Genomic DNA, 53,767 nt, shown 5'->3' with positions numbered 1-53,767 from the left:
TTATGATCATCACAATAGCTGCAACATCACATGCAGCTGCGTGGCTCCCTGATCCACGGCGAGTCAAAGGCTCTGTGCAGTGCACCACTTAGTCCATAATGTGGATGATATCACAGATCCATTGTCAGTCCACCTCATCTGTCAGAGACACACTGATGTGCAACGCCTGCGATCGTGGTGTGACGTCCAGATTGAGCATGATATCAGGCATCCACTGTCAGTCCACCTCATGTGTCTGAGGATGTATCTGTAATCTCATGTTAACATGGCTGTTGGACTCCGTTCAGACATCAGTGCATCAGGGAGATGTGCTGACGTGCAGTGCCTGTGATCATGTGCTGACGTGCAGTGCCTGTGATCATGATCACGCTGTAACTCAACCTTTATTTCTAAAGCATGTTTAAAATGACAGCAGTCGACCAAAGTGCTGTACATAATTTAAAAATGGGCACAGTTACCCCCAATCGTAAATAAATTAAATTAAAAATAACAATAAAATTACAACAGGCAATATAACAAATAAAAGACAAAGTAAAATAAAGAATAAAAAGTAGTAAGAAATAATTTGAGTTAATTAAATTTATTTTATTTACATAGCGCCACATCACATCAAAGCTGCCTCAGGCGCAACGTATAAATAAGGTCTATGTTGGGAAAGTGTAGGAACACGGACCCACAACAGGGGGCGCAAATGAACGGACAATGGAGGAAGTCAAATAACAACACTTTACTGTTGTGAATAAGCACAACAAACACAGCAGATTACAATAATAGTCAATGAAGTCAATTCACAAAAATGTGTCGCGTGGGCAGGCTCGAAGATAAGAGACGTCTGTCCAAAGCAGAACCGGAACCACACGATTTCCTCCGCCACCGAACCCCGGGAATACTGGAGCCGCCAAGTCCCGAACTCCCAGGTGGCCACTGCCTCCGCTTGTTGGATCTGGTACTGCTGGCGAGGAACAAAAACAGTTAGATGTGGGTGCGTCTGCACCCAGCAACACGTATGGTGGAAAACCACCTCCACCTCTTGTCGGAAAAAAGGAAACAAAATATCTGCTATCCAACACACAAAGTAACAGGTATTCCTGTCAGGAAGACAACAAAGTCGGCTGAGTACGTTACCTCCTCGGTAGAGCGATATCTCGGCAAAGAGGTGGAGATGTCGTCTTGCTGATATACCACTGCTGATCAGATGATTGGTGACAGCTGTCGTAGGCGATAAGTGACAGCTGTCACCCCGGCTGCTCCTGTGAGGCGGCAGCGCCCTCTGGTGCCTGGAGCCCGCACTCCAGACAGGGCGCCCTCTGGTGGTGGTGGGCCAGCAGTACCTCCTCTTCAGCGGCCCACACAACAGTCTAACCTTACCAACCCCTAGAGCAAGCACACAGGCAACAGTGGTAAGGAAAAACTCCCTCTGATGATATTGATGAAGAAACCTCAAGCAGACCAGACTTAAAGGGGTGACCCTCTGCTTGGGGCATATAACGCCCAGCATGAGCATGATATCACAGATCCATTGTCAGTCCACCTCATGTGTTTGAGGATTTATCTGTATTGTCATGTTTTCATGGCTGTTAGACCCCATCCAGATGGCCACAGTGCACGTCAGTGCGTCACGGAGACACGCTAACATGCACCGCCTGTGACTGCAGTGTGATGTCCAGATTAAGCATGATATGACACATCCAATGTCAGTCCACCTCATGTGTTGGAGGATGTATCTGTAATCTCATGTTAACATGGCTGTTAGACCCCGTTCAAATGGCTACACTGCACGTCAGTGTGTCACAGAGATGCACTGACTTGCTGGGACACACGGTGTATTCTGTGTGATTGCACAATGTTCCCGTCTAGTGCACGTAATGATTGCGTGCCACAGACTTTGCACACTACAATACGAGGGCTGTCAATAAAGTAACGGTCCTTTTTATTTTTTTCAAAAACTATATGGATTTCATTCATATGTTGTTACGTCAGACATGCTTGAACCTACGTGCGCATGCGTGAGTTTTTCCACGCCTGTCGGTGACGTCATTCGCCTGTGAGCACTCCTTGTGGGAGGAGTCGTCCAGCCCCTCGTCGGAATTCCTTTGTCTGAGAAGTTGCTGAGAGACTGGCGCGTTGTTTGATCAAAATTTTTTCTAAACCTGTGAGACACATCGAAGTGGACACGGTTCGAAAAATTAAGCTGGTTTTCAGTGAAAATTTTAACGGCTGATGAGAGATTTTGAGGTGATTCTGTCGCTTTAAGGACTTCCCACGGTGCGAGACGTCGCTCAGCGCTCTCAGCCGCCGTCGTCAGCCTGTTCAAGCTGAAAACCTCCACATTTCAGGCTCTATTGATCCAGGACGTCGTGAGAGAACAGAGAAGTGTCAGAAGAAGTCGGTTTCAGCATTTTATCCGGATATTCCACTGTTAAAGGAGATTTTTTTAATGAAATCCCCGGATTGATTGGCCGTCTGGGGTTGTGACGCTCCGCCACAGGAAAAACACCTCTGTTGAAAGCCTTAAGGACAAGTTGGAACATGTCCTGCTGTTAAACAATTTCTCATATACTCACTCCACTGAAAGCCATCAAAAGCCGCCTGGATTTTACAAATGGTTATCAACACGGAGGTGTTTTTCCTGTGCCGCCGCACCGCGTCGGCTGCGTCCTTTCATTAAAAAAATCTCCTTTAACAGTGGAATATCCGGATAAAATGCTGAAACCGACTTCTTCTGAAACTTCTCTGTTCTCTCACGACGTCCTGGATCAATAGAGCCTGAAATGTGGAGGTTTTCAGCTTGAACAGGCTGACGACGGCGGCTGAGAGCGCTGCACGACGTCTCGCACCGTGAAAAGTCCTTAAAGCGACAGAATCACCTCAAAATCTCTCATCAGCCGTTAAAATTTTCACTGAAAACCAGCTTAATTTTTCGAACCGTGTCCACTTCGATGTGTCTCACAGGTTTAGAAAAAATTTTGATCAAACAAAGCGCCAGTATCTCAGCAACTTCTCAGACAAAGGAATTCCGACGAGGGGCTGGACGACTCCTCCCACAAGGAGTGCTCACAGGCAAATGACGTCACCGACAGGCGTGGAAAAACTCACGCATGCGCACGAGGGTTCAAGCATGTCTGACGTAAAAACATATGAATGAAATCCATATAGTTTTTGGAAAAAATAAAAAGTACCGTTGCTTTATTGACAGACCTCGTATGTCCTTTGGGCACCCCAAACAGGATGCATGGGGGGGTGTTAGCTACCTGGGTAGCAATCAGCAAGCTTAAAACATATCCAGGTTTTGCAAAATTTAAATTTTTGACCTTGATGTGATGCCTGTGAGGCATTCTGATCCAATTTCAAATATGGCTGCCATGGCGGCCATATTGAAAATGCCACATAGAGCCATTGGTCAGCAGTTTTTAAAAGTTATTGAGCTGAAATTTAGTACAAGGATAGCTAGTAGGTAGCTCCAAAACATATCTGACAGGTTTTTACGTTTGTTTATTTATTTATTTTGATCTTGATATACTGTAATATTTGGAATTTGGCCATGCCCACTTTTCTAGCTGAAACTGTGATGTCGTGTATCATCCAGGTGAGCTATGCCCGTGGCATTATTTTCTATATATTCCAATTACGGGTCGGGGGGAGGGTGTCATTTGGTGAGAGACCGGGTACACCCTGTACAGTCACTCTATCACAGGGCCACATAACGACAGACAAACATTCACACAAATGGTTAATTTAGACCTGCATGTCTTTGGAAGAGAAGCACTCGGAGGGAACTCACACAAACATGGTAACTCCACACATAAAAGACCAGGTGGGAAGTGAACCTTCTCACTGGCAACAGTGCTAAAACCAAGTCACTGAGCTGCGCGTAGCTAACAACAAAGAAGAAAATAGACAATTGCTGGAAAACTCAGAAGTGTCAAGCTATTTTATGCAGACCTTTATGTATATCTGGACAATGTGTCACAAGAAATGTCAAGATATTTTTGGCTTTTGGGGCTTCAATTGCATCATTGTGTACACAATTTCACTTTCTCTTCAGTGGAACATTTTTGAGATTAGATTAGATAGAACTTTATTGATTCCTTGGGAAGACTCCCTTTGGGAAACTGATTTCAGTAGAATTATATAACAGCACACAGGGTAAGAAGCACACAAAGTATCAAAAGTAGAAGTAAAAAACAATTTGCAAAATGTCAATACAAATATAAATACCAGAAATACTGCTCGCTACTGGCTTACTGGCTACTACTGTTCCTCTCCTTGCCATCCTCTGTCTTCCTGTTACTCCTCCTCCCCCTGAGTGAGGAGTTGTATAGTCTGATGGCCTGAGGGACAAAGTAGTTTTTCAGTGTGTTGGTCCTGCACTTGGGAAGCAGTCTGTGGCTAAAGAGGCTCCTCTGGTTGCTTGTGATGGTGTGCAGAGGGTGACTGGCATCGTCCATGAGAAACTGATCTAAATTTCATCCCTAATGTGTTGGTGAAGGGCAGCATGGTTATCTAAATCAAGGCCAAATGTTTTGTAATCTGAAAATAAAAAAAGATTGAAAAAATAATTGTTGAAACTGAAAATTAAAGTTTTGTAATCTGAAAATAAAAAAAGATTGAAAAAATAAATTTTGAAACTGAAAATTCAATGTTTGTTGTTGAATTTTATAATCATTTGAAAAGTATTATCAAAATAAAAATAAGTGTAAGATATATTTTTCAGTTTAAATAACTTTTTGATTCAGCTCTGTAATTTTTTTTGATCAAATTTATTTTCATTCATATTTCTTTTTTTCACCTTCAGATCTTTTTTTCACTTTCAGATCTTGTTTTTTCAGTTTCAAACTTTTGGCCCCGTTCTGGCGTGGGGGAGGAGGGGGCGTGGCTTCGATTGAGAGGGGCGTAGAATTGTGAGTGACAGGAGAGCAATCAGTTCTCACATGATGTTGCTTTCAGGAAATGTGGGTACTTTGATAGATAATGACTTAACACTCTCTCTCCACTGTATTGTCTTGATACCTGTAAATAAAGTGATGCTAAAGATGTCTATTACAAGTAATTCTAGACCACTCTTGGTCATTTTTGATGTTTAAAAACTGGAAAATATGCAAGATTGTGAAGTTTAACACCAATACCTAAAAAACCGATGTGTCCCAAACCCACACAAGACCGTGAACGCAGCGCAGCATCGCCGCATGAAAATGAGGCAGGTCGCTGGTTTTACAGGCTGCAGCCGAGTGTTACGAGCTTTCTAAGTGATACACAGAGAGACCTGGCTCAGCAGATCTGAAGAAAGCTTTAATATGGACAGAACCAAACAGACCGCCGGTAAATCCAAATCCAAAGCCGCCCAGAAGAGCGCTCCGGCTACCGGCGGTGTGAAGAAGCCTCGCCGTTACAGAACACCGGCACTGTGGCACTCCGCTGCTACCAGAAATCCACCGAGCTGCTGATCCACAAGCTGCCCTTCCAACACCTGGTGAGAGAAATCGCTCAGGACTTCAAGACCGACCTCCGCTTTCAGAGCTCCGCTGTGATGCTCTGCAGGAGGCCGGCGAGGCTGACCTGGTCGCTGGAGCATCGGACTGTGGCCCAGAGCATGGGGGGCCCACAAAAAACTTGCATTAAATACATTTTTGTGTTGCATGTTATTAATGTCCATACAATTCATGTTGTAAAAAAATATAATTAGAATGAATGTATAAATGTTGCAAAAAAAAATTCTTCTCTAACAATAATATTGAAAGATCTCTGAGGGCCCTTCCCACCCCTGCACAGTTGTACAATGGTTTAGTCCAGGAGCACAGGCGACCCCCCCCCCCCCCCCCCCCCCCACACACACACACACATCCCAAACTGACAGAAAGAGGAGGTGTTTAGTAGTGTTGAAACAACTAGTCGATTTAATCGATTATTAAAATAGCTGTCAACTAATTTAGTCATCAGTTAGTTGTTAGATAACTTTGTTTTACTGCAAATGTTTCGTTTCTTCCATATAAATCAACTCAGAGCCGGCCGAAGGTATACGCCAACTATGCGGTTGCTTAGGGCCTCCACGCCACCAGGGGGCCCCGAGAGCACCGAGACGTTGTGATAAAAAAGTAAATATATACATGAAATTAAAATAATATTGAATAATTTAAACGAAATTGTATTACACCCGAAAAAAATAAATTCATTTTGACAAAATACCAGGTTAATTGATGCCTCCTGTTGGCTGCTGCCACCGTTGTGCAAATTTAGATGCTCCGCTTGGGTCAGGTGGTCGATGACTAATCTTGAGGAAAGAAGCGAGTGTAAATCATGTCTCAGAAAAGAAATTATCCCTCTGGAGCGGAGAAAAGAAAAAAGAAGTTGGAAGACGAGAAAAAACAACTAGACAAAGGTAGGTTTGCATGTACAATATTACAATTTTTGTTGTCATTATTTGCGAAATGCTCCGTTCGTTTAGTGTAAAGTAGGTGTCTTACAGTCAGAGGCGATTGCTCTAAGACTGCAAGGGAAGCTCAGCTTCCCCTAAAATGTCTTAAAATAAGTGATCAAATATATACTGTTGTGTGTACATGTCATTGACAAAATATGCGCTACAACGCGCTCAACTTTTGTTCAGAATCAGCTTCTTATCACTGGTAACGACGAGGCTTTCCTCTCACTCAAACCCGCAGCTTCACAGAGCTTTAAACAGTGTAGCGACACGAAGCATGCAGCGAAACGAGACGAATCATTGGATAAATCCTGGGCTTTGTCCCGCCCATCGGACGCTCAGCGTGTCTGGGGGTCTATGGGGCAGTGGGCTGGCCTCGGCTGGCCCGGACGCTCAGCTTCTGCATGATGATTGGATGATCTGTCTAAGGCTGAATCCCTTTTTGATTGACAGCGAAATGAGCGAATCAGCGATCTTTTGGTGTAAACATCCGTGGGAGCATTTTCATTCTGTTCTGAGCTGAACCGGAGACTTTCCTAATCCTCGTAGTGGCATTTTCTTTGTTAAAAATGACTACCGACAAATCGAGCTTCTATTTCTGGTGTTTTTGGTTTTTTTTTTGTAGCTGCTTGTGTTTGGAGACTGACTTCTATCGCTGTTTCTGTCCCTACCGAGCAGCGGGTGTTGCTGAGCTCCTCCACCGTCACAAAGCACTCACAGGCGGACACACTTCACACTAGCCTCGCGCCAGTCCCAGCTAGCGAGCTAGCAAGCTGCACATAATAGCAGACAATTTGAATGTTGTGGACCGGATTTTGGCGAAGCCATAGTCTTCCTTACGAAGAAAAACTCAGAGTTAAACAGCAGGGCAGATCAACTCCTCAGATTAATTTGGTGCAAAAGGTGGGGAAAAGTAGCTCAGCTCTCAATGGTTTGCAGGCCAAAGTTAAAGCAATAGCCCCCAGTGCAATGTTTGTGCATTGCTATGCACACACATTGCTGTTATGTTGTGGATTTCTATGTTCATTTTGGAGATTAGGTATTGTATTTAATTTTGATTACAACTTTATTTTTCTGTAAGATAATGTGAATGTCATTTGATTCTATTTTGTATTTGGATATTGAACATTTTGCACATCTGAAAGAAATTAAACTATTTAACGTGTTTACTATAAATGCAGTCTCCTGCCTGCTGATGTTACTTTCAAATAGTTAAATTAATGAGCCATACTTATACATCACTCTGTATGTAGAAGTTAATTAAAACATATTTATGAGTTTGCTACCCCTTTAAGGTTTAAAAACAAGAATGACACCTGTATGATGTAAGATAATTACAAATAATGCTAATGATTGTGGGTATGTTACACACATAACAGTGTAGCCTATGGAATAATGAGGCATCAGGTGCTGAGGTGATGGTAGGGGGCCCCCAAATGAAATTCTGCTTAAGGCCCCATAAAGGCTTGGGCCGGCCCTGAATCAACTGTTCTGCAGCGGCTTTGCTTTGAACCTTGAACCAATCGAAGCACTGCTTCGCAGATCGAAGCAGTGCTTCGATCCTTTGTTGGTTCAGTGTTTATCTCGCTTAATCTTAATTTTTCCCCACTAAAACCCCAAAGAGCATATGTCTGTGAGTAACATTTACCATTTTATGTTAATCTGACCTGTTATGGTCTTCTGAAACAGTTGATAGATGTATTTTATAACTTAAAAACGGGACCGATGCTAACGCGTTAGCATGTCTATGGCGTTTTCAATGTTAAAGTTAGCATTAAGCTGTTGCGGCTGTCAGCACATTTGTTTTCTGTATAATAATTCATGCCTCAGCGTTTGTTGTCATAAAAGAGTCAAATGTATTACAAATTGTAATATTTTATTAATTTATTTTTATTTATATATCAATAATAATAATAGAAACAACAACAATAATAGTAATAATAACTAATAATGCCACAGTACAGTTTTAGAGAACCGGACAAAAAGAATCTGATAAAACAAAACAGAAAAGATTAAACCAACTAACAATGAACATAAATAAATATAGAAATAACTGTTTCCTGTGAACACCTAGTGACTCTTAAACCTCCACTTCATCCCTGTTTTATTAAGTTTAATGACAATTTGTTTCGGTCAAACCACATCTAAGCTGTGTTTTTACACAAGAAAAAAAATAAAATGCAGTAAACTGCACATTTGTGTCTTTTTTCATGAAAATATCTTAATATAACATATTACACTTTCGTCAGGCCTTTAATATGCGAGGTCTGTTAGAAAAGTATCGGACCTTTTTATTTTTTGCAAAAACTATATGGATTTGAATCACATGTGATTGCATCAGCCAAGCTTGAACCTTTGTGCGCATGCGTGAGTTTTTTTTCACGCCTGTCGGTTGCGTCATTCGCCTGTGAGCACGCTTTGAGTGAGCACTGGTCCTCCCCCCTCGTTGGATTTTCATTGTGAGGAAAATGTCTGAACGGCTGGAGCAGCGCTGCATCAAATTTTTCCAGAAACTGTAAGAGACAGCCAGGTGGACACCATTCGGAAAATTCAGATGGCTTTCAGGGACGATCTTATGGGCATCACATAGATTAAGGAGTGGCACAGCCGGTTTAAAGACAGTGCACAATGGCGGAGGGCGCGCCGCGCTCCGAGCGGCGATCGACAGGCTGAAACGACCAGATCATTTCCAAACTGAATGCTGTGTTGATCCGGGACATCGTCTGACTACCAGAGAAATGGCAGAAAAGGTGGACATAGCACTTTCCCGGCACATTCCACTGTTAAAGGAGATTTTGTCATGAAAACAGGAGCAGAGGAATTCGCCACGGAGCCACTAATGGCGCGGAACAAAAGCACCTCCGTGTCCGTCTCACAGGACATGTGACATGCTCAGCTCTTCGACAATTTCTCGGATACTCACTCGACTGAAAAGCCATCCAAAGCCGTCTGAATCTTCTGAATGGTGGAAGAGCTGGGCATGTCCCGTGAGACTTCCAACACGGAGGTGCTTTTTGTTCTGCACCATTAGCGGCTCCGTCCTGACGCAAATTCCGCCGCATGTCTTTCATTACAAAATCTCCTGTAACAGTGTAATGTGCCGAAAAAGTGCTATGTCCACCTCTCTTGCCATTTCTCTGGTATTCAGACAACGTCCCGGATCAACACAGCCTTCACTTTGGAAATGATCTGGTCGTTTCAGCCTGTTGATGGCCGCTCGAAGCGCGGCGTGCCCTCAGCCGCTGTGGGCCGTCTTTAATCCGGTTGTAATGCTCCTTAATCTGTGATGCCCATAAGATTTTCACCGAAAGCCATCTGAATTTTCCAAATGGTTTCCACCTGGCTATCTCACACAGTTTCTGAAAAAATTTTGATGCAGCAAAGCGGCAGTCGCTCGGCCATTTTCCTGACAATGAAAATCCGATGAGGGGGCTGGACCACTCCTCCCACAAAGCGAGCTCACAGGCGAATGACGCAACCGACAGGTGTAAAAAACTCACGCATGCGCATGAAGGTTCAAGCTTGGCTGATGCAATCACACGTGATTCAAATCCATATGGTTTTTGCAAAAAATAAAAAGGTCAGTTACTTTTCTAACAGACCTCGTACTTTCGTAGACTCTTGCTGTAATATGTTGTCAGTGGTTGAGATAGTTGCTGTAGGCATCTAAACCTGATGGAAATCTCTTTGTGGTGTGTCGGTGATGTTTGTATGTACAAAATAAAACAAAACAGTACTCCATGTATGTTTTTGACGAGAATATAACATAACTTTGTTACAAGGTCAAACGTTAATGTTGTGTGACAAAGGCCTTTTAATAATAACTCACTTAAAGAAGTAATGGCAAAACTCACATATAAGTAAAAAAAACCAAAACGATTATTCAAAAAATAATCGACCGATGAACTGATTAGTAAAATAATTGTTAGTTGCAGCCCTAGTTGTTTAGGCTGAAATAAAATATGTCTTTCCTAAAAAAAAAATATCAAAGTCCGGATTTCAAAAAAGAAGAGAAAAAAGGACAGGGAAAGAAAACTAAATGAGGGAAAGCAGCTGCTAACCAAATTCTTTGAAAAGAGAGGTGAGCTTGAAAGCTATAGCTATATTGAGTTGGGGGGATTGGGGGACCAAATTGCAACATTTTCTAGAAAAATGGTGCAATTTGGTGCATTCCTGTGCATTTTAACAGATGGGAATGGTACAATTTGGTGCATTCTTGTGCATTTTAACAGACGGGAATGGTACAATTTGGTGCATTCCTGTGCATTTTAACAGATGGGAATGGTACAATTTGGTGCATTCCCGTCTGTTAAAATGCACAGGAATGCACCAAATTGTACCATTTTTCTAGAAAATGGTGCAATTTGGTTCCCCAGTCCCCCCAACTCAATATTGCTCCACCAACTTTAAAAAGGGTTCTGACTCCCAGGTGTGATCTAAGGTATACATGATTTAGACCTGGTTTGACTATGCATTAGAAATTTGGTGTTTGCGTTAATAAAAAAGAACATAACAGTGGGGAGGGTCTTCAATATGGCTAGTACCTAGGGCCCAGAATTTGGTGCTACGCCCCTGCCTGGTCGGCAGCTTGTGGATCAGCAGCTCGGTGGATTTCTGGTAGCGGTGGATCTCTCTCAGCGCCACGGTGCCAGGCCTGTAACGGCGAGGCTTCTTCACACCGCCGGTAGCCGGAGCGCTCTTCCAGGCGGCTTTGGATTTGGATTTATGGGCGGTCAACTTTGTTACATCGTCATTAAATTCACTATCCCGTACAACATACGGATCCACTGAACCAACTGCTACACATCAATCACAATAAACAGCTTTATCTGGAGGGTTTAAAGCCTCGTAATAAGCTTTCATTCTCTCTATTTTCTTTCACGCGCCAGCCGCGTAGTAAATAAACAATGGAGACGGGAGCAGAGTCATTATCTATCAAAGTACCCACGTTTCCTGAAAGCAACATCATGTGAGGACTGATTGCTCTCCTGTCACTCACAATTCCACACCCCTCTCAATCGAAGTCAGGTGAAAAAAGAAATATGAATGAAAAAAATTATTTGATCAAAAAAAAAAAAATTACAGCGCTGAATCTAAAATTTATTTAAACTGAAAAATATATATCTTACACTTATTTTTATTTTGATAATACTTTTTAAATGATTATAAAATTCAAGAACAAACATTGAATTTTCAGTTTTAAATTTTATTTTTTCAGTCTTTTTTATTTTCAGATTACAAAACTTTAATTTTCAGTTTCAGAATTTATTTTTTCAATCGTTTTTATTTTCAGATTACAAAACTTTTGGCCTTGATTTAACTCCATACATGGTGGTTTTGTTGTCAGCACTGTTGCCTCACAGTGAGAAGGTTCTGGGTTTGCCTATACCAGTGATGACTGGGACAGACTCCAGCCACCCATCTGTGACCTTTAACTGGACTAAGTGGGTTTAGAAGATGGATGGATTGATGTGTCGGTGAAGGCATTAGTACTCCGAGTGTAAAAACATTGAACCAGCTGAAATTCACACAAGGTTATGGGATGGTATATGTTGCAGGGTTTTTCTATAGAACTGCAGCAAAATGTTCCTTGTGAGCTGACGCTTTACATCATATCCTCAAGCAAAGGTTTTGTGTAAAGGTCACCTGTGACTTGTGGTGCATTAGATGGTTCTGCGTTGAAGTTATGCCACATTAGTAATATATTGCTGCATCAGCAAATGAACTGGAACACCATACTAGCTCCAGAAAGGAAGTTGTAGGTTGCCATTGTGCCCTGATCATCTCCGATTGTTTATGGAAAGAAGAGGACCTGAAGACATGCTCCATGTGGTCTGTTAATACTTTAAAGTTTGCAAATGTGTCATTGGATTCCCTGCACTTTTCACTGAAGTGCTAAACATTACCTCCACGCCCTGCTGCTGGTTTGATTAGCTCTGTGGCCCTTCAGTTGGGTGTGCTGTTTAAACCGGTTATACAAGTTCAGAGTCAGAAAACAAGCTCATGGGTTTTCTGTCACAGAATTGTATAACACAAGTTTGGTGAGAGCAAAGTGCAAAATAGAAATAAGTGGGAAAACACAAAGTGTTAAAGCATCTATGGACCTTCACATCTGGAGTTAGGAAGTCACAAAATCAAACAAAACAGGCTATTTCTGCATTTTCAGGACTTTTGACTGACTCAATCGAATCACATCAGTATGCACAGGCCTCAACTCAATTATCTGCTCTGTGGAACATTTTTATGAAATGTATTTAAATGTTGCACCCCCATGTGTTGGTGGTTGGATTAGCATTCAGAAACATTAAAATAGCTTAAAATAAGACGAGGTTAGAGATCAGTGTGCTACAGTTTTCATCTCGTAGGATTTCAGCAACACGAGTACCGTATATCCTTCCACCTGTCCTGACCCTTGACCTGTGGTGTTCACAGTTCAGCTAATTAGCAACGCTAACTTTGTTTGTGAATTAGCTTTTCAGCTACATTTGGAAATCACGATTAGCTCTCCTAAATTTAGTTCCTGTAACTTTGTTAATTACTAACTTTTCTGTGAATAAATTTTAACGGTTTAAAGTGTTTATAAAAGCCTACTTTTTTGATCCTGCTGGACACATTCCAAAAAGCACAACTGATAGATAATCCAGTCAGCAAAGTATTGGGTTGGTTATTGAAGGTGACCAAGCATCACCTTTAATGAGATAGAGGCGTAGGAGGTTGGAAACACATTAATTAGGCTTTTTGAAATTATTTTCCAAATCTATGTGTATTTATTATTTAACACTTTCTGTAATGTGAATTAACTGTATGCTGAATGGAATCTACTGTTTCATTTCACTATTTACATACATCTTGATCATCATCATCTGATCTTGGCATCTTTAACCTTTTTGGGAATCTCCATGTTTAAACAACAACACATTAAAATTTCTGCTCTTTATGCCTGTTTTTTTTTTTTTTTTTAATTAGATTTTTTTTATTTATTTTTCAAAACTCAGTTCATAAACATTAGTGGTTCATGGTGGTTTCAACTAAATGCTTGTCAGTTTTGTCTTTGACATATTTACAGTTTAGGTTAGCTGTGCTTGAGCTGAGGTTTAACGATACAACACAGAATGTGTATGGATACATTAGCTTGGGGCCATCAAACATTTAGTTGAGACTGTCAACATTATAAATTCCCCACAGGGTGTTTCAGGAACCGGCCATTGTGACTTTAACATATAAAACCTGCTCCTGAGGATCCGATGTGAGAAAGCTGTTTGGTTTTTGTACCTGCTATCATGTTTAACATGTTAACACCTCTTCACGGCCGCTGTGCAGGCTTGATGGGACAGTCGAGCAGTTGGCCGGGTGTGGCTAAATTCCATCTGCAAAGTGGTGAGTCATGGAAATTAATTTATAAGAACTACTGTACTGTGCAAATAAAACAGCAGGCAAAGGTGCTGCAAAAATGTAAAGCTTATAAATATACACTCAACAAAAATATAAACGCAACACTTTTGGTTTTGCTCCCATTTTGTATGAGATGAACTCAAAGATCTAAAACTTTTTCCACATACACAATATCACCATTTCCCTCAAATATTGTTCACAAACCAGTCTAAATCTGTGATAGTGAGCACTTCTCCTTTGCTGAGATAATCCATCCCACCTCACAGGTGTATCATACCAAGATGCTGATTAGACACCATGATTAGGGCACAGGTGTGCCTTAGACTGCCCACAATAAAAGGCCACTCTGAAAGGTGCAGTTTTATCACACAGCACAATGCCACAGATGTCGCAAGATTTGAGGGAGCGTGCAATTGGCATGCTGACAGCAGGAATGTCAACCAGAGCTGTTGCTCGTGTATTGAATGTTCATGTCTCTACCATAAGCCGTCTCCAAAGTTGTTTCAGAGAATTTGGCAGTACATCCAACCAGCCTCACAACCTCAGACCACATGTAACCACACCAGCCCAGGACCTCCACATCCAGCATGTTCACCTCCAAGATCGTCTGAGACCAGCCACTCGGACAGCTGCTGGAACAATCGGTTTGCATAACCAAAGAATTTCTGCACAAACTGTCAGAAACCGTCTCAGGGAAGCTCATCTGCATGCTCGTCGTCCTCATCGGGGTCTCAACCTGACTCCCGTTCGTCGTCGTAACCGACTTGAGTGGGCAAATGCTCACATTCACTGGCGTTTGGCACGTTGGAGAGGTGTTCTCTTCACGGATGATGCGAAGGAGATGTGTTGCACTGCATGAGGCAAATGGTGGTCACACCTGATACTGACTGGTATCCCCCCCCAATAAAACAAAACTGCACCTTTCAGAGTGGCCTTTTATTGTGGGCAGTCTAAGGCACACCTGTGCACTAATCATGGTGTCTAATCAGCATCTTGGTATGATACACCTGTGAGGTGGGATGGATTATCTCAGCAAAGGAGAAGTGCTCACTATCACAGATTTCGACTGGTTTGTGAACAATATTTGAGGGAAATGGTGATATTGTGTATGTGGAAAAAGTTTTAGATCTTTGAGTTCATCTCATACAAAATGGGAGCAAAACCAAAAGTGTTGCGTTTATATTTTTGTTGAGTATATTTATGAGCGTTAAGCATCATTAAAAATGAATAAACATATTGAGTGACTACACCCTTTACATTTAAAGTGTTAAGAGTTATTTTAGGTGAATTACCAACTCTACCATGTTTGCCATGGTAGATTTTGTCAGCAACAATATCCTAATAGTTTGGAAAAAATATGTAGTTTTAAAGGAACTTAGCACTAGTGATGGGTTAGCCCACAAACATATGGGTGATTCTTTAACTACGGGCACTATTGGCCTTGTAAATGTAATTTCCACCACACCATTGCCTTACAATATAAAGCGCCTTGGGGCAACTGTTTGTTGTGATTTGGCGCTATATACATGTGCTCTGATGTCACTGTTTATCTCCATAGAAACTGCCCAAACAATCTTTCATACAAACTGTTTAAAGGGACATTACAGTGTTGTGGTGGAAATTATGGCAATAGTGTGGGACAACTACATTTTGTTTAAAAAAATCACAACAGTTGTATGACATTGAATACCCCAATTATGTTTTGATTATTTTACTGATATTTTATTCAGAGATATTTTAAAACATTAGAAAAAACGTTTCTTTACCATTCATTTTTATCATTGAAGATCAAAAGTCTGGGTGTGGGGCAAGCACAAAACGGCAATATTTGCATATAATGATGCTGAAAAAAGGTGAAAAAGCCATCATAGACTACTAGAACAAAGTTCTTAACACACTTTCATTGTAAAGATAACTATAAAAGTGTGAAATTTCCCCTTTTTTCTGTTTTTCATACAATATGATCAAAGGACACATAATAAGTGCCTGTAGAAGTGCCCTAAGAATCACCCATATATGTCTTATAATGGTCACATAGAAGATATTGTAACAAAACACCAAGAATTTATGACTAAATATAACATCCAAATTATTACCGATATGAAACAATTACCATCCTTCTACTGGCTTCCAAAAATGCACACAAATCAAATAGGTAGTAGATTTATAGCAGCATCTACTGCATGTACAACTAAACCATTATCCCAACTGCTAACCTCTAGCCTTAAATTAGTTATAAAACATTTCAAACAATACTGCGAAAGTATAGTTCAGAACACTGGAGTTAACTGTTTTTGGATTATCGATAATGCCACAGAGGTTTTAAATAAACTAAAAAGTTAAACAAAGTTTAGATTTTTCTACCCTGTATATGAACATCCGACATGACCAAGTTATATACAGTATCAGCGAACTAGTCAGGGAAGCTTTTAAGATTAGAATACATACATAAATACATCATTATTAGAAATGATGGCACTACATACTGGTCTAACACAACTTCGACACGTGATCGTAATGTAACTGAAGAAAACATAACATATAGAATTCCTTGTAGACAATATCTATAAAGAGGTTGGCAACAGAATTTTCAAACAAAGAGTAGGGATACCTATGGGAACAGATTGTACTCCACTTTTAGCTAACCTTTTCCTTTTTTATTATGAATATAAATTTATGAAAGATAAACTTAAAACTAATAGTCAGTCAGCAAAATCCTTTAGTAATACCTTCCATTACATTGATGACCTACTTACTTTAAATAACTAATAAAGATTTTTTAATAGATATCAAGAGATAATATCTACGTTTGGAGTTTCCATTAGAAAGCATGTAGAAGATGGAATTTGTCCGCCTACAGTAGCTATCCATAACCTAACCAGTAGGATAAACTTTAGATAGAAACCTAAAACATATTATATCTTAGCTTCTGTTTTATAGTAACATAGCTACAATTACAGCTTAACCTACTAGCTATTAATTATCTAATAACCTGCCTAGGCCTCATTCACCATATATATATATATATATATATATATATATATATATATATATATATATATATATATATATATATATATATATATATATGCCAGTTAAACATCATTTTATCACTCTTCATTTTTAGGGTTTGTTTTCCTTTTATTTTCTTACGATGAGTTTGCTACCTAAATAGTAATAGGCTTACCACTGTCAACGTTAACTTACCTGGAATTTCTCCCTCTCCGTCGAGCTAGTTAAAGGCCAACCTGGCCTACATGTCGCTGCAGCGCGAGCCCCGAGCTCTCAGCCAGGAGCGGTTCCACCTCAGTATCCTTTCAATAAGGTACTTGTATCTTGTCTCCATATACATTTCAGCACGCTTTATGGTTGTGAATACATACAAATGTCCTTTTTCTTGTTCTTTTTTTAATATTATAATATTAGTGATAAAAATTTAGGAGTGGGGTACAATTAGTTAAACCTAATAGCTAATGTTAGGTTATCGAGCTGGCTGCAGTAGCATTTGTCATAGCTAACAATATAGTCGGTTCTGTTCTGTTTGGGAAGATAACATTAATACACATTTTTGTTTACATTTGTTAATACCGTTATTGTAGGGTTAACCCCTTAACGCCCGAATTTATATAGCTGTATGTAAAAAAATGTTTTGTGTGTGTTTTTGCCTTTAAGTAGATGGTAAATAATGTTGAGATTATTAATTTCACTTTTGCACAAAAACTAGATAGTAATATTGGGTATTCTGGTAATGACTTTATGTTATAATGTTATAATAATAATAATGGTATGTTGCAAATTTGCGACAACAGGCATACAGGTCAATTTGGTAAGTTGCATATTTGAGTCAGCGATTGTTGCATATATGCGACGATGGCGTTAAGGGGTTAAACGATGCCATGGTACTTTATACGCTAGTTACCAGCTTTGTTTTACCTTGTTGGCTAGCAAGGTACGGTTGGCTAATTAATGGCTAAATTAATGGTAGCTCATGTAGCTATAGTTAGCTTTCTTTTGTGATTTTCACTTTTATTTTGCATGGTGTAGATTTTTAATGGTTCTTCAGTTTATGGGTTCTTTAATCGATATCAACAGATAGTATCTAAGTTTGGGGTTTCCATTAGAAAGCATGTAGAGTATGGATTTTGTCTTCCTATAGTAAGTTAGCAGGGTGAACTTTAGATAGATACCTAAACATATTATATCATAGCTTCTGTTTCTGTAATAAAATAACCATATATATAGCTTAGCCTACTAGCTATAATTTAGTTTTACAATAAGTCTCTATACTAGGTTAACATGTACTACAATCTTCTCTTGTATGAATATTTAGATTTTAGAAGCTAACTCATATTATGTAGTAACTATATTTCTTGTATATGTTGTTTACTACCCTCATTGTGTAAATATCACTTATATACATGCTGTCCATTTTCTTGAGCCACTTAAGTGGGTAGGGAGAGTTCCCATTGGATAAAAAACCTTTTCAACCTGTACCATCCCTGGTTCTCAAAACCAGGCACCTGAATGGCTTTCCAAAAAACATCATGTATTCACTGTCATTGTGGACTGTTGCACTGGGCTGTAAATTTACAGCATAGTAATTTTTAATCTTAATCTGACATGGTATGTTACAGTGCGCTTTAAACATATTGGGCCCCATGGTATTTTAATTTGTTTATGCCATTTCTTTTGAAGAAAAGCCATCTCCATGCCACTTCGTCATGAAGCTGTATAACTGGTGATACAAAATGCAAAACATGCACTATGCACAACTGCTCCAGTCGCAGGCAGAGAAGCCTGTAATGTCTTCTGGGGTGTTTGCAGGTGTTATACCAGTGTTCCATTACTTATGCAACCCATCATCTTGGCTTTTATATTTTAATTATTTTATATCAAGTTGTAGAGATTTCCTTTGAACTTGTTTATAGAACATAATTTTAGAAATTTTTATATTGAGAAGCCTGATTTACTTTTTGTATTTGAAATGGCACGATCAAATTTAATATGTGAAATACCAAGGGGGCCCAATACTTTTGGAGGGCACTGCAAGTTTAAAACTTTCACTAAACACAGAAACACTTCTGACGGCTGAGTCCCGGAACTAACAGAAAGCCGGAATCTTTGTCTTGAGTCCAGGACACCCGCAAACCCAGATACTGATTCTTTGTTCAACTTCTCAAGTACTGCAGTCACAGTATCAATTGATTCCCCAAAGAGCATAGCGTTGTATGCAAAGTCAAGGTCATTAAAACATTCTTGTCAACAAACGTACAGATTTTGCTCTTTTTCACAACCCCATAAATTATTATCAGTGTAGTAGCAAGAACACCCCTGAGGAACACATTTTTACTGTTTTTACAGTTTCTGTTCTTGCGCTGTACAGCACTCATGGTACCTGTGTGACGGTTGGCTATGATGTTCAACAACTTCTTGGAGATCTTACAAATTCTCAGGATGTCTCAGACAGCACAATGAAGAACTACCATCGACAACCATGCCATGGCTGTTTGAAAAACATCATGTATTTACTGTCTTACTGTCTTTGTGGACTGTTGCACTGGGCTATAAATTTACAGCATAGTAATTTTTAATCTTAATCTGACATGGTGTTACTTTTATTTATATATATATATATATTGCATCCATAAAGTATTCACAGCACTTCACTTTTTCCTCATTATGTTACAGCCTTATTCCAAAATGGAGTAAATTAATTTTTCCATGCAAAATTCTTCTCACAATTCTCTATAATGACAACATGAAATTTTTTTTTAATTACTGCAAATTTATTAAAATATAAGTATTCACACCCTTTGCTCAATAATTTGTTGATGCACATTCGGCAGCAATCACAATATGATGCCACAAGTTTGGTGCACCTATCTTTGGGCAGTTTTGCCCATTCCTCTTTGCAGCACCTCTCAAGCTCCATCAGGTTGGATGGAGAGCATTGGTTCACAGCCATTTTCAGATCTCTCCAGAGATGTTCAGTCAGATTCAGGTCTGGGCTCTGGCTGGGCCACTCAAGGACATTCACAGAGTTGTCCTGAATCCTGGCAAATCACAGGAGTGCTGTGTTTGGCCAGGAAAGCCTGAATCAACTGAGCAAAATGGGCGGGTGCATTGTCATCAAGATCCGGTCATATGCGGTGTCCAGCATTATGAAGGTGCCGTAGGACCTCCTGATAATACTTTTCATTCATATTTTGGCCTTTCTGGTGCATAATCATGAAGCACCACCACACGGGAGTCTCAGAAAACAGCCATCATGACTTTGACATTGCTGCACATCTGCCATGCTTTCTTTGGCCATTATTATGCTTATTATTGTATGGCCTTGCCTTACAATATAAAGCGCCTTGGGGCAACTGTTTGTTGTGATTTGGCGCTATATAAATAAAATTGATTTGATTTGATTTTGATTTGGCCTCTATGATGTTGGATTTCCATTGCGATGACTGACTGAGATTTGGTTTCTAGGTTGTACCTGTAATCCCATGTCTCATCACCAGTGATGATGGTGTTCAGGAAGTCAGGGTCACTGTTTGCATATTCCAACATGTTCTGTGAGACTTCTAGATGTAGTTGCTTCTACTCCACCAATCAGCAGGCTCAGCAAGAATTTCACTGATGCTCTGCATGCCCAAATCCTCTGCCAAAGTTTAATGTACCAAACCTGTACGTATCCACACCTCATCTGCAAGTTCTTGGATGGTGACATGACGGTCATCCACGACCAAAGTCAGTACTTGGTCATTTTGGCTTGTGGGTGGCCTACCGGAACGTGTGTCGCTCTCTATTGAGGTGCACCCATTTTTGAAGTGGTTATACCACTCTTTTATTTCAATCAATCAATCAACTTTTTTCTTATATAGCGCCAAATCACAACAAACAGTTGCCCCAAGGCGCTCCATATTGTAAGGCAAGGCCATACAATAATTATGAAAAACCCCAACGGTCAAAACGACCCCCTATGAGCAAGCACTTGGCCACAGTGGGAAGGAAAAACTCCCTTTTAACAGGAAGAAACCTCCAGCAGAACCAGGCTCAGGGAGGGGCAGTCTTCTGCTGAGACTGGTTGGGGCTGAGGGAAAGAACCAGGAAAAAGACATGCCGTGAAGGGGGGCAGAGATCGATCACTAATGATTAAATGCAGAGTGATGCATACGGAGCAAAAAGAGAAAGAAACAGTGCATCATGGGAACCCCCCCACAGTCTACGTCTAAAGCAGCATAACCAAGGGATGGTCCAGGGTCACCCGATCCAGCCCTAACTATAAGCCTTAGCGAAAAGGAAAGTTTTAAGCCTAATCTTAAAAGTAGAGAGGGTATCTGTCTCCCTGATCTGAATTGGGAGCTGGTTCCACAGGAGAGGAGCCTGAAAGCTGAAGGCTCTGCCTCCCATTCTACTCTTACAAACCCTAGGAACTACAAGTAAGCCCGCAGTCTGAGAGCGAAGCGCTCTAATGGGGTAATATGGTACTACGAGGTCCCTAAGATAAGATGGGACCTGATTATTCAAAACCTTATAAGTAAGAAGAAGAATTTTAAATTCTATTCTAGAATTAACAGGAAGCCAATGAAGAGAGGCCAACACGGGTGAGATATGCTCTCTCCTGCTAGTCCCCGTCAGTACTCTAACTGCAGCATTCTGAACCAACTGAAGGCTTTTTAGGGAACTTTTAGGACAACCTGATAATAATGAATTACAATAGTCCAGCCTAGAGGAAATAAGTGCATGAATTAGTTTTTCAGCATCACTCTGAGACAAGACCTTTCTGATTTTAGAGATATTGCGTAAATGCAAAAAGGCAGTCCTACATATTTGTTTAATATGCGCTTTGAATGACATATCCTGATCAAAAATGACTCCAAGATTTCTCACAGTATTACTAGAGATCAGGGAAATGCCATCCAGAGTAACGATCTGGTTAGACACCATGCTTCTAAGATTTGTGGGGCCAAGTACAATAACTTCAGTTTTATCTGAGTTTAAAAGCAGGAAATTAGAGGTCATCCATGTCTTTATGTCTGTAAGACAATCCTGCAGTTTAGCTAATTGGTGTGTATCCTCTGGCTTCATGGATAGATAAAGCTGGGTATCATCTGCGTAACAATGAAAATTTAAGCAATACCGTCTAATAATACTGCCTAAGGGAAGCATGTATAAAGTGAATAAAATTGGTCCTAGCACAGAACCTTGTGGAACTCCATAATTAACTTTTGTCTGTGAAGAAGATTCCCCATTTACATGAACAAACTGTAATCTATTAGACAAATATGATTCAAACCACCGCAGCGCAGTGCCTTTAATACCTATGACATGCTCTAATCTCTGTAATAAAATTTTATGGTCAACAGTATCAAAAGCAGCACTGAGGTCCAACAGAACAAGCACAGAGATAAGTCCACTGTCCGAAGCCATAAGAAGATCATTTGTAACCTTCACTAATGCTGTTTCTGTACTATGATGAATTCTAAAACCTGACTGAAACTCTTCAAATAGACCATTCCTCTGCAGGTGATCAGTTAGCTGTTTTAGAACTACCCTCTCAAGAATCTTTGAGAGAAAAGGAAGGTTGGAGATTGGCCTATAATTAGCTAAGATAGCTGGGTCAAGTGATGGCTTTTTAAGTAATGGTTTAATTACTGCCACCTTAAAGGCCTGTGGTACATAACCAACTAACAAAGATAGATTGATCATATTTAAGATTGAAGCATTAAATAATGGTAGGACTTCCTTGAGCAGCCTGGCAGGAATGGGGTCTAATAAGCATGTTGATGGTTTGGATGAAGTAACTAATGAAAATAACTCAGACAGAACAATCGGAGAGAAAGAGTCTAACCAAATACCGGCATCACTGAAAGCAGCCAAAGATAACGATACATCTTTGGGATGGTTATGAGTAATTTTTTCTCTAATAGTCAAAATTTTGTTAGCAAAGAAAGTCATGAAGTCATTACTAGTTAAAGTTAATGGAATACTCAGCTCAATAGAGCTCTGACTCTTTGTCAGCCTGGCTACAGTGCTGAAAAGAAACCTGGGGTTGTTCTTATTTTCTTCAATTAGTGATGAGTAGAAAGATGTCCTAGCTTTACGGAGGGCTTTTTTATAGAGCAACAAACTCTTTTTCCAGGCTAAGTGAAGATCTTCTAAATTAGTGAGACACCATTTAATCTCCAACTTACGGGTTATCTGCTTTAAGCTACGAGTTTGTGAGTTATACCACGGAGTCAGACACTTCTGATTTAAAGCTCTCTTTTTTAGAGGAGCTACAGCATCCAGAGTTGTCTTCAATGAGGATGTAAAACTATTGACGAGATACTCTAACTCCCTTACAGAGTTTAGGTAGCTACTCTGCTCTGTGTTGGTATATGACATTAGAGAACATAAAGAAGGAATCATATCCTTAAACCTAGTTACAGCGCTTTCTGAAAGACTTCTAGTGTAATGAAACTTATTCCCCACTGCAGGGTAGTCCATCAGGGTAAATGTAAATGATATTAAAAAATGATCAGACAGAAGGGAGTTTTCAGGGAATACTGTTAAGTTTTCTATTTCCATACCATAAGTCAGAACAAGATCTAAAATATGATTAAAGTGGTGGGTGGACTCATTTACTTTTTGAGCAAAGCCGATAGAGTCTAATAATAGATTAAATGCAGTGTTGAGGCTGTCATTCTCAGTATCTGTGTGGATGTTAAAATCGCCCACTATAATGATCTTATCTGAGCTAAGCACTAAGTCAGACAAAAGGTCTGAAAATTCACAGAGAAACTCACAGTAACGACCAGGTGGACGATAGATAATAACAAATAAAACTGGTTTTTGGGACTTCCAGTTTGGATGGACAAGACTAAGAGACAAGCTTTCAAATGAATTAAAGCTCTGTCTAGGTTTTTGATTAATTAATAAGCTGGAATGGAAGATTGCTGCTAATCCTCCGCCCCGGCCCGTGCTACAAGCATTCTGACAGTTAGTGTGACTCGGGGGTGTTGACTCATTTAAACTAACATATTCATCCTGCTGTAACCAGGTTTCTGTTAGGCAGAATAAATCAATACGTTGATCAATTATTATATCATTTACCAACAGGGACTTAGAAGAGAGAGACCTAATGTTTAATAGACCACATTTAACTGTTTTAGTCTGTGGTGCAATTGAAGGTGCTATATTATTTTTTCTTTTTGAATTTTTATGCTTAAATAGATTTTTGCTGGTTATTGGTGGTCTGGGAGCAGCCACTGTCTCTACGGGGATGGGGTAATGAGGGGATGGCAGGGGGAGAGAAGCTGCAGAGTGGTGTATAAGACCACAGCTCTGCCTCCTGGTCCCAACGCTGGACAGTCACAGTTTGGAGGATCCAAGAAAATTGGCCAGATTTCTAGAAATGAGAGCTGCTCCATCTAAAGTGGGATGGATGCCGTCTCTCCTAACAAGACCAGGTTTTCCCCAGAAGCTTTGCCAATTATCAATGAAGCCCACCTCATTTTTTGGACACCACTCAGACAGCCAGCAATTCAAGGAGAACATGCGGCTAAACATGTCACTCCCGGTCTGATTGGGGAGTGGCCCAGAGAAAACAACAGAGTCCAACATTGTTTTTGCAAAGTTACACACCGATTTAATGTTAATTTTAGTGACCTCCGATTGGCGCAACCGAGTGTCATTACTGCCAACGTGAATTACAATCTTACCAAATTTACGCTTAGCCTTAGCCAGCAATTTCAAATGTCCTTCGATGTCGCCTGCTCTGGCCCCCGGAAGACAATTGACAATGGTTGCTGGTGTCGCTAACTTCACATTTCTCAAAACAGAGTCGCCAATAACCAGAGTTTCATCCTCGGCGAGTGTATCGTCGAGTGGGGAAAAACGGTTAGAGATGCGAACGGGTTGACGGTGTACACGGGGCTTCTGTTTAGGGCTACGCTTCCTCCTCACAGTCACCCAGTCAGCCTGCTTTCCCGACTGCACGGGATCTGCCAGGGGGGAACTAACGGCGGCTAAGCTACCTTGGTCCGCACCGACTACAGGGGCCTGGCTAGCTGTAGAATTTTCCACGGTGCGGAGCCGAGTCTCCAATTCGCCCAGCCTGGCCTCCAAAGCTACGAATAAGCTGCACTTATTACAAGTACCGTTACTGCTAAAGGAGGCCGAGGAATAACTAAACATTTCACACCCAGAGCAGAAAAGTACGGCTAAGAGCTAGTAGCTACGCAACCTAGCGGATTCCTAAAAAGACACAAAGTGAATAATGTGTAAATAATTTAGAGGTGATTCAGCAGAAGGAGTGCCCCAATCAAGGCACCAAACAGGCCATGAAGCAGCACAGGAAACGCACGACAACAGCGAACGCACGACAACGGTGCTAAAATAAAATAAAAAAAATAAAAATAAAAAAATAAAAACAAAAGCGTTAGCAAGCTAGTTAGCTTGCCAACGCTGATGAAAGTTAGCTGATAAAAGTGCTCCGTCGCGATGTTTCGACCGTTAGAGGTCTTCCTTAGGCGTTGGAGCACAGTAAAAAAGTAAAAAAAGTAAAAAGGTAAAAAAGTAAAAAAGTCTTGAAAAAGACTGTTAGTTCAAGTCCAAAGCAGCAGGTAGCAGTCTCTGTGTAAACAGTCCCAACAGAGAGCCAAAATTCTGATGCAATCTCACTCGCTGTAGATCCTCCTCGGAATGATATCGACACTTTGCATCTATTTGCGCAATGCCATGGCATCATGGCCAATAGCCTGCTGAATCTTGTGAATGGTTTTCACTTGGGTATCGCCAAGCTTTTGGCAAAATTTGATGCAATATTTTTACTCAAATCATTCCATCATGTTATTGCAAAAGAGACTCCGATGGCTGCTCAATACACATGTTCATTCTAAGGCTGACTGCTTGCAACTGGTGTGCTCTGTGGATGAGAAAACATTCATGCATGTGAAAGAAGGTTCCCTACACCTCCCAGCCAAACGATAACTACCATGCTTTATTTGTTTCCATGGGATACAATAATATCTGATACTTTTTGAATGCACCTCATATCTCATAGATTTTGAGTTGGTTTCATATGAACTTGAGCTTGGGACTCTGGCGAGGGCGGTCACATCTCCTCTTCTCTCCTCTATCTATGCGCCAACCTTCAAAGGCCCCACTTCACCGAACTGTGAATTCTTCAAACTATAATTGGATTTAACCATTGAATTGATGAGCTGGTCTCTGAATGCTACTGACACCATTGTTTCAACAAGGAAATCAGGGCTGGCAGACCCTGTGCGCCCAGATGGAACCTACTCTGCCGGCTATGTTCTCGATGCCTGGTGAGAGGTGGCGCGTTGCGTGCTTGGTACCACTCTCTGTGGAAGACATTGAAGACTTATTTATATTTGGTTTTATAGTGAGAGAGCTGGTGCTTATTGGTTTATGTGCTGCCCTGACCTACCAGGGAATTGGCAAGACAGCTGCTACCGTAACCACGACCCCTCACCAGTCCGTCAAGATTAATGAGTTAATTGGGCAAAGTGGTACAGTCTCAGACTGCATTAGCCCTTGAACTCAGACGTAAGTTGGAAAATATCTCAGAGCAAATGTATGCCTTGCAAAGGAAGATGTCGGAGACCAGGGAATACTCATACATTGGATTTGGGTGGGTCAGAGGAGCTGTAAATGGTGTTTCTCTGCTTAATCCTAAACATGGCAGGCTTATCAGCTTCCGAAGGTCAAAATACCCCGCTGTTTTCCTCCAGAAGAATCTCTATGGCCTTGGTTAACCATTCAGCTGCCCCTCTTATCTTTCTGCCCTCCCTTAGAGTCTGATGTTGTCAAGGCAACTCCAGACATTATGCACACACTGACAGAAACTGATACAAACTCATTTGACTGGGGGTGGCTTCAGTGGCGCTCACTCACCTGTGCGACACTGTGCAGCTCGCTGCGGCATTGTTTGTCCGACTGTTGCGTGTTTTGATGTTTCTCTCTTTTCACACTTTTAACATTTAATGCCTGGGACGTCAAGTGGAATTACGTTGAACTATGAAGGGGGTCTACATCGGGATTTTTGTCACTCTCTGCACTCTGGTGTGTCAAGGTATTAGCAGCCACCAAGATGGTGGAGACATGAATGCTGGTAGGATCACCTACAGCCGGGAGCTCCTACTGTCTCTCCGTTCACCAGCAATAGGTCTGGAATTCTCATATTCCCCCTGCTTACCATGCAGGACTTTTAATGCCACAGTAAGTGGATTTGTGCCGAGGAAACGCTGAAGGAAAAGAGGGAGGAGGGGTGGCGTTCAGCGTCGGCTGAGAGGAGCCGGGCTGGGTGACAGACGCCAGCTTCCACCTCTCCCAACAGTCCTTCTTTCCATATGTCACCTGTCCAACAACTATGAGGAACTCCACTATTGACTGTGCTATGGCTCAGTAGCCAAAGCTTACAGGTCCATTAGTATGCCTTCCTTTGGAGCTTCGTATCATAGCAGTGTCCTTCTTTTGCCGACTTACAGGCCAGTCTGTAAATGATGTGAGCAGACTCTAAAGACAGTGAAGTGTTGGTCAGAGGAGTGTATTGACAATTTGAAAGCTTGTTTTGAATGTACATTGTGGGATGTCTTTTTATAATTCATGTTTTGACCTGAATGAACTGACACAGACTGTCTCCTCCTATATATCTTTCTGTGTTGACACTAATATCCCCCAGAAGAACATCATTGTTTATCCTAATAATAAACTGTTTGTTACTAAAAACTTAAAGAATGTCATAAATAAGAAGAAAATAATTTTTTATATAGGGAATAATCAGGAAAGGAAAGAAATTAACAAAGAGGTTAAGAATGAAATTTGGAAAGCCAAAAGAGCTTATAAAGACAAGATAGAACATAGGTATAGTAGTGGTGATCTGCGGGCGGTCTGGAGAGGCATCAAATCTATGGCCTTAGTCACTAATGTCCAACAGGAAAATAACAGAGCACCAATTAGAATAGAGGGGAGCAATGAAGATCTGCCAAATGCTTTTAATCGTTTTTACTCCAGGTTCGAGAACCATGATTTTTCAGACAAATTCTCTCTTGAGAGTATTCCCTCTGCTACTGACTGTAGTACGAGGGTAGGCTGAAAAGTTCTAAGGCTCACTATAATGCAGTTAATGCATTACTCCTTCATGGGGAGCCTTAGAACCTTTCAGCCTACCCTCGTATAGTCATCAGTGAGGAAAGTGTAAACAAGCTCCTGAAGATGGTTAATGTAAGAAAGTCCTGTGGCCCAGATGGAATTTGTGGACGCACATTAAGGTATTGTGCTGACCAACTTAGCAGTGTCCTCCACCACATCTTTCAGAGGTCACTTAGCTGTGGCCAAGTACCTGACGTATGGAAATCTTCAATCATACTCCCTGTTCCAAAAAATCCATTCCCCAAACAGTTTAATGATTTTTAGACCAGTAGCACTTATGTCACTGTGTATGAAGGTCTTTGAGAAAACTATGAAGAATATGATTATTTCAAATATGGAGGGGAGCATCAACCCACTTGTTGGGTATTTTCTCCTCCAAACATTCTTAAAACCTTTAACAAGACAAACAGAGTCAAGAAACACCAGTGAGACAGAAAGTCAAATTTAGCTCGCGAGGAGTGCAGACAGTCCGTACACGTAGTACCACTGAGAGCACTGAGGACTGCTGCGCATGCTCACTCTTTTTATTAGGAGAAAGCCCTACCCACATTGTGAAACTTGTCCTAAGGGTGGGGGGAAACATCGCAAGACAAGTTTCTTCCCGTAAAACAGAACATCTTATGGCACGTATACTAATGATTGCAGCTGCGTGGAGAAACTTTTGTTTAATCTTATCAATGGAGGTCAGCACATCCTATTCTTGCAGGCTCGTCTGTTGTACTTATCTGTTCTTCATCTGCTTGGAATGTTCCTGTACTGCACAAAACAAGGTCATAAATTTACAACAGTCAAAAACAACCTCCATCTCTTCACTCCCAGTTCAGCCTGACCCCAGCATGCTTCACTCCCAGTCGTTAGTGGCTACAAAAACAAAGTTGAGCTATCAGTGTAATAATAACAAGTACATTCTCAGGGTTGCGTTAAGACAGGTGCAAAACAGCCCAATAACGTTTCATCAGAACAAAGACAAAGGAACAAATGTTTAACAGTGATAAAAATATATATATATATAAAATCTTTAACACCACTCCAGTTTGCTTATCAGGCAGGTAAAGGTGTAGAGGACGCCAAGCTTTTTATCCTTAATTGCCTCTACAGACATTTGGAAAAACCTCAAGCCCGTGCTCGGCTTTTATTTGCTGATTTTTCTTCGGCTTTTAATTTGATGCAGCTGCATCTTTTACTTAAGAGGCTAATGTGTGATTTTAAATTGCCCCACCGGATTGTTTTATGGTTGTCAGATTTTTTAACAGGAAGCAGAGGGTTTTTGTAAACGGTTGTGTTTCAGACTCCTTAGCTTTGTCCACAGGTTCACCACAAGGCTGTGTTCTTTCCCCCCTACTTTTTATTTTATACACAGATGAATGCAGAAGCGTTAGGTAAGGTAGCTACCTAGTCAAGTTTTCTGATGATACTGCTCTGCTGTCCCTTCTTCAAGGAGCTGAATCACAACACGGGGAGGCCCTCGATGATTTTGTTTCATGGTGTCACATAAACTGTTAGACCTAAATGTGTCTAAAACTAAGGAGCTCATAATTGATTTTAGACGTAATAAAAGTTTAGCTACAGACAGCATCATTCATGGCAAAGCTGTGGAGAGTTCCTGCATATAAATACCTAGGCACCTTTGTTGACGAGAAGCTGAGATTTGATGTGAATGCTGCAGATATTGTGAAGCGAGAGCAACAGAGAGTCTATCTCCTTCGCAAACTGAATTATTTCTCTGTCAGCTGTTATTATGTGTCGTTTTATCAGTCTTTTATTGAAAGTCTCCTGTTTCTCTTTCATCTGCTGGTTTCACAGCCTCGCACTGAAAGATAAAAACAGCTTGTACAGTATTATAAAAATATGTTCAAAGATCACTGGAGTGAAATTTAGGGATCTAATTTTTGTGACCAGTAAATTTTGAGGAAAGCAAATTGTATTTTGTCTTCTCCTGGTCACGTGCTGGCAAGGTGAATTTTCCCTGTTGCCTTCAGGTCGTCGCTATGTTTCATCTGTCTGCAAGACGAACCGGTTGTTAAAATCTTTTATTCCCTCTGCAATTCGTCTCTTAAACTCTTTGTAGGGTTTTTCTTTCTTTTTATATATATATATATATATATATATATATATATATATATATATAAAATGGTTGTGATGACACTGTATCCCATGGTATTCTATTTTATTTTTATTTTTTTTGGCTAACTTATTTTCTATGTATTTTTTTGTATTGGGTGGTTACTGTGTTTTGTGTGCCAGTACGCAAGCTGCTGAAACCAATTGCCCCTGGTGGGATGAATAAAGTCATCTAAGTCTAAGTCTGACTGATACAAACTCACCTCATCTGCACACATGATGCACGGCCCACTCCTACCCCTACTACCCCCCTTGCCTCCACCCTGCCACTCCCCCCGAGCTGGCGGCTGCACGGGATACTGCTGCGGCCACCCCTCACTCACATTGCCTCAATTCAGATGACGGACTGTCTTAAAGTTTAGTGTACATAAACAATCAAATGTATATGTGTGGTTGTTTTAATTCTGATGTGTGCCGTTATTACGTTCAACTAGTAATAATTGTGGTTTAATTGCTGTATTTTTGTCTGAGGTGATTGGGTGTGAAGATAATTTGGTTGCACTTGTTGTAATGACAATAAAAAAAAAAAAATCTTATCTTTCTGGAAATTAATGGTTAATCACAGATGTTTTATGCATAAAAACAAGATAATAATCTGTGTGTTTAAAAGTCATCTGAAGGAAATCACTGATTAATACATGGTTGTGAGATGCAAAAATGTTTATAGCAAAGTTCCAAAAATGAATCATTCGCCTTATTTCATAGGTGCTTTATGTCAGTTGGCAGCCACAAAACATGGGCCTGCAGACGTCCCATAGATGCCTCCCTGTGATTTTAAACCAGTGGAATACAAGGTGAGAAAGTTTGATTTGGTTCCATGATCTTTATTTAAATATTGACTTGGTTTTGTGAGTGAGTGGATGAACACAGCATTCAACCTCTGTTTTGTTAATTCCTTTCTTCCTTGTGGTGGTGGTGACTGAGTCAGTCGGGGAAGGTGGTAGGCTAATAACTGTGAAGGTGCCCTGACCCTTGCACAAATTTGATTTGCGCATGATACGCAATCTGCTATGCCAGAGAATAAACTCATTGTAAACCATGCGCGGCTTCATGCAAATGCGCAATGAAAGTTTTGAAATGTTAAAAAATTATGAAAATGATTAAAAATCACTGAGTGTGAGTCATTGACTCAGCGCATCACAGCGCAGCTCATCTGAACAATTACGACGAGATGTTAAATCTATCAAAAACATACTTTTACAGCTACTCATAAGAAGGAATGAACATGCAACTGTTTTACCATCTTAAAGTTCATGATGTCACCAAGCGATTGGCGACATCATGAGAATCTAACCAAACCGATTCATCGCTTTATGGAACAAGTTGTCAACTACAGTGCATCTGGAAATTATTCACAGCGCTTCACTTTTTACACATTTTGTTATGTTACAGCTTTATTCCAAAAGGGGTGAAATTCATTTTTTCACCTCAGAATTCTACACACAATACCCTATAATAACATGAAAAAAGTTCTTATGAGATTTTTGCAAATTTATTTAAAACAACCCCCTCCAAAAAAAACCCTAAGAAAATCACATGTACCTAAGGATTCGCAGCCTTTACCATGAAGCTCAAAATTGAGCTCAAGTGCATCCCGTTTCTCTGATCATCCTTGTTTCTACAGCGGAGTCCACCTGGGGTAAATTCAGTTGATTGGACATGATTTGGAAAGACACACACTTGTCTACATACAGTTGTGCTCATATATTTACATACCATGGCAGAATTTTTCGATCGTTGGCCACTTTTCAGAGAATATGAATGAAAACAAAAAAACTTTTTTGTCACTCCTGGTTAGTGGTTGGATGAATACTTTCTGGGTGCACTGTATAATAACTGAAGTACACGGTAAGGCAAGTTTTAAAAGACTATTTGGAAAACACATTAACAATCAATCAAGTGTTTCTTAACAGAGTCATACAAATGTGAAAAAAATACATGTACTTATTACCCAAGACCAGAATATGGCCATCGGGTATTGCGAAGACTTTGTGTCTGTCTGTGCTCAGCGTAAGTCCAGTCCTATTACGGCCGGGGTCTTCAAATTCACAGGGACCATTCTTGGGACACAGACCTTGGACAAGTTCAAAGATGGTTAACCTTGACCTATTCTAAGGGGTCAAAGGTTACATTCGTTCTACACACTCTTTCACAGATTACATGCTCATATGGCCGAGTATTTTAACATTGCATGATATTTTTAGGTTTGATTTTATTTGATTGATCATCTTTGTTTGAGTGTGTTATATCTTTTTTAAAATGCTTTGACTTTTTTGTTTGTTATTAGAGTTTGCATGTGTTGTGTTTGGTTTTAATGTTATAATTTGTCAGCTGTGGACCCTGGAAAGCGTAGCTGCTACACTGGTAACAGCTAATGGGGATCGCATTAGCTGTATCATAGACAAGACCCAAATCCACAAGCCCAAGGCTTTGACTCCCAAGGCCCACGCCAAGGCTTTTTGACCCTTCATGGGCAAGGCAAAGGCTTGAAGTCCCTCACAAAAAGGACATTTAAAACCAAAATGAGTACATTACAAATGTAATTTCAAGACCAGCAGTTGTTTCCCAGAAGAGTAATATTCTGTATCATACAAGTTCAATGGGTACATCAATTGTTTCAACGTGGCAAAATTGTTTCATCGTGGCAAAATTCCATATGCTTTGAAAATCCCTTGAATTTTCTTGAGATGACCAAGGCTTTGAGCTACACTGACCTACAGGCACCTAGAGTCAAAGGCCAAGCATCAAGGTGCTCCACTACTGGTTTACATGCTGTGGCTTAAGTTAAAAGAATAATGATCCTGTACGTTTTTGCTTCGTCTTTGTGTCTGTCCAGGGTATTCCCAAAGAAAGGATGATGGAGATTCGCAGGCAGAACTGTAATCCTGTGACCATGAAGGTGACATACTATCAGAAGCCGGTGTTCCTGCACCAAGGATACATGCAGTGGTTGTGGGACGTGGATGGCAAGTGATACTTGGACCTGTTTGCTGGTGTTGCTACCATCAGTGTGGGCCACTGTCACCCGTAAAGTCCTTTGTATTTTACTGAATTACCCTCTGATAAAAAGTTTCCAATCAAAAGGTTTCTCACTCTGATATCTATGTGTGAATGCAGGAAGGTGACAGCAGCAGCCGAGAAGCAGTTGAAGAGACTTTGGCACACCACTAATATCTACGTCCATCCTTTTCTCCATGAGTATTGTGAGAAACTAGTGTCATACTTACCTGATCCTCTTAAGGTACTGTGACAGGTTTTTAATTTGTTCACCTGGGGAGAGGAATGTGACTACATCCGAGACTGAATTACCCCCTTGGTTTTGTCTCACTGTCCAGGTGGTATACTTGACCAACAGTGGCTCAGAAGCCAACGATATGGCTATATTAATGGCTCGACTTTACACAGGCAACTATGACATAATCACATTCAGGTACGTATTTAAAGACAACCTTGTGTGTACCTCATGCTTGAAAGCAAAATTAATTTGAGTCCTATCTCAGTTGCCACAGTGGGTTGTCTTCCAAACAAACTGCAGTTTCTCTTGTGTCTTGAATTGTTGTTGACTACCATACTAAAAAACATAGGGTCCATCCAGATCTCCAGTTTATAACCATGATCCTGTTAGCCTGTTGTTCCTACAATCCCAATTCCAGTGAAGTTGGGACGTTGTGTAAAATGTACAGTAGTGTTCAGAATAATAGTAGTGCTATGTGACTAAAAAGATTAATCCAGGTTTTGAGTATATTTCTTATTGTTACATGGGAAACAAGGTACCAGTAGATTCTCACAAATCCAACAACACCAAGCATTCATGATATGCACACTCTTAAGGCTATGAAACTGGGCTATTAGTAAAAAAAAAAAAAGTAGAAAAGGGGGTGTTCACAATAATAGTAGCATCTGCTGTTGACGCTACAAACTCAAAACTGTTATGTTCAAACTGCTTTTTTAGCAATCCTGTGAATCACTAAACTAGTATTTAGTTGTATAACCACAGTTTTTCATGATTTCTTCACATCTGCGAGGCATGGAGTCAAACAACTTGTGGCACCTTTCAGCTGTTACTCCACTCCAAGATTCTTTAACAACATTCCACAATTCATTCACATTTCTTGGTTTTGCTTCGGAAACAGCTTTTTTGATGTCACCCCACAAGTTCTCAATTGGATTTAGGTCCGGGGATTGGGCAGGCCATTCCAAAACATTCATTTTGTTGGTTTGGAACCAAGATTTTGCTGGGTTACTAGTGTGCTTGGGGTCATTGTCTTGTTGAAACACCCATTTCAAGGGCATGTCCTCTTCAGCATAAGGCAACATGACCTCTTCAAGTATTTTGACATATCCAAACTGATCCATGATACCTGGTATGTGATATATAGGCCCAACACCATAGTAGGAGAAACATGCCCATATCATGATGCTTGCACCACCATGCTTCACTGTCTTCACTGTGAACTGTGGCTTGAATTCAGAGTTTGGGGGTCGTCTCACAAACTGTCTGTGGCCCTTGGACCCAAAAAGAACAATTTTACTCTCATCAGTCCACAAAATATTCCTCCATTTCTCTTTAGGCCAGTTGATGTGTCCTTTGGCAAATTGTAACCTCTTCTGCACATCTTTTATTTAACAGAGGGACTTTGCGGGGGATTCTTGCAAATAAATTAGCTTCACACAGGCATCTTCTAACTGTCACAGCACTTACAGGTAACTCCAGACTGTCTTTGGTCATCCTGGAGCTGATCAATGGGTGAGCCTTTGCCATTCTGGTTATTCTTCTATCCATTTTGATGGTTGTTTTCCGTTTTCTTCCACGCGTCTGTTTTTTTTTTTTTTTTTGTCCATTTTAAAGCACTGGAGATCATTGTAGATGAACAGCCTATAATTTTTTACACCTGCGTATAAGTTTTCCCCTCTCCAATCAACTTTTTAATCAAACTACACTGTTCTTCTGAACAATGTCTTGAACGTCCCATTTTCCTCAGGCTTTCAAAGAGAAAAGCATGTTCAACAGGTGCTGGCTTCATCCTTAAATAGGGGACACCTGATTCACACCTGTTTGTTCCACAAAATTGACGAACTCACTGACTGAATGCCACACTACTATTATTGTGAACACCCCCTTTTCTACTTTTTTTTACTAATAGCCCAATTTCATAGCCTTAAGAGTGTGCATATCATGAATGCTTGGTCTTGTTGGATTTGTGAGAATCTACTGGTACCTTGTTTCCCATGTAACAATAAGAAATATACTCAAAACCTGGATTAATCTTTTTAGTTACATAGCACTACTATTATTCTGAACACTACTGTAAATAAAAACAATACAATGATTTGCAAATCCTGTTCAACCTATATTCAGTTGAATATACCACAAAGACACGATATTTCATGTTCAAACTGATCAACTTTATTGTTTTTGTGCAAATATTGGCTCATTTTGAAATGGATGCTTGCAACACGTTTCAGTAAAACTGGGACAGTGGTATGTTTACCACTGTGTTACATCACCTTTTCTTCTAACAACACTCAATAAGTATTTGGGAACTGAGGACACTAATTGTTGAAGCTTTGTCGGATGAATTCTTTCCCATTCTTGCTTGATGTATGACTTGAGTTGTTCAACAGTCTGGGGTCTCCGTTGTCGTATTTTGCGCTTCATGAAGCACCACACATTTTCAATGGGTGACAGGTCTGGACTGCAGGTAGGCCAGTCTAGTACCCACAGTCTTTTACTACGAAGCCACGCTGTTGTAACACGTGCAGAATGTGGCTTGGCATTGTCTTGCTGAAATAAGCAGGGACGTCCCTGAAAAAGACGTTGCTTGGATGGCAGCATGTGTTGCTCCAAAACCTGGATGTACCTTTCAGCATTTATGGTGCCATCACACGTGTACATTGCCCATACCATGGGCACTAACACCCCCCCATACGATCACAGATGCTGGCTTTTGAACTTTGCGCTGGTAACAATCTGAATGGTCTTTTTCCTCTTTTGTCCAGAGGACACGATGTCCATGATTTCCAAAAATAGTTTGAAATGTGGACTCATCAGACCACTGCACACTTTTCCACTTTGCATCTGTCCATTTCAAATGAGCTCAGGCCCAGAGAAGGTGGCAGCGTTTCTGAATGTTGTTGATGTATGGCTTTCGTTTTGCATGGTAGAGTTTTAACTTGCACTTGTAGATGTAGCGACGAACTGTTAACTGACATTGGTTTTCTGAAGTGTTCCTGAGCCCACGCGGTAAGATCCTTTACACATATAGAAAGTTCTCCAGATTCTCTGAATCTTCTGATTATATTATCAACTGTAGATGATGGAATCCCTAAATTCCTTGCAATTGAACACTGAGAAACATTGTTCTTAAACTGTTGGACTATTTTTTTCATGCAGTTGTTCACAAAGTGGTGATACTCACCCCATCTTTGCTTGTGAACAGCTGAGACTTTTGGGGATGCTCCTTTTATAACCAATCATGAGTGTCCTCAGTTCACAAATGCTTATTGAGTGTTGTTAGAAGGAAAGGTGATGCAACACAGTGGTAAACATACCACTGTCCCAGTTTTATTGAAACGTGTTGCAAGCATCCATTTCAAAATGAGCAAATATTTGCACAAAAACAATCAAGTTTATCAGTTTGAACATTAAATATCTTGTCTTTGTGGTGTATTCACAGGTTAAAGAGGGTTTGCAAGTCACTGTACTCTGTTTTTGTTTACATTTTACACAACATCCCATCTTCATTGGAATTGGGGTTGTATGGTTTTGAGACTTCAAAGCAAACCAGTGAGCTAAGATGACAATGTCTTTGGAACCAGGTCCCTTCGGAGGACTCTTGGGTACTGTTAGAATGACTTTGTACCAAATGATCAGTTACTGAGGCATACTACTCATATTGTGTGAGGAAATGTCAGCTACAATTTTATGGCCGAGTGGCATATTTCTCTGTGCATGTTCCAGTGCACAGATGCCTCATTGTTATGGACTCCAGCAAACTGGAAAAGGAGGTTGCAGAATAAAGATGGCTACTTTCGGTAAGTGTGAATATACTCAGTGCTTAATTTGTAAAGTGGGAGGTCCCGGAGCGCAGAGGATGGGTGGCTCCGGTGCAGAAAAAAAAAAGAAGGGCGGGGGGGGGGGGGCTTGCGAACAGCGCTGTGCGCCACACCGAAAATAAACTGGGCATGTATTGTAGGCCTAACACTAGTCACACCAAATCCGGATAGAGTACAAATTCCTGTTTAATGATGTACAGTGGTCCCTCGTTTATCGCGGGAGTTACGTTCTCTGCGTTCACACCGCAGCGCGACGCGATGGACGCGAGTGAAGTGATTTTGAGCGTTTTGCGCGTTTGTTGCGCGATATTGTGTCGCGTCACGTCGTGTTGTCCTCCTCCCCAAGTTGAAAAATCTTAACTTTTTCGTCTCGTCGCGCCGCGATGATCAATCAGGGACTGAATATGTAGTGACGTGGAGATGTCTGGAGTTTGACTGAAGATGTGAACATGTCCTGTCTCTGGTAGCAGCCTGTGAGCAGGACTTATGTCTCTTTTGTCCTTTATTTCACAATCATGACATGAGAGTTTTTGGAGCGAGCAGCAGCACCACAGCAGGGGGAGTGGAGTTTCTTCTTTCTTTTCTTTTTTTTTTTACGCGCGAGGGAATCATCCATGGAGATTATTTTACTTATTAACTACACAGATGTATAATAAAGCAAATGGTGACTGGTTTCTGAAGACAATTATGACAGAGTTTTTTTGGGAAAGAGCGAGGAGCAGCCTCACAGCAAGCAGCGGAGTTTCTGTGTAGGCTCTCAGTTGTCCAGGTTGTTTCCATAGTAGAGAAGCTTGAATCTTTGACTGGACTGGGTTGCTTGACGCGAGGATGTTTCGAGTCAAGACAGAAGTCAGACCACCAGAGCAAGAATTTTAGCTGAGGAAGCTTCTGCGATTTGAAGCGAAACGTCCTCGCGTCAAGCAACCCAGTCCAGTCGAAGATTCAAGCTTCTCTACTAAGCAAGCAGCGGAGTTTTGTTCTTTTTTTTTTTTTTTTTTTTTGCGTGCACGCGCGAGCAAATTGTCTGTGTGGAGAATATTTTATTAACTACACAGATGTATAATAAAACAAATGGTGACAGGTTTCTAAACACAATTATGACAGAGTTTTTTGGGGGAAGAGCGAGCTGCAGCAAGCAGCGTTTTTTTTTTTTTTTGTTTACATGTGCGCGCGTGAACGGGACAGTTGGTCCTCAAACTGGGTCCCGCAGAGGCGGAAGGACCACTGAAAGCGGCTGTCATCCAGACGCAGCTCCTGCAGCAAATAATGATACTCTCTGTATTGGGAGCTTTTCACAACAACTCGCGCCATGTGAAAGGTCCGTCATGATGACTTGACGCCGAGCGGAATGGAAGCTCCTCCTATTTGATGATGCACCGGGGCAAATTTTCACAGCGAAAGTCCACCCAAGCAGAGCGACACACCAGGCCGTCCGTCGCCACGCGACCCCCGCAAATTTGCAGCGTCTGATCGCGCCCGTTGTGAACGCGGCATAACCCGCGATAAACGAAATCCACGAAGTAGCGCTATTTTTTACACTTATTATAGATGTTTTAAGGCTGTAAAACCCCTCACTACACACTTTTCTCAAACAGGCATTAACATTTTCTCACTTTTCTCTCTTGTGTAAACACTCTCTTTTTTCTTCTGTGCGAGAAGATTATAAACAGACACACGCAGAACACAATGCGCGGCTCTCCCTTCACTCACTGCCTCTGGGGGTACGGATGCGGGACCCACAAAGAATCCAAGTCCTCTCGGTGGCCACGGAGCTCTGCGGCTACAGTCAACTTCCAGATCAAAACAGCGAGTGTAGCATCTGGACCTGTTGCCAGATTTGGCGTAATTCCGCACAGCAGACAGGAGGGCGGCGGTGTGATTGGCAGTGAGAACAATCTATATATATATATATATATATATATATATATATATATATATATATATATATATAGTTAGTCAAGAGAGGTGACGGATCACGGATCCAGTATAAATAGCTGGCGGAGCCAACGTCAGAGGTTCCAGAACGCGCGTCCGAGGTCCCCGGAGCGCGCTCCGGCTTGCTCCCCCTCAAATTAAGCCCTGAATATACTGCTTGTCTGGGGGATTGCTGCCATCCAAGAACCAGGCTGATTCTATAATGTGGGGCAACATGCAGGACTACATTTTCTTGAAATATAAATACATCTTAATCAGTTGAATGGAATGTTTGAAATTACATTTCTGAGTTAATGAGGTCTGAGTTTCCCTAAGTGAAAATTCACCCCTTGTCCTCAACTACTCTTAAACTGCTTTATGGACTTCAATGAAATGTCACAATGAATCCTCTATAGGCTCTGAGGCCTGTTGTTGCCAGTGCTTATGTCTCTCTTCTTTAGCATGACATGGATGAGAACCCCTGGATATGTCAAAAGTCCAACACAGGTTACTTTCCCAGCCATGGCCTATTCCCATTTACAGCTAGATGGACTGAAACATTGCAGATTAACTGCCTTGACCAAGGACACAGGTAAGACTAGCAGGATTTGAACCCTGCTAGGCCAGCTCCCCTTCTGTTCCTTACTGGGTACAGTAGGGAACAGCCCTATAAAAAAATAAAATAAATAATAATAATAACAACAACAATAATAACAAAGCTTAGCATGGCTCTGCTGAGGAGAAAAAGAAATACAAAAGGAAGAAAACTGAACAGGGGTGTTCACCCACTTGTAGAACGATGTCCTGTAGGATGAAATATGTAATGTCCAGCAGTCCACAACATCAAAGAGCTCCAGGTTGCGACCATCATGCAAAGATGGTGCACGATCGCTAGCCACAGGACAAAATATGTAAATATGTCCATGCCATCGAAGAAGCCCTGGCTGGTACAGCCATGCACAGATGTCCTCCTCCTTTCTGCTGGGCTGAAGCCCATGTCTGTTTTCATGTGCTGACCATGCATGCACATGGCTCATGGCTGCCAGCATGAGACTTTTTATACCAGTGTGGTTAATCCCAGCTGCCATGGACAGGTGTGTCCAGCTCGCTGACCATGAGCCGTGGCTGCTGGACATCCTCAGCCAATTCCAAAAGCACTGTCGCTCTCCCATCATCTCCGCTATTTTGGCATGTTCCCAGGGCAGCTCCTGGGAAGTCTCCAATGAGTAACGTGAGATTCTCATTTTTGTCTCCAATCACTCACAATGTAGTTTCACCCATCGTCAACCCCTCACAAAGTTCTCTCATGATTCTCACACATTATAAGTTGTGTGGGACTACATTCAGTCCCACACACAACCACAATGGCTCTGGGTGTGTGTGGGAGTCTGTGGCGAGGATCCTTGTCACCTTGCTAACTTTGAACTGTTGAAAGTCCAGGTGGGATGCCCTGCAAGTCAAGCGAGGGAAGGGTGCCACCCAGCGAACGTTGTGCAAAATCAAGTAATTTCCCTCGCAATTGCCATTCGCAGACTGTTGCAGCCCATTGAAGTAAGACAGGAAGGACCAGGATGCTAAAGGCTTGGATCTTCATTCTCATGCAAATATACTGGCATTGCAGAGCACCTCTCTCCAACTACCTCATAAACTATAAGCGCTTCCCAGATGTTTCTCATCCTCAAATGGCAAAGACCCAGAGACATGTATGTCACTAACAAGATAAATGAATTTCTCTACAAGTTCAACACTTTCATCGAATAAAGACACGCTTCTTCTGATGGCTGAGTCAACAAAGTCATTTAAAGTTCGGATCTTGATCCACGACAATCACAAACTTAATTCCTTACCCAGCTTCTCAATCGAGGAATCCACAGCATCATCTGTGAAGTTGAGAGCAATGGTGTGATCACCAACTTGAGAAAATTATAACTGGTTGTAAATGCTTGCTTTCTGAATGCTGAGTGCTGCTTTTGATACTGTTGACCATAAAATTTTATTACAGAGATTAGAGCATGCCATAGGTATTAAAGGCACTGCGCTGCGGTGGTTTGAATCATATTTATCTAATAGATTACAATTTGTTCATGTCAATGGGGAATCTTCTTCACAGACTAAGGTTAATTATGGAGTTCCACAAGGTTCTGTGCTAGGACCAATTTTGTTCACTTTATACATGCGTCCCTTAGGCAGTATTATTAGACGGCATTGCTTAAATTTTCATTGTTACGCAGATGATACCCAGCTTTATCTATCCATGAAGCCAGAGGACACACACCAATTAGCTAAACTGCAGGATTGTCTTACAGACATAAAGACATGGATGACCTCTAATTTCCTGCTTTTAAACTCAGATAAAACTGAAGTTATTGTACTTGGCCCCACAAATCTTAGAAACATGGTGTCTAACCAGATCCTTACTCTGGATGGCATTACCCTGACCTCTAGTAATACTGTGAGAAATCTTGGAGTCATTTTTGATCAGGATATGTCATTCAATGCGCATATTAAACATATGTTGGACTGCTTTTTTGCATTTACGCAATATCTCTAAAATTAGAAAGGTCTTGTCTCAGAGTGATGCTGAAAAAATAATTCATGCATTTATTTCCTCTAGGCTGGACTATTGTAATTCATTATTATCAGGTTGTCCTAAAAGTTCCCTGAAAAGCCTTCAGTTAATTCAAAATGCTGCAGCTAGAGTAATAACGGGGACTAGAAGGAGAGCATATCTCACCCATATTGGCCTCTCTTCATTGGCTTCCTGTTAATTCTAGAATAGAATTTAAAATTCTTCTTTTTACTTATAAGGTTTTGAATAATCAGGTCCCATCTTATCTTAGGGGCCTCATAGTTCCATATCACCCCAATAGAGCGCTTCGCTCTCAGACTGCAGGCTTACTTGTAGTTCCTAGGGTTTGTAAGAGTAGAATGGGAGGCAGAGCCTTCAGCTTTCAGGCTCCTCTCCTGTGGAACCAGCTCCCAATTCAGATCAGGGAGACAGACACCCTCTCTACTTTTAAGATTAGGCTTAAAACTTTCCTTTTTGCTAAAGCTTATAGTTAGGGCTGGATCAGGTGACCCTGAACCATCCCTTAGTTATGCTGCTATAGACTGGACTGCTGGGGGGGTTCCCATGATGCACTGAGTGTTTCTTTCTCTTTTTGCTCTGTATGCACCACTCTGCATTTAATCATTAGTGATTGATCTCTGCTCCCCTCCACAGCATGTCTTTTTCCTGGTTCTCTCCCTCAGCCCCAACCAGTCCTAGCAGAAGACTGCCCCTCCCTGAGCCTGGTTCTGCTGGAGGTTTCTTCCTGTTAAAAGGGAGTTTTTCCTTCCCACTGTCGCCAAGTGCTTGCTTACAGGGGGTCGTTTTGACCGTTGGGGTTTTTACGTAATTATTGTATGGCCTTGCCTTACACTATAAAGCGCCTTGGGGCAACTGTTTGTTGTGATTTGGCGCTATATAAATAAAATTGATTGATTGATTGATTGATTGAATTAATGCAATAAATCGGATATTGACAAACTTTGTGACTGATAATTTGATTTGATTGATAATTCAAATTTTGACTGATTTGTCTTTTCCGGAGGGTCATCTAATGTATTGATTGTTACGATCGTTATTGTAGGGTGTAGCGACACTGTTGGGCATTATACTCTAGTTATCAGCTTTATTTAGCTTTTTTTTTTTTGTTAGCAAGGTGTGCTAGGCTAGTTATAGGCTAAATTCCGGTAGCTCTTCTGGCTATAGTTAGCCAACTTTCAGGATTTATACTCTTATATTATGTAGATTTTTAATGGTTCTTCAGTTTAATAGATATCAATAGGTAGTATCTAAGGTTGGGGATTAAATGAGAAAGCATGTAGAGTATGGAATTTGTCTTTCTATAGTAACTATCCATAACTTAGCTAGCAAGGTGAACTTTAGATAGGAACCTAATTCATATTTAATTCAATTCAATTATTCAGATTTATATCTTAGCCTCCAAGCCATAACTTTGTTTTACAACAAGTCTACAGACCGACGTATATTTAAATATTTTTCTGTAGGAAGACTTAGATTTCAGGTACTAACTGCTAAAGTATTATGTAGTTATTATATTTCTTGTATGTTGTTTACTGCCCTGTTTATGTAAATGTCACTTATATACATGCTGTCCATATTCTTTAGCCGCCTGGGTGAGTAGAAAGAGTTCCCATGGGATAAAAAAGCTTTTCAATCTACCATCCCTGGTTCTCAAGACCAGGCACCTAGGTGGCTCTGTCCCTTCTTTCTTCGTCTTTATATTTATTTAATTTATTTATTTAGGAGTATCTTAGTATACACTAGTAGAATTCCACCTTAGATTTGGAATGTATAATAGAAGCTATACCTTACTGAATTTTCATCTAATGGTCAATAGTAACATTATTCCCTTTGATCAGTAGAGAGTCAGTCTCAGACACGCTGGTTGTAAATATGCTTGTTTTCTGAATCAATGAAATAAATGGGATATTGACAAACTTTGTGACTGGTAATTTGATTTGATTGATAATTCAAATTTTGAATAATTTGTCTTTTCCAGAGGGTCATATCACGGTGGTAGTGCTCAGATGATGGGTCTGTCCTCCAACTCACGATATAAATACCCCGTCGCAACGGGGTCGGGCTGCACAAATGTATGCATGATGCCATGACTTAATGAGAAAATCATACAAACGCACATATTATAGTTTTAATGAATGCTTTCTACCTATTAAACAGGCTGTCTGTCCTGATGTGTTCAGAGGTCCTTGGGGAGGACGTCACTGCAGAGACTCTCCTGTGCAGACAATCAGGCAGTGTGACTGTGCAGAAGGTGCATAAACATGTGCACACAGTGATCATATTTGTAGAACAGTTTGCATTGATACATGCACACCTTTGTCTTGGTTTGGCGCTTTGCAGACAGCAACAGGACATTTGTCTATTTTCTATTTTATCCCACAGGCTGTTGCATGGCAAATGATCAATACCTTGGACAGCTCGAAGAGACATTTGCCACCAGCCTCCCGAGTCGTATTGCTGCTTTCTTTGCAGAGCCTATTCAGGTATGATAATCTGCAAATGCAATCACTGCTATAACATGTTCACATCTGATTTACAGCTGATCAAAAGCAATAAATCATTTGTGTCAAACTTGGTGCAAATGTTGGTGGTTAGGAGGAGCTCATTTTGAAAAATTGTATTGTTGTTGCACGGTGAAAGGGTGCATGAGAGAGAAAACTGACCCACCTTTCGTCAAAAAAGTGACAGCTGCCAATCAAAATCGACCACGTCACTAAGCCCCGCCCCTCTATGACGTCATAGCCAATCAGAATCGATGACGTCACTATGTCCCGCCCCTAAGCCCCTCCCCTAGTCCCGCCTCCGAGCCCCGCCCCTTATGACGTAACAGCCAATCATAATCGATGACGTCACTATGCCCCGCCCCTAAGCCCCGCCCCTGGTCCCACCTCCAAGCCCCCGCCCCTTATGACGTCACATCCAATCAGAGTCGATGACGTCAGTATGTCCCGCCCCTAAGCCTCGCCCCCGGCTCCTCCCCTAGTTCCGCCCCTGGCTCCTCCCCTAGCCCCACCCCCAAGCTCCTCCCCTAACCCCGGCCAAGCACCGCCTCCAAGCCATACCTCCCCTCCCACCCAGGGTCTAATATTTTAATGTCACTTTATTTCATGAATTAAAGAATGATTAAAAATACCTAGATCTTTTTAATGTATTAAAGAATTAACTAATTCTGAAATAATTAAACATAAATCAGTGTCTATTATTTAATGCCCCTTTAATATTTTTAATTCTTAAATTATTACGTTTCCTTTTCTGTTTTTTAATTCGTAAATTAAAGAAGGGGTACAAATAGCCGTCTCTCGGCTGTAAGTCTTTGCAGCAAGACGGTCAAATACCCACGCATAGAGCCGCTCGCGGAAACATGACCCCACGGCTGTAAAACCTGTTGCAGACGCTGTGTCTGTGTGTGTGCGTGCGTGTGTGTGTGTGCGTGCGTGCGTGTGTGTGCGTGTGTGTGTGTGTGTGCGTGTGTGTGTGTGTGTGCGTGTGTGTGCGTGTGTGTGTGTGTGGCGGGACACCCGCTGAGCGGAGATGCTGCCCCGAGGTGATGAACCCGAAGAACAATAAACAATGCTCCTTTTCACTCACGCCAAAGGATGTTTCAATAAACAAAGCTCCTTATCACTCTCGCCAAATGGTGTTTCTTTTAAGATATTACCCGATCATCATGGTGCGCGGGACACCCGCTGATCGGAGATGCCGTGCTCATATTCCGGTGATGTCTGTACTGGGTGAAAATTCTTACAACTTCAGGATGATCCGTTGCTTGAAAGATGAGATCGTCCAAAATAACCAGATGGCTCTGACCTTCAGGGAAAAGGCTGTCGTCCAGAAATGAGTCAGGGAGTCCTCTTACAAATTTAATATTTTTATTCTTCAGTTCAGAATACAGAGGTTGTTCAGACGTATACAGCCATACAATGTTGTCAGGCACATGTCTCATAGCGTGGCTACAATTTTCCAGCAATGTTTTCACAAACACAGTCTTTCCCGAACCACTCGGTCCAACGATGAGACAGGAGAATGGGAGCTGAAGTCTGGGGTCAATCTCCACCGTATTTCCAGAGTGAGACATGTTTCAAAATCCGAACGGTTCGGTTTCCCCGTCCTTTAAAAGACGCCGCTTGTCATACACCACCCTGAAGGATTTTTGAAATGACACGTTTGTCAAACTGAAACTGCTTTTATGACGTTTAATTCCCTGCTGCGGCGTTATGATAGATGCAGCGAGGGCGGGATCTTTTATATAACCCTCGACCAGATCTTTGACGCTGTCAAAGTTTATTTTCTGACAGCTTTCGTGGGTTTGAGTGATCCCCTTCACACGCATGACCGTTTTACCTCGTGCGGTTTTATATGCGTAACTTTTAGGTCCCGCCGCTGCAAACTCTGTGATGACGTCGCCGTTCAACTCGTCGGTGAGCTGCCCCAGATAATTACCGGTAGGCAGCGGGGTTTCACCCCGCCTACAAACGTAAATCAGGCTATCGGTATCATAATACAGAATCCTGTCAGGATTTGCCACAGCCTCCATAAAACCGTACAAGGTCAAACGCGCGTACGCCGTTGTAAACGCCGCGATGAAAATATTGACGGTTTTACCCGGTCGGCTGACGTGCCGCGGGCCGTACCTCCATTGAACCATAGCCGCCTGACTGCTGAGGAATGTTAGATATGTGACCTCGTACTCTTCAGAAAACAGATACCTGAACAGATCGTCAGCATTTTTAACGAGCGCGGTCTGCGTCAGATTTGCCCTCTGGGCGAATTTCCCCCAGAAGGAGTTGAGGCAGATCTTAGCCATCTGACGTTTTGCCGGATTGTGACTGATTTTTTCTGGGTCTAAACGAATCTTCTGATTCAGCCAGTAGTCCGTGATGTATTTTTCTCTGCTCTCGGAGTCTTTATCAAATTCGGGAGGGAAACCAGAGGCTTCCTGCTTGTGTTTTAAGAAGGTGTTTATGTACCCCTCAAAGATTTTATCACTTTTTTCCTCAAAATGCCAGACTTCAAAAATCTTAGCTACAGCATAGCCTGTATCCAGAGCTTTGTGGAATTCCGGGGTCGTCCAAGTCCCAGACAGAGCTCTCTGCTGCTGACTGTGTGTGCACGCTGCAGCTTGATTATTTTCATCAGCGCAGGTGCGACACAGAGTAAACACCAGTTTACCGTGAGGAGTTCTGTGTGGGAGGACGGGGAATTTTAGCCCCTGGGGCGGGTACACGATGGCTTTGATGAGCCCGAAATAAGTCCTGGGGTCTCTGAAATTTCTCTCGATAATTTCCGGATGCCCCGTGGGATATGTGAAATTTACGTTAACGTAAGGATACAGCGAGGTCACGTCGACGTAATAGACCGTCTCATCTTGCTCAGCCGTGTACCTCAGACGGGCCGCGCAAGTCCGACCGCCGTATAAAGCGTCGCGAGGTTCGAGGGGCGGCGGTAACCCCCTGCGGGCGAGGAAACACCGAACGCTCTCATCCCTCAGCCTCATTTCAAGCCATTGATGCTCCCAAATTACGTTGAGGGTGACGCCCGGCATAGCCCGCAGAAAGGCTATTTTTTTCTGACACGCTGCGTGGAGCTCTCCAAATGAGGTGTTTGTGAGAGGGTTTATTTCATGCTGTGTAAAACACCTTGCACACCCGTGGTAAAAACATCCGAGAAACTCCCACACTTTTATCCGGCCGTCAATCTGAGCATACCCATCAACATAATAACCTCCTATTTTTTTCTCGCCCCTGTTTAGAGCATGATCGATGATAATGTTTTGCGTCTCAGCAACCCATTCTAACCATTGCACGGCCACGTCCGAATATTTTTTATGCCTCGTTCTATAATTGTCGGCGGAGGGGATCGCCAGCGTTTTTGGAGCAAGAAAGTTAGTTTGGAAGACTTTCATACACGCCGAGGCGATTGTAACGCAGGTAAAAGGATCCACGAGTGTTTCAGCGATGAATTCAGACATAAATTTGGAGCAGGCTGCAGCCAAGATTTTTGTGTCGTTATCACAATACATAACGGCCTCGGCTTTAAAATCGAAAATTGCGTTTTTTTTTCCGCACGTACCACGCGTTAAATTCCTCTCTTTCTCCCTCTGACATATTTGCGACCCCGTAAGCCGCTGAGTCCGGGTACGGACCGACATAGTTCAGATTTTTTTCTGAACTGAACAGGTGCGGAAAGTAACCTTTGCGGATGATTTCGTCTTTCAGCCGGATCCCCAGGGCTTTAGGCATCTGAGATAAGCGCATTGTAAGGAAAGATAACGAATCTATATATTTCTGTTTAAAGGCGGCGTCTGTCATGAGTAATAGTTTACTCCCGGTCATAATCACAGCGGGGGTTACGCCCTGCTGGACTAAATACTTTAGAAGCAAATAGCCGTCAAAACCTTTTGAGTTGTGAGCGATGAACACGTATTCTTTGAATTTTCTCGTTCTAAAATGTTTAAAGAAGCGGGCTACGCAGTCTGTCCCCCATGCGCTCCAAAAATCACCCGTCTTTGTTACAGCGCTGACGTAAAACGGTACGTGTTCCCCGTTATTATCGACATACGTTTCAAAATCATAAAAAACATATTTCTCTGAATGCGTCTCTTCAGCTTTGAGCGGGGTCATATAGCAGAGGTGACCCTCGCCCGGCTCCTGGAGAGCCTCGCCGCATATATGACACCTCTTCTGCTTACACACGTGCGGAGCGCTGTTTTTAGAAAACGCTATGTAATACTCACGTTTACATCGAGAGCATTTTTTTCTGTTATCACACACATTAACGAACTTACCGGCGGAAGGACGATACTTCGGCTGTTTATGCAGGCTGTAACAGGTGGGAGAGCGACACTCCTTGTTACATTCGCTGCAGAATACAGGGTTATTTTTCTCATAACACTGCGTGGATTCACAAATTTTACAATATGACGGACAATTATGGGAGGCGTGGTTATTGTACCCCTCAAAGCAAAACTTACATACATATTTCACTCCCAAAAATCTCTTTAAATCGATGATTCCGTAAAAATGATTATTAAACAGAAAAACGAAAAGAGTTTTCTGCTGCGCCGGTATTCCTGTCTGGAATTTTGTCAGCTTTCTCTCCCCTTCGGCTCTGAAAAACACCACAATTTTACAACCCAGAGCGTTTTCAAATTTTCCCACCTGCTCTAAAGATACCGGCGTAGCTTCCGTTAATCCGACGCTATTTTGTAACGCCAGTCCGCGCTGCTCCGCCTCGTGCGTACTCAGATGAGGATTCAATAACTGAACGAGGTTTATCGCGAAACATAAACTGTTGTCAGGATTATACACGATATTAAGGCATTTGGATTTTTTCCTCAGAACCTCGTGATGGAGGAGGTCATCTATTCTGCGCTTCCCCGCGCCGTTCTGGTTGCGGATGACTTGAACCACTAATTCCAGAGACTCGTCGGCTAAAACGTTGGAATTTGATTGTATCAATCGTTCTAACAGATTTTGGAAGCCCGTCACATCGCCAGCGTCGTTATATGAGCTGATCAAAGCGGCCTCGTTGTAGACTGAGTCCCCACGAATCTCCATTTGGATAAAGTCCCCGGCCCTGGCGTGTGTTAAAGCCTTTTCGACCGAGTTATGACGACGTTACGGTAAAATTCCGCGTAGTCGGGAATTTCGTCGGCGCGCTGGAAATTGAGAGGCAGCCTGATTTCGATATTGTTAAAAGCAGGTCTCCTGATGACGTTAGCAGCCCCACCGCCCGTCATGGGAGAGTGTCGGCTGGACCCCGGTCGTGCATCATCCCCGTCTTCCATCAAAACAGAGATCGCCGCGTTTATCGGGGTTAAACGAGCTCTGTTTAAAATCTCTTCTCCGCGCGCATTGCGCGGGGAGGGACTTCTTAAAGGTGAAAAAGCGCGAGCGTCATTAGGCGTTTGATTTAATTCATCCACCGCGGATTGGACGTGAGGATTAACTTCACACGCGAGGAGGTTTACGGCGTTATTTAACGGAGTCAGACGTACCTGGTTCAACGCCGCGGGACCGGACTCGTCTGGAGGTGAGGTGTGCGGGGGGTCAGGGGGCTCTTCAGTATCAGACTGGACCGTCGAATTTATAGCGTTAATCGCAGAAATGATGTAGGGGTTAATTTCTTCCGATTCTCGTTCAGCCGCTAAATTGTTAAGAGCCTCATTTAACGGTGTTAAACGAACACGGCTTAAAAGTCTCTCTCCGGACTCGATGTTATTTTGAGGCGGCGAATTTAACGCCTCGGGTAATGGACCATCTGTTCCAGGAGCGCTCCCTGCTGAGTCGATTATTGAAGCGTTTAAATCCAATACACGTCCGAAGTTATTTTCCCGATGTGAATTCTCTCCTTCCATCTTTTAAAATCTGTAGCAGGAAGAATCTACCTCAAGAAATTCAGTTAATATACCTCTTCAAAATGAATTCTCCCGTTCCATCGGAATAAGAGAAAAAATAAAAAAATAAAAACAGACTACACATTTTCAAGAAAGTTGCGTGATGAGGTTAATCCCAGCTCAGAATATCTTCGAGCCTTGCGTCTCTGTGGAAAATAGACGGTCTCCCTCCACCGCGTGCTGAAAAAAGAGAAAATCGTTAGTTATTAAATATTTAAAATAAATAAATACATAAACTCCGACTCCTTACCGTGTACATCCGCGGATCGTTTTACGGGTCTCTCCCACTGACCCGCTTCTCCATGGGCTGTGACAGAAAAAATCGGGTTATTCCAGAGTTTTAATCGTGATTTAATCTCGATCGCTGTACTTACATCTGCGTGGTGAAGTCGGGGCTTCCAGCCTTCGAACTTCTTCAGGGGGCTCTGACTTGATTTCTAGAATTAACATAAATAAATGAATACAAAGCATTACCCTCGCAAGCGGATATTCTGTACTATTTCAAATATATTACCGAGGACGGGTCCGAACGCGCTCTGGACCGTCTGCGTGGTTTTGTCTAAAAAAAAAAAAAAAACAGTTTCAGACGGCATGCATCATTTAAAAACACTCATTTCTATCAAAACAGATTACTTAAATCACTTACCCTGAAAGCTGATGCGGTTTTCGCACTCTGCTCGAAGACAAGAAAACTTAATTAAACAACATGGTTTTCCAGGATTTTTTCCGCAAATTTATTCTATTTTATACCCATAGCTGGGGGTCCAGGCATCTTCACTCTTCACCGGTCGTAGTGGAAATGCTCGCTGACTCGTTCCCAGGGACGTAAGTGATAAGGAGCATTGTTTATTGTTCGGGCTCGGGGCAGCATCTCCGCTCAGCGGGTGTCCTGCGCCCCATGATCGATCGGCTAATATCTTAAAAGAAAACATCATCTGGCGTGAGTGATAAGGAGCATTGTTTATTGTTCTTCGGGTTCATCACCTCGGGGCAGCATCTCCGCTCAGCGGGTGTCCCGCCACACACACACACACACACACACACACACACACGCACACACACGCACTCACACAGACACAGCGTCTGCAACAGGTTTTACAGCCGTGGGGTCATGTTTCCGCGAGCGGCTCTATGCGTGGGTATTTGACCGTCTTGCTGCAAAGACTTACAGCCGAGAGACGGGTATTTGTTCCCCTTCTTTAATTTACGAATTAAAAAACAGAAAAGGAAACGTAATAATTTAAGAATTAAAAATATTAAAGGGGCATTAAATAATAGACACTGATTTATGTTTAATTATTTCAGAATTAGTTAATTCTTTAATACATTAAAAAGATCTAGGTATTTTTAATCATTCTTTAATTCATGAAATAAAGTGACATTAAAATATTAGACCCTGGGTGGGAGGGGAGGTATGGCTTGGAGGCGGTGCTTGGCCGGGGTTAGGGGAGGAGCTTGGGGGTGGGGCTAGGGGAGGAGCCAGGGGCGGAACTAGGGGAGGAGCCGGGGGCGAGGCTTAGGGGCGGGACATACTGACGTCATCGACTCTGATTGGATGTGACGTCATAAGGGGCGGGGGCTTGGAGGTGGGACCAGGGGCGGGGCTTAGGGGCGGGGCATAGTGACGTCATCGATTATGATTGGCTGTTACGTCATAAGGGGCGGGGCTCGGAGGCGGGACTAGGGGAGGGGCTTAGGGGCGGGACATAGTGACGTCATCGATTCTGATTGGCTATGACGTCATAGAGGGGCGGGGCTTAGTGACGTGGTCGATTTTGATTGGCAGCTGTCACTTTTTTGACGAAAGGAGAGAGAAAACTGACCCACCTTTCGTCAAAAAAGTGACAGCTGCCAATCAAAATCGGCCACGTCACTAAGCCCCGCCCCCTCTATGACGTCATAGCCAATCAGAATTAATGACGTCACTATGTCCCGCCCCTAAGCCCCTCCCCTAGTCCCGCCTCCAAGCCCCGCCCCTTATGACGTAACAGCCAATCATAATCGATGACGTCATTATGCCCCGCCCCTAAGCCCCGCCCCTAGTCCCACCTCCTAGCCCCCGCCCCTTATGACGTCACATCCAATCAGAGTCGATGACGTCAGTATGTCCCGCCCCTAAGCCCCCGCCCCCGGCTCCTCCCCTAGTTCCGCCCCTGGCTCCTCCCCTAGCCCCACCCCCAAGCTCCTCCCCTAACCCCGGCCAAGCACCGCCTCCAAGCCATACCTCCCCTCCCACCCAGGGTCTAATATTTTAATGTCACTTTATTTCATGAATTAAAGAACGATTAAAAATACCTAGATCTTTTTAATGTATTAAAGAATTAACTAATTCTGAAATAATTAAACATAAATCAGTGTCTATTATTTAATGCCCCTTTAATATTTTTAATTCTTAAATTATTACGTTTCCTTTTCTGTTTTTTAATTCGTAAATTAAAGAAGGGGGTACAAATAGCCGTCTCTCGGCTGTAAGTCTTTGCAGCAAGACGGTCAAATACCCACGCATAGAGCTGCTCGCGGAAACATGACCCCACGGCTGTAAAACCTGTTGCAGAGCTGTGTCTGTGTGAGTGCGTGTGTGTGTGCGTGTGTGTGTGTGTGTGTGTGTGTGCGTGTGTGTGTGTGTGTGTGTGTGTGTGTGTGTGTGTGTGTGGCGGGACACCCGCTGAGCGGAGATGCTGCCCCGAGGTGATGAACCCGAAGAACAATAAACAATGCTCCTTATCACTCACGCCAGATGATGTTTTCTTTTAAGATATTAGCCGATCGATCATGGGGCGCGGGACACCCGCTGAGCGGAGATGCTGCCCCGAGCCCGAACAATAAACAATGCTCCTTATCACTTACGCCAAACGGTGTTTTTAGAGCAAAAGGTAAGGAATTACGCCCCGCGGACGAAGAAGGGTTTAAAAATCCCCTTTCGACGATAGAGTGACATACAGCATTCACCATGGCGAGACGAACTCCGATCCTCCGCTACATCTGCGAGACCCCGGTTAACATCACCATGACAACAGAAGGCTCGCTTGCCCCAAAAAAAGCGAGAATGTACGTCAGCCGTCTGAGCCAGCCGATACCGGAGGAAGATCTGACGTACAGCCTGGAGGGGCACGAACGTTTAACTTACACGTTCGACCCGTATTATGCCCAAGTAAGTTTCTTCACTCTGACCGAGGGTGAGACTGCCACTCGAGGAACCCCACGGGTGGCGCTTACTTCCGCCGATTGGGGTGTCTTCTCCGCGGCGGCGGGCTCGATGATTCGCGACACGGTCAACCCTGAACCTCCAGGAGATCGGACGCCGGAAAAGAAGAAAACACGCTTCCAACTCACCTGGCTCAGCGCCCAGGGGCCTCGCTATAGGGTGATATTCCAGCGTGGACCTCCTGACACTGTCTCTGAGGGTGAAATTAAGTTGGAGCGGGTTAGTGCCAGCGGCCACGTCAGAAGCGTCACAGCTGCGGCTGAGAGCTGGCATGAGATGTTCAACACCTGCAACGACAGGATTACGGGCCTCTTTACAAGGTGCCTGGCCTGGAGGGACGTTATCGAAGTCCGAAAAAACTTGGCCCCTCTTTTTACTTAAAAAAAATAAATAAAAAAATAAAATAAAAAATAAAATAAAAAAAAATAAAAAAAATAAAAAAACTCTGACGTAGCTCCTCCCCGCATGCACGGGGATTTCTATAAAAACCAGGGGACCACATCTCATTCAAGCATCGGACGACGA

At 42.1% G+C, this 53,767-nt stretch overlaps 1 protein-coding gene across 1 annotated transcript; it reads left to right on the top strand.

The window, feature by feature from the left end:
* Nucleotides 1–13,666: 13,666 nt before the first annotated feature.
* On the top strand, nucleotides 13,667–44,173 carry LOC117529998 (alanine--glyoxylate aminotransferase 2, mitochondrial-like). Its single transcript, XM_034192924.1, is given in 8 exon segments — nucleotides 13,667–13,792; nucleotides 30,788–30,876; nucleotides 32,919–33,109; nucleotides 33,200–33,323; nucleotides 33,418–33,512; nucleotides 43,621–43,714; nucleotides 43,800–43,893; nucleotides 44,025–44,173. Coding segments are annotated over 7 exon segments (741 nt in total). The 5' UTR covers nucleotides 13,667–13,792; nucleotides 30,788–30,840; the 3' UTR covers nucleotides 44,132–44,173.
* The last annotated feature ends 9,594 nt before the right edge of the window (nucleotides 44,174–53,767 follow it).

Source organism: Thalassophryne amazonica, chromosome 17 (genome assembly GCF_902500255.1).
Source record: "Thalassophryne amazonica chromosome 17, fThaAma1.1, whole genome shotgun sequence".
In the NCBI taxonomy this organism is placed as follows: Eukaryota; Metazoa; Chordata; class Actinopteri; order Batrachoidiformes; family Batrachoididae; genus Thalassophryne; species Thalassophryne amazonica.
The sequence above is the reverse complement of the archived record's forward strand: the minus strand, read 5'-3'. Positions and strand labels throughout refer to the sequence as shown.